Consider the following 58484-nt stretch of genomic DNA (forward strand, 5'->3'; position numbering starts at 1 on the left):
TTCAGCAACACGCAACCCCCGGCGGACGTTGATGTCGAAACTCATCCCCATCCATTTCACTCGCTCCACGTCACCTTTCTCGGCAAGGTGAAAAAGAAAGCCACATTCGTTATATTCTATTAAGGGGAGCTAAATTTTTTTTTTTTTTTAAAACGTGAAAAACAGCCTTTTTCCCAACGCCACGTCATCTTAAATTAACACAATTCGAGGCCCCGTCCCCTTTCGTTCTTGCTTTTTTCCTTTGTCTGCTTGTCAATAATTGTCTCCAAGAGTGCGGCGACCGCGCCCAAAAAAGCACTCGAGAAATGACCATTTTTTTAATTTTTTTTTAATCGTCTAATTTTCGGATGGAACAGGCCACGTCGTTCTGATCTCTCAGAGGGATGGACGACAGCGACGCCACGATAATTTGAGAAAGGTTGGTGCGGACTGCGGAGGCGTCGTGGCCATCGTGGACCCCAATCTTTCAAATTCACTGGTGGATGCGACGGTTCGTCTGGCCCACCGCTTAGATGCCCCTCGGTTGCTGGCAGGACAAGAGAAGTCAAGTATTTTTTGGCGGAGACGGAACCCAGTCAATCATTTTGACGTTCCCGATCCCAGAGTACGATATGCATTAATATATTTATAGATATTCATCTCGTATTTTTTTTCTGAAATTCGAAAAGAATCGGGCTAGAAAATTTCACCTGACTAATTAAAAAATGGGGAGCTAAGTGCATATCCTTCTAAATACTGAGGATTATTTTATGTTTTCAATTCTCCGCCTCCTGAGAGAGAGGATCTTTAGTTTCGGATATTGGGTTTGATTTAGAATAAAAATCTGAGAAGAAATTAGAGTTAGGATTTTTCTTGCTAAATTGAAGTACTAGCATCGTAATAACAGTTAAAATTTATTTCGAAAATTCGCATTGTAAAATATATGTTTATAGCGTTATTTGGAAAAAAAGTGGGAAATAAGAAGAAAAGGTTGTCTGGTAATATTTGGAAAAGACGGGATAACTGGTGACTGCCTTGCCGCCCGTGGCTCCCTCCTGCTCCGCCGTCCGCTCCCAGTCGCGGCCGCGGCGACCGCATGGGCCGGAGCCGAAGCGAGAGGCCTAACCGTTGCGGAGCAGCTCGTCGTCGCTGATACGCAGCCCCCGCGACCGGACGGACGGACGGCCATGGCTTCCTGGAACAGCGCTCTGGTAAGTCCCTCTCTCCGACGAGATAATTCCGTTTTTCCGACCTCCTCCTTCGCCTCTCTTCTTTCGCGTGGATTTTTTTCTTTTTTCTTTTGGTCGATCTGATGACGTTTCCGTGTGCTTCTGGTCCGGCGATTCCGACAAGGGGATGAGCTCTTTAACGATCGGCGAGCGGCTGTGCGCGTTGGCGATACCGCTCCTCGGCTTACTCGAGGCCGTGTTCGTGAACATCTCGCGCTGCTTCGTCTCCGACCGTCCCCAGAGGCACTCCTACAGCCTCGACGAACTCTCCCGCATCGCAAAGAACACGCCATGTCTCTCTCTCTCTCCATCCGTTCCTGTACTGTCGTTGTATGACGAAGGATTAGCCGGAACGTTGAACTGATTGAGCATCGTTCTGTTGTGTTTCTTTTCCTTCCGCTGCAGTTTCCGTCAACGAGATCGAAGCGCTGCTTGAGCTGTATAAGAAGTTGAGCGGCTCGATTATTGACGACGGCGTGATCCACAAGGTGATGTAGCATTTTTGGGGCTTTCCTCGCCGTGTGAGTTGTGGAGTGGCTGAATATGTGGAGATAGCAGCACAATCAGTTCCACAGAGATTGATAAGCTTAGGCCTATAAATTGTTGCTGCTTATCCAATTGCTTACGGAATTTTACAAAGAGAATTGCCTAATTAAAGAGCGAGAGTAGTTTATGGTCTGCCAGGAGCAAGTGCAAAGATGTTCAAGTTGTTATTGTAATCACCATTATCAGTGTTCTGACAAAGTATTAGCAAGTTGATCAAGTGTGAATTGGAGTTCGATCTACTCATCTATAGTGCTTCATTTTAAGAGTGATTCACTTGCCGATTTTACAGGAAGAACTGCAGCTGGCGCTGTTTAGAAAGGCGGTGGGCAAGAATCTTTTCCTGGACAGGGTAATTCTCGTTTTGTTTTTATGTCAATCGGGGCAATTTTCACTCAATCAGATTCATAGTGTCCATTGGATTGATTTTTTTGACAGAGCCACATCAGGTCAACTTGAAGAGTTCTTTCGGAAATAGAGGGGAAAATGAAAACTCGCGAGCAAATCGCCACGAAAATGCTAAATAAACAGTATCTGTTTTGACAGAGGGAAGGGGCCGGGATTATGAGTGATGAAAATCTTTTTTTTAATTTTGTCATTATTTGTACTAGAGAAACAATTAAACAGTAATTTCTTTTTTCTGAAGTCTCACACTTTTTCTAATCACGAAATAAAAGTAAGAGAAATTTGTCTACTTAATGGTTGGTTGCCGTCAATAGCCAACATGTATTCCTAAATTGGTGTTGCTTCGGCTCAGTAGACTTCAAATGCTGTGGCATCCTTCATTTGTTTTTTCACTTAATTCGTAGTTCATAAGTTAGCTAGTTTAAGAGGTTGTCCTGTTGGGTATCTTCTCTTCACACTGTTTATGCCTCCTATAAATGTAGCCGAGGCAATCCATCTTGGTCGTGTAAACTCTAAGCTGCCCTTGGTGCTCTTGGGTTTCTTTGGATAAAACACAAGTTATTTTTTGTTGGACTTCATCTATATGAAACACAAGTTACCGAGAGCTGCTGCTTGCTTCCCTCCTTTACTTTTGCAGTCCTTTAAATCCTTTACTAACCTTAAAATGGCGAGCAAGGCTCTCATTCAGAAGCTGTTGGTGGCTTATTCCTATTATTATGTAACTCATTGGGTTTATTTCGTGATAACCTCTGTAATTTAGGTTTTTGATCTTTTTGATGAGAAGAAAAATGGTGTTATAGAGTTTGGGGAGTTCGTTCATGCACTTAGCGTCTTCCATCCCTGTGCCCCTGTGGAAGACAAAGTAAACTGTGAGTATCCAGCTGGCACTTTGTTCATTTTGTTCTGTATCCGTGTGCTCCTATAGTTGATATCTACCCTGCATTTGCAGTTGCATTCAAGTTGTATGATTTGAGACAGACCGGTTATATTGAACGGGATGAGGTAAGTATCAGAATTGATATGTTCAGACTGAAGATGTTCATGCTGGTTCATCTATCTCAGGGACCGAGTATTATACTTTTCTGAATTACTTTTATAGTTGCATCTCCTTAGACTTTCTCCTTTGTTTTTTCCCCCCCACCCCCCCAGGGGGGTTGTAGGAACTGTGCTTATTCCTTTCTGTGTAGTTTCTCATGGGTTCCCCAACATTAATCTTAAGATCTCCTGGTTGCTTATGCTTCGAACTGACCTGCTAGTTAGCTATGCATTGCGTGCACATGTTCAGGTTAAGCAAATGGTGGTTGCCACTTTACTGGAGTCAGGTTTATCCGTGTCTAATGAAGCCGTTGAAGCTATTATAGATAAGGTGAAAACTTTGTTAAGGATTGACGTTAGTATGCCTATGTGTAGGATTGGGTTCCATGAATGTCTGTATTTTTTTCTGAACTATGCAGACATTTGAAGATGCTGACATAGACAAGGATGGCAAAATAAATAAAGCAGAGTGGAAGGCTTTTGTTGTTCGGCACCCAACGCTTCTGAAACATATGACTCTTCACCATTTGCGGTAAACCACCTTAAAGTAGCGTGTCTCTGGAGTGTTTTGTTTTCATTGAGTTGATTATATACGGGATTAGCCATTTACTGATACTTATATATATTTCTTCAACCTTACTGAGGTTGCTATTTTTCTGTTTTTGGCGCTTCCATTGAGTTCGGATTTCTTTGTTTGGTCATCCTCAGGGACATTACTACAGCATTCCCTAGTTTCATTTTCAACACGGAAGTTGACGAATGACGACTGACAACTGTTCAACCCTCTTGATCAAGAAGAAGTAAGGTCGTGAGACTGTTGCAGCCGCATATTTACATGGGACGGCAAGGGACTTCCAACAGATTACTTTTCATCTCAGAGAAGAAGGCTCTGATACTGACTTGACGGCGGCTCTACAAATGCTGAGCTGCTCTCGATAATGCATTTCCCTCATCAAGCTTTAGCTCTCAGATCATCCTTGGGATGAGGGGCACTCGTCCAATCTCCTTGGCAACAAACTACATTGATTCTTGTACTTCCATCTATCAACTAATCGATCAGTCAATAGCTTTTTCCTTTGCCCTCCTCTATTTTGTTGCTGTATAGACCGTCGAATTAGAAGACATCTGAGGACTTTTGAATAGATCTCACAGGTCTCTTTGTGTGCAACATGGGACATTAGCTTTTGCTAATCATTGAACTACAACGGCTTTATATGTAGTACTACAGGCAACCGGCAGAAACGCTTAGAGCAATCGCTCGTCACGGAAGGAAAAAGACAATCCGAGAGAGATGGCAATTCCCATAGAGCACCGTGGTTCTCCAAACAGTACTATCAAAGTGAATCGAACGCTATCGAATGCTAGCTATAATATGCACGGCATTAGATTTTCCGATGAACACATCGGAGAAAGATTGATTTTTCTCAAGCGACTTATTTTTTTTTCACCTTTGAATTTATTAATATTGGCAGCACCCATCCTTTCTTTTCTTATTTAACCCAAAACATCTATGTAATTTCAGATTTTGTAACTTCTTTTGGGAACACTTACATATATACATGCGCGTATATATATATATATAATTTTTTTTTTTGGGTGTTATTGCATTTTGGGGAAGTCCCAAATCGTCTGGAACATTTGACAATTGAAAGCCAGGGGCTCTGAGCTTTAACAGTAACAGTAGTTCTTTTTATTTTTTTTTTTTTTTTTGGGTCTAAACAGTAACAGTAGTTCAAGTAGAAGAAAAGATGGAACCTCCGTAAAATTGTTTCCACATCTCCAGCTTCGGTTCTCTCGGGGTTCTCCAATGGCGATGAGGCGGTTCAGAAACCGGTCCAACACCCCGCTCATCCATCGCTTCACCTCCCCTCCCTCTCCTCCGCCGCCCCATCTCCTCCGCCGCCGCTGCCGCGGCGACCACCACCATTCGGCCTCCTCCAATCCCAATCCCTTCCGCGGCGTCTCGGTCCCGTTTTCTCGCAGTCACTCCACGATGATCCCGCCTTCCAAGTCGCGCCTCTACGCCTCCTTCTTCTGCACCCTCATACGCCTCTTCTTGACCTGCGGCAGGTACGCCAAGGCCATCGACGCCTTCGCCTCGATGCGGAGCCGCGGGATCGTGCCCGACTTGGCCTCGTGGAACCGGCTCATCCACGGGTTCAACGCCTCCGGCTTGGTCTCTCAGGTGAGGGTTCTCTACTCCGACATGATCGACTGCGGTGTTGCTCCTAATGTCTTCACGAAGAACGTGGTGGTCCACGCTCTGTGCAAATTGGGGGACGTGAATTCGGCCCTTGAGTTGCTTCGGAGCGATTCGGATGTCGATACGGTGACTTATAATACGGTCACGTGGGGATTCTGTAGGCTGGGTTTGGTGCGGGACGGTTTTGGGTTGTGCTCGGCGATGGTGAGGAGCGGGATTAGCTCGATTCTTGTACTTGCAATATATTGGTGAAGGGGTTTTGTGATATTGGGATGGTTGAATATGCTGAATGGGTCTTGGAAAATTTGGTTAGCGGGGGGACTAGCAGGGATGTGATAGGTTTGAACATTTTAATTAATGGTTATTGCAAAGGTGGTGAGGTGAGTCAGGGACTCGAGTTGATGGATGTCATGAAAGGGCGGGGTTTGTTGCCTGATATTGTTAGTTATAACACCTTGATCAATGGGTTCTGCAGGGCCGGTGATTTTGTTAAGGCTAACAGCCTTGTTGAAGAAATTTCTAGGATTAGTACTACACAAGATGGAGAGGGCTGTGGGGATTTGCAAGCAAATCTCATTACATACACTACACTCATGAGTTCGTACTGTAAGAATAAAAGCCTTGACGAAGCATTCTCCTTGTATGAGGAGGCGGTCATGAATGGGTTTTTGCCTGATGCTGTTACTTATGGTTCGATTGTGAATGGCCTGTGCAAATGCAGTAGGTTGAGCGAAGCAGGGATTCTCTTAGGAGAGATTGAGGATATGGGGATCGATCCTAATCCTATTGTGTTCACTACTCTGATTGATTCCAATCTGAAGAATAGGAAATATGTGGATGCTTTTGCACTTGTAAGCCAAATGGTAGTCCGTGGAATTGTTTTTGACGTGGTTGCGTACACTTCTTTGATGGATGGGCTTTTCAAATTGGGCAAAATTGGGGAGGCAGAGAAGCTTTTTAGGACTATGATGAATGACGGTCTAGTTCCGAATTACATCACCTATTCTGCATTGATCAACAACTGGTCCAAGTTAGGAGATATGGATGTAATAGAACGGACACTAGAAAAGCTGGATAATGAAAATATTCCAACAAATATCATTACATATACTTCCATCATATGCGGCTACATTAAGAGAGGCATGTTTGATGGAGCTGTTAGTATCATGAAGAGGATGGATCAGCTAAAAATATCGCCAAACATATATACTTATGCTGCTCTAATTGATGGCTTTTTTAAAGGAGGTAGACAAGAGGTTGCTCTTGATCTTTACAGTGAAATGAAAAGTAGGGGTTTGGAAGAAAATGAGTTTGTAGTTGATGCTATCGTGAACAACTTGAAAAGGGAAGGAAAGATGGAGGAAGCTGAAGAGCTCATTAAGGATGTAATATCTAGAGGACTGTTGCTTGATCGAGTGAATTATACATCTTGGATGGATGGCTTGTTCAAGGTAGGGAAGGAGTCCGATGCCTTAAGGCTCGCTCAGGAAATGATGGAAAAAGAAGTTGGGTTGGATGTTGTTGCATATAATGTGTTGATCAAAGGTCTTTTGAAGCTTGGCAAAGATGAACTGGAATCAGTGTTTGCTGAAATGAGAGATTTTGGTTTGACTCCAGACCATGCTACATACAATACGATGATAAAAGCATGTATTGAGAAAAGGAACTTGGATAATGCTCTCAAACTTTGGGATGACATGGAGATCTCAGGTTTAACTCCAAACCTGATTACATATAACATTCTCGTGAAGGGACTATGTGAAACTGGCCTGATAGAAAAAGCATTCTATGTGGTAAACAAGATGTGCAACCATGGTTTATGCCCTACCTTCACTATGTATAGGGCTTTGCTAGATGCATCTTCAAAAGGCAGGAGGGCCGATGCAGTTTGGCAAATGCACAAGAAACTTTTGGGAATGGGCCTTGCACTCAACCAGGCAGTGTGCAACTACCTCATAATTACATTTTGCAGGCTTGGGATGACCAAGAGAGCCACTTTGGTTTTGGAAGATATGAAGAAAAAGGAAATCCCATGTGATATAATTACATACAATGCCTTGATTCTTGGGTATTGCAAGGAAGCCATCTGAATAAAGCTTTCGCTTTATACTCTCAATTGTTGGTTGAAGGGGTTTCTCCAAATAATGCGACGTACAATACTCTTATGGGTGGTCTGGCATCTAATGGTTTGATGAGAGAAGCAGATGAATTATTCGGTGAAATGAAAAGAAACGGCTTACTTCCTGATGCTATGACGTACAACACTTTGATCACTGGCCATGGTAAAGTTGGAAACAGAAAGGAGTTCATGAAACTCTATTGTGAGATGATAACTAAAGGCTTTGTTCCGAAAACCAGCACTTATAATGTGCTTATTAGTGATTTTTCTCAGGTGGGAAAAATGGAACAGGCTAGAGAGCTGATGAAAGAGATGCAAGCGAGGGGTGTGTTGCCTAACTCTGCAACCTATGATATTCTAATTTGTGGTTGGTGCGAGCTTTCTAATAAGCTGGGGCTGGATAAAGTGTTGAAAAGGTCATACAAAGCAGAGGCAAAAAGACTACTAACTGAGATGAATGAGAAAGGATTTGTACCATGTGAAGGTACCCTCTCTCATATTGGTTTTTCCTTTTCAAAACGTGGGAAACAAGTTGATGCCAAAAGGTTTTTGAAAGAATTTTACAAGTGGAGGAGTATAGATTGAGTGGACCATAAGCAGTTGAGTAGATTCACCATATTCTGGGGCCATCGACCTCTTCAGTGGCTTGGACAATCTATATAGCAGGATAAACATCAGCTTCCATAGGGTATGCCCTTCGGTGAATTTACTTTTTCTGTTCATCTCATCTTTTTCATTTTTTACATAAATGCTATTGCATATGCATATATTTTGGGCTCACCTTTTTCTTATTCATTTTGTGAGTTCTGGAGGTGATTGCAGATTTTGAGGTTTTGAATGTATGTGCAGCAGCAAGTGCTTATACTTGTGTTTTTGCATGTGCTTGGGCATTCAAGCAGAAGTCCCTTTCACTAAATCTATTTGGACATGTCTTCTGCTGCTGGATGATTTCTTTTTTCTGTGTACTGACCACCTTACCATTAACGTACAATATATTCATGAGGATGTCCATACCTATTGGAATATCTGTCATCTGTGTGCGCTCTGCTGCAGAAGCATTCTTATAGCTGTTGAGTGAATTATGAAAATCTTCGTATGCATCTTCAGGCAGTTAAGAGGATGCTAACACTAGATATTTGGATGCAGAACAGAAACAATCAAGAGTTGCGTTTTCCTTCCAATCTTTTGTATAGCTAGTGCCTCAACAATGACTGCTACTTCGAAATGAAAACTATAAGAGATGTTGCTCAGCTGGGGCTCAAGTAGGAGCATGAACACTGGGAAGATCACCATCCTGAATATGATAATAGCAAGCAGTCATGTAGCCTTGTATGGATCAGTCTTCTTAGGTGATTCGTCCTTGTTCTGTTGAGAAGATTAAACAAAGGAATTCTTACTGTGGTGTGGGTCAAGAGAGGAGTTCTCCATTTCTTTTGTTCATCCTGAATACCCACCTTTTCCTTCTGCCTTGTTGCTCTCTCCAACTTATGACCAAGGCAGCCTGACTGTAATTGATTGAAAATTCAAGCTATCTTCATTTCCCGAGGGAATTATTCCTGCTGTAGCTACATGAATAGCCATTCAATCCCTTAAAAATCTGACTTCGTTAAATGTCTTCCCCTCTAAGCTCTTGAGATCCTTGAACTCTTTTGGTGAAGTGTATCCATTGTAACTTAAACCTCTTTCTTAAGCTTGTTTTGTGCATAAATTGTAACTTAACCACCTTCCTTTATTCTATTTATATTTTGCCTTCGGTTTATCTTTCCCCTTTCCCTTTTCTGTAGTTTTTACTTGTCAGTAGGGAAGTCAGGTGTGCATCTAGGTAGGAAAGTGAATTCTTTTGGATCTGATTTCCAGGAAGTATTGAGGTTTTGACTGAGTGCTTGTGACTGGAAATGAATCAACAGTCAGCTTAGGATTGCTTATTTGCATCACATGAATGCTGGTTGCTATGGCATTGGAGTCTAGTGTACTTTGCTGCATGAATCTCGCAGAGTTAAATTGCATAAGACTGGCTCTGGTTTTTAATTCATTTGTTTTCGTTATGTAGAAGAAGTTTTGTAAATCATCAACTCTGTTCCAGCCCAGACATCTGCAGATGCTGATGCTACTTTGGATGTGAAAATGGGTGTGGAATTAAGAAAGAGCAATGTTGAATGGTACATGCCTTAAGTTTTTTTTTTTGGTCAAATACATGCCTTAAGTTGTTTGTTTGTTTGTTTTCTCCCAAAGGGTTAAATGAAGGCCTAAAGTTGCTAGAACATCCTTATTATGGGCCTATCGCACTAGAGGTGCAGAATCTAATTGACTCTCCCGTTCTAGGTTCATATCTGTTCTTGAAAATCGAGTGCATCATACTACTAGGCATCAGAGATCGCTTGATTGAAGAAGTTCTTCATCCTTCAGTTTAACTACAAAAATGCAGATGCAACTTCAGCTCTTGCTGAGGACCTGCTGAGATTAGTGCCACAAAAAAGGTGTTTAAACATACCTCAGAATTGAAATTAATGCAACTGTGGTAATCTCTCTCTCTCTCTCTCTCTCATGCCCACATGTGTGTGCATGTGTGTAAATACATGTTCCTTTCCTGCACCCTTTGTTATCAGCTGTTGATACGTTTTAACATATTTCTGTTGTATCAGTCTATGATTGGACACTTTCTCCGAGCTGCTGGTTTGGAAGCCATTGCAACGGTGAACACCATCACAACAGGGTGGCAATGTCCTACTATAAGTCTGTATGTTCTTTATACTTAGTGCTTATAATTGAATAGCTCTAAGCTGTGAACTAGGAAGAGTGTGCTTGTTAGAATTCATTATGTGTGGAATGATTGGATGAAGAGACCCATGAAAATTCACCCTAAACTAACCTGAAGTTTGTTTGGCAGATGTCACTGAAATCTAATGTACAAACCAAACTCTTAGTCACTGGTAAGTTCTTAACACGATAGTTGCATATTCATCTCATTGCAATAGTGCGACGAGATATTTCAAAAAGAAACCTCAAGTAACTAGTGTTGTGCCAAAGGAAATTTTAAATGGGGGGCAGAGAAGATGTATAAACAAAGTATATACATTTATATGGATGAGAAGTTTTTCTATTGAGGAAGCAAATGACAAATGACCCCGTGAAGTGTGATATTAATAGTCACTGGTTAACTTATTCATTGATAGTCTTGTCCTTCCTCTCCATGCAAACATGTTTTTGCTTGTGTGTAACCAACTATATTGTAGAAGATCTTTGCCTTGGTAGAACAGTGTTAGGTAGCTGGCTGGGGTCTGTTTTGATCTAAGAGTCTGTGGCATTCATTTCATCATCTGGAGAATCCTGAGACCTCTGTGGCATTTGACACTGTTACAAACAAGAATTGGCATTGGCAGCATGAAGTGAATGTTGGTGAGTGATTACCCCGAACAAATTGGTACTATATCAACATCGGTTTGAAAGGTACATCTCACTATCTCAGGTTAATTGCACGTTTGTCGTTGCAGGCATTTCAAATTTGTTTGGATTTGGAGGACGCAACTCGCTGGTGGGCTTTTCAGCATTTAACCCTTGATTATGCCGCTATTGTTGCAAATAACCTGAATAATTCATCTCGTTTGTTTGAGATCCCAGAATTAATTTCTCACTCAGAGCTGCCTTCTGCTAATTGTCTAGAGTTGCTGTAGACCTTGCATGTCGTCACAGGTAATCAGAAATTAATAATTGCCACTTCCAAATCTAGGGGAAGAACTTTTTATGCCTGTTCTATCTTTATCACTGGAAGCTATTTACTAGTTGTAAAAGTTATGCTTCATCTTTGGGTCTTGTATTACCAAAGGATTGGCTTTAGCTTATCGTTATATAAGTGATGAGTTATGATCATGCAATCGTTACATGATCTTATTTTGTTCTTGGGGTGATGGAGGGGTATCTTTCCAGAAGTGACTGTTCTCTTTCATTTGGAATGACACATTACTGGTAGTGAAGCAGTCCCGGCATGGGATAGGGCCCCTGGCTAAAATGAACTATCTGAGGATGGCACTCTTTCTTGAAAGAAGCAAAATGGAGATTAGGGTCGATAGGTTCTGACTGGTTTGTAACATTGGCAATGACCACTTGCACACCCAATTCACAAGTGATTTTTCGGTAGCACGCAACTCAGCAAATGGTACCAGAGCGCAATTAAAAATATATGTACATCTATACGAAAGTTAAGATTTGCAATAATCGGCAGGAATAGAGAGAATCCTCTTCTGATCGAATTTAAGCCTTCTCCACTTCTTATTTAATCCCCTTTCACTTTAGTCGTTCCACCATGAAAAATACTTCCAACGAGGCAATCCTATTCTTCCTTTTCTGGGTTTCATGTGTTCAGAAAATACTTTATATATCTAAGGGAAAACACCCAATTGTCTTACCGTTTACATTTGTTTTCATATTGCCCCCAACAAATGAAAGAAAATGATTATAATCCCAAATTATCCCTGTATATCAAAAGAATTCTCCCATGTATATTTTTAGATTATTCTTTTATATTGCAATTATTTAGGGAGTTCTTTAATTCATAATTTTTTTTTTGCTAGTCTTCGATTGTCAGGTCAAAGCTCCTATTTGTCTCAGTTTTAATTATTCAAAATTATTTTTGCATCAAACGATAAAATTATCCATTTCCTTCTTTGTTGAGTAATCACCAAGTTCACACCCGTTAAATAACCACGAACTGCATGTACACTCAATTCCTTACCCAAAAAAAAAAAAAAAAAAAAAAAAAATGATTTCTTTCTTTTCATAGGCAACCATCCACGACCATAAACATGTATCGTGTGTATCTCAACACTGTTGATTATCATGACGAGAATAAAAAATATCTAGTAAGGTCATTTTCTTATATTCCTAGCTTCCTCATTTATTTGATGCAACACTTCCATTATTGTCACCACCATGGTGGTTGGCTTGGTGGTGTAGATCTTATTCTCAGGTGGTTCTGGGTCCGAGATCATATATTCAAAATCCTCAATTGGTCCTCGACCTTAGAAGCCTTACTTTGTTTGCGACGTAGGTTCAAGTCGCTTGTTATGACGTACGATTATTCAGCTTTACTCCCAACGAATCTATTATGGAGCGGCGGTGAGGAGCTCATGGAAGTGAACGGTAACAGTGGTTCAAACTGATCATCATGAGGGTGGAATTCCCGTGCTGACACCTGTGGGTGGTCATCTAGGGGGAGCATCGGGGTAAGGAATTGGAAATCAGACTGAACTAGCCATATGAATCAGTCTAGTTTCAACTTCTCCAAGTAACTGTCTCATTCTTGATTGCAAAAAAAGTAGAAACTAGTATCATGCGATTCAATTCCCGATTCCTGGTTAAGAACTTAACTCGATTGAGAACCAGAAATCGATGAACTGTGGTTACATATTTTGAAATTTTTATTGTTTATTTTATTTTAATAGGAATATTTGTCGTTACATTTACTTTCATTGCAGAACTAAAAATGAAACCAAAAAAAGAAAAATTGGTCGGTTCTCGATTAGACCCTGAAGCTAATCTTAAACTGATTAATAGAGTAGGTTCTAGATTTCAAGTTATGTAGAGAAAATTTCAGGTTCTAAAAATTGGGGAAATGATTCCAATAAAATAGATTTTAGATTTCAAGTGTAATTTAAATCGATTCTAAAACCATTCAACCTTAATTATCAACGGTGGTTGTCTCTGCTCACCCTTTATACTTAAAAAAAAAATCTGCTTTTGTTGTTAGTAATGATTGAAGTTCATGTTGCTTAACCGTACCATCATGCATTGCCAAAAGCAAAAGGCCTGTAAACAAATTGCTCCAATAATTGTTCCCATGTGGTTGAAGCTTCATTGAAGGCCCTTCCAGATTCTGCTTTTGACCCTAGCCCCGCCTACCGTGAAGATGTGATTGAGCAGCTAAGTAACGCATAATTGGAAAATGAATCCCCCAATTAACATTAATTTCAGGGGACCCAAGATTGGTATCATTGCATGCAAACCCATCATCTGAACAAAGAAATAATAATATAAAAAAAAAGGTAGGCACTTTCTTCTCGATTTTACCTCCTAACTTTTCCTTATTCTCCTTTTCTTCTGTCGGTGAGCTGAACTCTACTTAGCTTTCGTACATATGAAGTTGAAATTTGATGGAAGTGAGAAGGACTCTAAATTTGGGTTCCAAGAAAATTACACATTCTGTTGCCTAGATGTTCATCATCTTTAATCTACTGAAGAAAACAAAAGGTGGTCAAGCTCCTGCTGTGATGATGCTCCCACACGTGTGTCTTGGAGCACAAATGCATCTCAATTTCACTTTCCTTCTATTTGATCTTTACACTGTCATTGTGTGAGAGTCTTGTTGCAGCTATCTTTCTTTTTCCCCCTCATCGCTTCTTTTGGGGGGAGGCCAAAGCAGCTCTATGAATATCATCTCCTTTTGACCCAAATTGGCATTCTCCTCTTCAGTCTCACCGTGGGGAAGTTCACTACCTGTGTCATCTTCAGCCTTCCAACTGCATGAAATAGTTTGAGATCCTACTGCATTAGAAATAATACTAATAACAGTGCCAGAGAGAGGGGGCAAAAGAATTTAGGAATGAGAGTCCTCTAAAATATTGTCAACTGCCGCTCATGGCGGATCATGCGCAGATCTCAGCCGAACGAAGAGATTTTAAATCACTCGACCCATCAATGTTTGGTCTGTTGGGTTTTTGAGATCAGTCCAAAAGGGAACGTGACCACTAGTTTATCTTAATGGTTCTGGCTATCATTAGTTGGGTGAATAACATGTGGACACCACTATGTTAGGTTTGGATGTCATTCTCATCAACCTCCCTCATGAGTCTGGGCATGATGCAGTGACCAAAAGCGTGAATTTGACACCACTATTTTAGGTTTGGGTGTCACTCTCAACCTCCCTCATGAGTCTGGGCATGATGCAGTGACCAAAAAGTTTGAATTTGACTCTGTTTGAATGTATCCGAGGTCAGAGTAACTGTTCCTGCATATTGTACGGCTTCCGGGTAATCAGTAGATTGAATGAGGATGGCATGCAAGAGTCTTAAGTCATCTTTTGTCTTTCTAAGTATGTACAGATTAGAGAATTTCTGTTACTTTCGAGATGCACAATAGCTACCTGTGTACTTTCAACTGGCTGAATTTTGTTCTGCTTTCTTGTAGGAGACGGCAATTGTGCCTGATAACTCATGTCAATCGCATTCGAAAATCATGGCATGCTTGCCTTAGAATTTCAGAAGGCGATTTCTCTTGGGATATGAAACTCCTCGATTTAGGAGTGGAGTATTATGTAACTTAATTGAAAAGATCCTTATGGCACGTGCATCCAAATGTATTCTGATACAGAGAAAAGGAATATTACCTAAATTGAGTGACGAGATGGTGTAAGAAGATGGAAGCTTCCAGCCTGGCCAAATCCAGTCCAGGACAGAGTCGTTGTCCACCTCCAAAAGGAGTGAAGTTGCTATTCGTCATCATCTCTTTATGCTTCATAAATTTGCATCCAAAATTTACTCATCAATTCATAAGAGCAATAGAATACATATCTTATCCAAAACAGACGACACAACAGACAAGCGAGAGGGTTACGTGAATCTTACTTGCCACCTCCATGGGTAAAACTGGTATGGCCATTCATAGTTGGTCTCATCAAGATGAACTGACCGAAAATATGCAAGTACGCACCACCCTTTTGGAATTGAGTACCCTTTAATTTCGACATCTCTCATCGCCTTTCTCATCACTCCGATTATTATGTTTCCCATCCTTAGAGTCTCTGTAATGACCTGTTTGGATCATCCAGTTCTTGAGCTGCTATTTCATTTTAAACTCCACTAAAGGATGAGACCCATCAGTTCTGATAAGAAAACTTACATCTTGTGTGAATGATAGGGACAAATAGTCATTCCAACTCAATTGCTCCCCAAGCTTTGCCTTGCTTCTTTTCAGCTTCATGTTTTCCTCCTGGGGTAATCGATCAATAGCTCAACAACGAATGGAGTGACAATGGCCTATCTTTTACCGTTGGACATAGATTCTCTCTCAAACTAGGATGGACCCAAATGATTATCCATGGATTTCAAAGGTTTAACTAAAAAACTTGGAGCACAAAATTTTTCTTTAAAATTAAAGTAAAAGCCAACTAATCCTAGTCCTCTTTGCAATTTTGTTGGTTGGCTAAAAAGTAGTATAAGATCTCAGAAAAGGATAGACTACTTCTCATAGTGAGTCATTGTTGGATGTGTTAAGCACACGCGTGACTAAGCCCTCGAATCAAGTGAGTCTCACTTGGGGTCTAATTAATTCAAGAGTCTACACATGAAGATGAATGATCTTAACTGCATAACTATACATTTCAAATGATGACATAACGATCCTTATGTTATTGCAGCTCGCATAAACTATAATAGAACCGCCTTGATTATCTAGGTGTAACATTTTGCCAAATTAAAGTGCAGGCCATACCGTTAACTGTTGTAGAGCAGCTGGACAATCTGAGAGGTATTTTACTGCTAGAGTAATCAGAACTGGCACTGAATCTTCTCCTGGTATCATCATATCAATGATATTATCTGCTATTAAATCATCTGTCAACTTCTCATTTGAGTCATTTAGCAAAACATCCACTACATCTTGTGCCACTGTTGAGATCATTCGACCTTTGTTCCTTTTAGATTTTATAAGATTTTTCACCAATTTGGACATTCTCTTCTTTGCCTGAAGCCAACAAAAGAAAAGAAAAACAATAAGATGAGAAATATATTATGAAGGCAAAAAAAATGAATTTCAAATGATTAATTTAGCTTGCCTGAAGGGATCTGTGAAGTCTACTTCCAGGTACATTTATTGGAAGAGACATGAGCCCTAAGATAAATTCTTGGAACTGTTTCTTCAAGAACTCCATTCCATTGCCAGGATCAAGGCTAATCAAGGCCTTGACCAGTACTTGAAAGGCAATCTGCAGACAAAGGAAAATAAAAGGGACACTTTGGTTTATACTATAAAAAGAAAAAAGAGTTTCTTTTTCTCTTCCCCTTTCCTTTTAAGCTTAGAAGATAATTATGTTGGACCAAAATTTCAAGACAACGTATGGCCATGCAATATCATTATGCAGCCCATTGGCAGCAACTGGGGCTTCCCCACTTCTACAGCGAAATCATCTCAAAACTAGGTAGAAGCCACATAAAAAAGTTCAAAGTTCACATTCATTACATATCCAAGGAGAGAGAAGGTTTCGTTTTCATCTTTTGACTCATTTCTAGGTCATATCAAGCTTTTGGCAATAAAGTTCATCTCAAACTTGTGAGGAAGTGAATAATAGCTGCATTTTAAAGTTATTCAATAAAGCAGGATAGGAAAAAAGAAAAGAAATAGCCTACTGAAAAAGTGAAGGACCATGAGAGAGAGAGAGAGAGAGAGAGAGAGACGTACATTTTTGGCTTCATCTTGGATGAGTATTGGGTGATCATCCCTCCAACATGCCATGGATTGCTGGACGTACTTTTGCATGTCTTGGGTGATCTGTGCTTTGAGCTGGGGCGACTTGAAGAAAGACCCAACAAGGCCATGAATCCTCCTCTGCAAGCTTCCGTTGATGAGCAAAATGGAGGTCTTGCCCATCAGCTCGGTGAGGGACTTTGGGTATGATGGCACGAAAGTCTTGGCATCACTTAGCAGAATGAATTTGGTCACTTCTGCATCGGTTGATACAACCGTGGGGCTCCCAAATATGTGTGACTTGAACACCTTTCCATACCTATACACATACCAAAGAAAACCAAAAAGAAGGACAGGAGCTCAATTCTTGCATAATCTCTTCTTAGCACAATCGTACAACGGTCAAGTTAGTCAATCTTCAATGAAAATCCCAACGTGGTAGATAATTGACGTTACGCATACTATGGCCCAACTCAATTTAACTAGTCATCAAAACAGTGGGATTTAATGCTTATGAGGAAATCTTTTGAAAGATTATTTTTGTAAGCGATGTTTCGATCGCATTGCTAGAATCACAGAAAAAATCCTTTTTTTTTTCTCAACGACATTTATACATGGAAAAAAGAATAGTGAATACGTCCTATATACTGTGACTGAACTGAACTTACATGTGACGCCGTTTGTTCATGAAGGTCTCGGGTCTGTCTGAGTAGGCAGAAGCGACAAACTCGATGGTTTCACCGATGAAGGGCCATCCAAGAGAACCTGGAGGGACTTCAAGTTGAAGAGGTGGGTTCTGATGCCGACTGCGCCTCAATGACATGACGATCACTTTGTAGCAGAAAACGATGGCACAATATAAGATTGCTGTTGTCAACAAAATCAAGGCATTATCCATTTTCTTTCCAACTCGAAGCTCTCTCTTTCTGAAACTCTCTCTCTCTCTCTCTCTCTCTCTCTGTTGAACTGTACTGTATGCTTCAGTTAAATATATACTTAACACAGAGAGAGAGAGAGAGAGAGAGAGAGAGAGAGAGAGAGAGAGAGAGAGAGAGAGAGAGTTTTTTGATTCCAAGCTCATGTAGGGTAGAGTTTCTCCAATTTAAAGGTGAGTGATTTGATTAGTGTTAGGGATATTAAATTGGATTTGTTTGAGTGAGTGCCGACGGTGAAATCTTTTCTTTATGCCAACAGTCTTGATATATCAATCACTGCGTTAATAGTTTGTATTATGTGTATGGCGAAAAATCTGCATCAAACAGATTAAGGAAGTTGAAGAACTTACACAAGCTTCTTTACGTTCTTTTTAAGTTCCTTTGTTATGGGATCTCACTAGATGGAATTGCTTCGGCAAAGGCTCTCAAGTGAACCAAAGAGGTCTCATGAGATGTCCGAAGAGCCTGTTTTGATATTCAGGTTCAAGGGTTGTAAGGTAAGATAGTTAATTATCTCCACATATAATTTACATGTTGTGCGTTTGTGATTACTTCCTTTTGTCGCTTATAAAAAGTGATGCACGAGTCTAATCAATATCCAGGTTTTCTTGTTCCATTCAAGAAAGAAATCATTCTGTAGTCCTTGATTGTGACCGTGATGGTAAGGCCACTAAAGATGGAAGAAAGCTTTATTCGCGTGAATATCATTTCCTGCTTGCTTCTGTTAGATGCTCCTGCTATTGGTAATTTGGCTTTCATCCTTGTTTGGAACACGAACTACACACGTTCGGCAAGTTAGTTAGACGACAGTGATTATGTGCATCAAACGAGGTACGTTTGCGTGCATCCGCACAGACTAGCCAGGCATGATTTCTCGGATGAGTCGTGTCTGTAAAAGTAAACGCCGATCACTTGAGCAATCAGCATGGAGAGAAGCAAAATGAAGATCTGTCAAGGACTTGATCTCATCCGTGCGAAGCCAAAACTCAAATCAATGAAATCTAATCAAGACAATTCATAATGAGGATCACATGTGACGATCCTCATTCCCCGAACGTGTGATATAATACTCGGGACCCAAATTTCCGCAGCAATTATTGGTCGCAAAAGCCAAGCTAATCTGCTCATGATTACACATTCGGGTAGAGGGTTTAAATTAGCTGGAGATGGGGCTCTTGCGGTATCCATCAGCCGCACGGCTGCATTCTGAATTATAGCTACAGTGGACCCTCTTCTAATGGCAAAACAACTTGACACGAGCATCAAAGGGAGAACTTCCATACTTTGAATTTGAGTTTGGTTTTCATGCGCTTTCTTATTATAAACATCAGTATTATGATGGGTCAAACACAGTCCACAAGATCACGGTAAATCCTCTACTTTTCGTCCATGTACTTTCATGCATTTTCTAATGATATTCATGCACTTTTAATTTATATAATCAAATCATTCTACTTTCATAAATTTTCTAATCAAATCTCGAGTCGTTGAAACATTTGTTAAGTGCATTATCTCGAGTCTTTGAAATCAAACTCTTCACCTCGCCTGGCAAACCTAAGAGTTTAGATCCGTTATCATCATGGATAACAGTAGAAAAATCTGTGTGGAAATGGGTATGATGCGAAGTCTTGAGGAATGAGCTCAAAGATAGTCCTCTACTTTTCGTCCATGTACTTTCATGCATTTTCTAATGATATTCATGCACTTTTAATTTATATAATCAAATCATTCTACTTTCACAATTTTTCTAATCAAATCTCGAGTCATTGGAACATTTGTTAAGTGCATTATCTCGAGTCTTTGAAATCAAACTCTTCACCTCGCCTGGCAAACCTAAGAGTTTAGATCCGTTATCATCATGGATAACAGTAGAAAAATCTGTGTGGAAATGGGTATGATGCGAAGTCTTGAGGAATGAGCTCAAAGATAGTCCGCCACGTCCCTAATTTCTTGTGGCAAAGCGAGTTAGAACCTCCTCGTGCATGCGTGGGACTTAAATCCAACACAAACTCTGTCTCTCTCCCCGACTTTTCAGTACTCTCAAAACACAACGTTTCCATTCAATCAAAATCAATAATCATTGAATAAAAAGTAAAACCACTTTGAAAGAAAACGAGAGAAATATTATGTATTGCCCTCGAATTGACCCGAAAAATTCTCGTTGTTTATGATCAGATAATCATACTTAGAGCTTAACCTTTCGGTTGTCCCAAGTCCTGCTGAGTAGCTTCAAAATTAAACAAGAACCAACCAAAAAAGCTGCAATTATCATAAATTAGTGGAAACCCTAGATTTGTATCATTGAAGGCAGAGGGAACCCATGATTGCATAAACGCATGCATTCAAAAAATACAATTTCTTTTCCACAAAAATCATGGCATTGCTCCGTGCATGGAGAAGTCAGCTTAGTCTAACTTATCGACGTACACACCACAGACATAAAGCTTTCCCAGCTTTCATCTTCCAATTAAACCGACAGCTATGAATAAATTACTTTGCAAGTTGCAACTCCCAAATTTTCTTTTTGACCATCATCAAGCGCATTTGAACCCATAAAACCTTTGACCCAATTCTTCATTCTTCGGAATCTCAAACTTTTTTTTTCTTTTTTTTTCCCATTATTTATAAGCAACTCTCTTTTCCTTTGTCCAAACTGCGTAACTCATGATGATTCGGTTTATTGTCCATTACGTATATCGTTGATATAACACATTTCGCATCAAAGCCCACAAGTTTTGTCGGTGCTTGCGTTTGCCATCTAACATCTCGAGGACGTTAGGGAATGTCTTCGACAGCTAGATACACATTGAACATTTAAAAACAACGGGTCTAAATCAGAACCTAGCAAAATTACACCTTTTTATGTTTCTACCATTAGCAAATTATGCATTGATGGGGAGGGTCGAATCGTCTAGCTATACATGTCTTTTGCCTTATATACCCTTTGCATTTCTGACCAGTACTCGCAGCTAATGGTGATGTATTGTTTAATTGAATCAAGTAATTAGCTAAATTCTACGAACCAGCAACAAGAGCTGACGCGAAGGGAAGAATTTCAAAGCATTATGTTCATGTCTCCAAAAGCTTGTCCTGTCCTCTACATCTTGTATACAAACGGTTCCCCTTCAATATCATCAAATTCCTAACCCTAGCATTTAGCATAACCATTGTTTATGAGGCAAAACAGACGACAGATTGAAAAAATGAAAAATGACACAGCTATATCTCCTACCTCCTACAATACTAGAGATTCTTGTAGCCCTTTAAAAAGCTTTTTACTGCCAATATTTTTCAAAAGAAGACATGTACAAGCAAATGAACTGAACTGAATTCCAGGAAGATAACCCTCCAGAGGATGATGGTTCAATGTCCATGAGAATAAGTTCTTCAATCATGAAATTCATTCAGATTGAGCAACAAAAGTTCAACACCTGGAAGAGAAAGGGTTGCTTAATCTGAGTAGCCCCATGGCATGATGAGTAGCAAGGCGATCCATTAAACAGGTGGAAGAGACTTTGCACGAATGAATTGTTTGAGAATGGCTTTCTCCTCATCAAGGCGCTTCCTTTCTTCACGATCTCTAGGTTTGAGCTTCCTCTTCTCCTCCAGTATCCACTTGAAGAGTTCACGTTGTCGATCCTCTGGAATTGGCTCTCGTGGTTTCACAGGCTCTGCGATGATTGGTACAGGTTTCTCAGTAGCAGCAATAGTCGTGGTCACTGTAGTTGGCACTGGGGTTGAGGATACAGCTTTGGAATCTTCTTCCTCTGTTATGGTTTGGTCCTTCTTGCTGGTCCTCATGAACAGGTAAGCTACAAGAATATGTAATATTCAGTCAAACAAGCAAAGGCCCCGAGGTTTCGAAGATTAGAAATCACAAGGAGACAGGTTGACAAGATTTCTAAGGGATTTACTAAATTGCTTAGCAGGCACACCATGATCATATACTTAGTTGCCTGACGATACAATCACGAGATGACAGGACAGCTCAAAAGATTCTTAAGCTACAATTTCCAGCTGGTTTAAGCTATGGATAAATCAAAGAAGAATAGATATGTAGCAATAAAAAAACTGCAAAAATATATTCCTTCTATCATAAAAGCAATGTGACCGAGATCAGTAATCTCACTAGTTTATAATTTCTTCAGGACCTTCTGCCTTTTATCATATTTTCTATATAGGTTAATATGCTAGTGATATCCAAATTCCAGACAAACAGGTGGAATAGGTGAGGGTAAGCTGAGGTAACATAGTTTTGGTAAAGGTCATTAAGCAAGCATTGAGTCCATCCCGCTTCACTTGCTGTATCTTCAGAAATTCATGCATTTCAGAGTCTCATCATGCGATGCATCCCAAGGAACTAATATCCATGGAGAATTTGCAACATTGCCACAAACAACTGTGCATAACAAAATAATCACAGTAGCTTGAATAAGCGACATCAGAGCCAAATCATGACGATTTCCACATTCAACTGCATTGGCAATACAGGCAATCGAAGGAGTAGGGTTCTGCCGGAACTCTCCATCCATTTGGCATGTGCATTGATCCTATTAACAGGTTTCCTTTCCCAAATTTTGAATAAATGGAAGAAGGGGATTCATTCATTCTAATACATTACCCATGTGATAGCAGTTATCACTATAAGCAGATATACCTGACAGAGCAAGAAATAAACTATTCCTTTTCCTTCATGATGCTTGTAAACATAACCATACAGCATATCTCTTACACCACTTTCTTGGAGGGCATAATGTGAGCTTCAAGGAGAATACCAGGAAAAAATAAAAATAAAGAGCAGGATGCAGGGCTCCCGTCTCCAAAGGGCATTTCATAGAGTTCTCGACTAATGAGTAATGATTGCCAGTTTCCTCAACAAAATTTGCTATCTTCTTCCAAATTATCAGAAAGAAGTATTGTGGAATATCCAACACGAACCTCAAGCAATAGTTCTGCCGCATACTTAAAGCGGTGCCCCTAATAGTGTACGCTCACAAGATACACCTCTGTTGTCATTGCATGCCGTAAATGAGTTGGCTTCAGAACTTCAAGAACGATCAAGAGAAAAAAAGGAATTGGTCTACATAACATTTCACATGGAGTTCATACTTAAGGTGCCATCCCTCAAAATAATCAAAAAGATTTAGCGGACCATTTTTGAAGAACAAGTTACTGTTAGTGCAAGGCCTAAAACCCAAGACACTGGCAAGATAACTCCCACTAACCTCCTATTGTACTAGACTTCTCACTCGTGGTCATCCATCCACCAAAGCTAGCTAGAACGTTCACGAGTTCTAGTTTTTAACCATCAAACCAATTAAGATATTTCGTATAGTTCATGGAAGACCTTTTGTAGGTCCAATTTGGAAATGCAGTCTACTGTATGTCATGTGAAAACACATACAAATATATGCTGCGCAACCAACCCTTGCAAGACGCGTCAGCAAGTGCTAGCCATGAGAGTCTGAAATCTATTCAACTTCCATCACTTAAATCTCACCATAAAGTGCCCTTTCCACCAGCCGCAACTGCAGTATCAGATCAATCGACTGGTGGAGTGCATAGGACTAGTACCCACCCATCAGATTCATGCGACGACCACATAACCGAATTAACGCCCCGAAACCAGTTGAGGCATTTTAACAAACACCCATAAGCACGTACGGGGGAAAAAAAACGCACGGACCTCCAACGGCGAGATTGACAGTCAAGAGCAGGGGCCAGAGGAACTTATAGCGGCGGGCGAAGGACTCCTTGGGGGGCGGCGGCGGGGGCGGAGGCTGCGACCCCATCGTGTACGACGCCGCGGCCGACGACGACGGCGGCGGCGGGGCGAACTCCTTCGCGCTCTGCTTCAGCTGCGCTGCGGAAGCGAAAAAACGATCGGGGGTGGCGTCGACTACTGAGATTAAAAAAAAAAAGAAAAAAAAGAAGAAGAAGAAGAAGAAAAGACGCGCCCGGACAAAAGATTCTCAAAGGTGGTGCAAGGTTGCTGTTCACTCGATTGATATACTTCTTTATATGAAGTTTACACCTTTCTTTGCCATTGTTTTCTCAGGTTGGATCGGAAGGGTTGGTTGACGATGATGAGGCTCGAAAGGGTGGGTGGGTGGGGGGAGAGTGACGGTGCTGCGTTACCTTTCTTGGGCTTGTTGGCGTAGAGCTTGGGACCTTCGTCGCCCATGGCGAACCTTTCGATGTTCTCTCTCTCGACTCGATCTCGATTGGGTACGACAGCGACTTCGCTTCTGCTGTTTCAGATCATCTGCTTCGCCAAGCCAAGTGCGGGATAAAAACAATATTCTTTTTCTTCTCTCTTTCTTCTTTCTTCTTTCTTTTTCTTTTTCCCTCTCTGGAAAGCGGTCGGCTCGTTTTCTCAGCAGCCTTGGGTGCGTTTGGTAACGTTTCTGTTTAAAAATTGTTAGGGAAGCGAGAAATAGAAAAAGTGTTTACGTTCAGAGCAATTTCAACAAAAACGCGTTTGGAATCGTATAAAATTTCTGTTTCTAGAATAAAAGGAAAAACACGCGTTTAGAATCAAAAAATTTCTTTTTACGGAATAAAAAAAGAACAAAACACGTTTGGTAATGCATGAAATTTCTGTTCCAATTTTTTTAATTGTTTTTTTAATAAAGTGTAAACTTAGGGCGCGTTTGGTAACGATTATTCCAGGAGCCGATTCCGATAAGAAGCGGTTTTTTGATTCTGCTCCTGAACCGATTCGAGTAAAAACACGTGTTTGGTAACCGTTCAAAATTTTTATTCTCGGAATAGAATTGCGTTTGGTACCGTATTAATTGATTCATGTTCCAAATTAATTTATTTTGATTTTTAAATAAATTTTAAATAATTTCTTTTGATTTTTAAATAAATTTTAAATAATTTCTTTACTTTTTTACTTTTTTTTTTTTTTTTTCTTTTTCTTTTCTTTTTTTTTCCCCTTTTTCCTATTCTTCTTCTTCTTCATTTGGCCGGTCGCCGGACCGGCGATCGGCCAGACGAGGGCGGCGACGCTCACGGAGCGCCGCCGGCCCTCGACGAGGTCGCCTTCGTCGGCCGAGCCTCGCCGGGCACTGGCGAGGCTCGCCCGGCCCGCCGAGGCTCGGCCTCGCAGTGGCCGGGCCGGCCTCGCCCGGCCTCGGCGAGGCTTGGCCACCGGGCGGGCCGGGCGAGCCTCACGGCCGGCGGGCGAGGCTCGCCCGGCCCGGCGCGAGGCTCGACCTCGCCCGATCCGGCGAGGTCGAGCCTCGCCCGGTGCCGGCGAGGCTCGCCTGGCCACCGGCGGCGAGGCTTGCCCGGCCCGTCGGTGGCGTGTCGGCCTCGGGTGCCGGGCGAGGCCGGCCGCCACGGCGAGGCCGGGCCTCGCAGATCCGGCGAGGCCGAGCCTCGGTGGGGCCGGGCTTGCCTCCGCCCGAGCTCGCCGGACCTCGCCCGGCTCGGGCGAGCCTCCGCGATCTCGCCGAACCGGCGGCCGGCGGTGGGCCGGCGACAGCGGCGGCGGCCGGCGGTGGACCGGCGCCGGCGGCGGCGGCGGTGGGGCCAGCGACCGGCGGCGGCGGCGGCCGGCGGTGGACCGGCGACGGCGGCGGCGGCCGGCGGTGGACCGGCGACCGGCCGGCGGCGGCCGCGGCGGCGCGGCGGACGGCGGCGGGCGATGGCGAATGGCAACCGAGATGATAAAAGAGAAGAACAAGGTTTTACCGTTTTGATTCTTTTTTTCGATTCTCGGACGAGAATCAAATTTTTTTATTCTCAAATCTTGTCCAAAATTGTTAGGAACAAAAATTTACCAAACGCAATTCTCGTCCCGGCGATTCCGAGAACAAAAATCGGAATGGGCGCTTGTTGGGCAAGTTGCCAAACAGGCCCTTAGTATTGAATTATCATTCTCATGAAATGCTCATCAATTTAATTTTGTTCATATTAAGTGAAAATAAATATTCTAAACTTGATCATATTTGCTTACTTGGAAGAAAATCTTTTAAGTTTGTCCCAAAATTTTCCCATTTGTTTTTTTTTTTTTAATAAAGTGTAAACTTGGTTTTGAATTCTCATTATCATAAAATGCTCATCAATTTAATTTTGTTCATGGTGAGTAAAGTCAAACATTCTGAACATGGTTATAAGTGCATACTTTTGAAGAAAATTTTATAAATAAAATTTGTACCAAATTCTTCTCACGTGCCTTTTTTTCAATGAAGTGTAAACTTGATATTGCATTATCACTCTAATGAAATGCTTCGGTGAAGACAAACATTCTGAACATGGTCATGTGCATACTTGGAACAAAATTTCGTAAGTAAAATTTGTACAATAAAAGCTACCTAAAAGAAGAATACCTCATTAGATCTCTACATAGACCCTTTCATACATAACATCACAATAATGAAGTAATATAGTTCATTGTTCAACTTCATCACATTGGATTTGATAAGTGAATACTTAAAAACAAAATTACAAAAGAATATGTCTTCGTGGATTGGCACCGGCAAGGCGAAACTTTGCATGGATCCACCGAAGTTCTCAAAGCATCAGCGTCGATAATGGATCCACCAACGCCAGTATTGTTCACCTGAGAAGGAGACAACCAATTGAGATAGAGTGAGGATGTACTTTAAGTAAAGAAAAATTCTCCATAACTTAAAGAGAAAAAATTGAAGCATTATAGCCATAAGATACGAAGGATCTCGCATAATGTATAATCCCCAACATTCCTACCACAAAATGAAACAAAAAAAAGAAAAGAAAAAGGGGAATGCCTAGATTTTGTCTAATGATGCAAATGAAGACCAACAAACAACAAGAGGTTTATAACACGTGAAACCTGCCTATACGTGTTCAAGAACAATCGAGAATCGGTAATGCAAACACCTAGGCTGGATTAGACACATTGTCAAACGTGTGGTAAGCATGGACTGGGGGAATAATATTAACGATTTTCAGGACTCGAACTCATCGCCGAGACTCAAAGAAATCGTTAAAAAAAAAAAAAAAAGCATCCGAAATCGGTAACATTAGTTCACTCAAACCCGACATGCCCGTGGACTAACAGAAAGAACAAGCCTCGACTTCCGATTGGATCAAAATGTGGCTGAGCCGCAAGGGTTCATAGAGACACAGAAAATACTAATATTAGACCAAATCCAAGCAATACAGGACAAAACGCGAATTGAGAAGCTTAACACAAAGGCAGAAAAAGAAATAACAATAACTTGGACATTGATTCACATCACTTTGATATATTCAGCCACAAATCCATAGATCTACCAGATGTCATAGAGATTGAGATTAAAGAAACAATAATGTATAGAACTCTGAGACTAATAAAAGGCTATTTCGTCATGCCCGATGTTGTCAATTGACAGTCCACACACAATGAAAAGTGTTGCCAAACTAATGCTGCCAAACCTAAAAAAGTTTGTCGTTATTACATGCAAAATGAGCATGCAAGAAGTCAAATGGACATAATCACTCTGTCATTTCCAAAACCGCAAGGAAAATGCACCAACACATAAGAATTGCCATGAACCTGGTGACAACAATAGAAAACTGAAAGAACTTTAAAACAGATTACAAGGAGGCAGCAATGAGAGAGATCATCTAAAAGGAGTGTATGCAGGAAGGTAAAAGTAGATATTAGCGCCGACAACCAATCTATTTTTGAAGGGACAAACAGGCTCGTTCTTGTCACTCATCATAGTTAGATAATGGCCATTGATAAGTATAGGCTTGAATAAATAGTTCTCAAGATTAGTATTGGGCAATCAGAAAATAATAGAAATAAAATTATTTCGAATGGGAGTGCCATCTACTTTCAATTCACAATAACCATTTTTATAGATACCTTTTGCAGTTGATCCAGGTAACTTTGAGCATGCCCAACTGCCGCTGGCCGTTCTGTAAGTTCTTTCAATCTAAAAGGACCAAAATCTCATGGTTAAAGCGTATATTGCAAGCTAAATAAGAAAATGACAACTGAAAGAGAACTGTTCCAGATATTCCCTTGGTCAAAAGCCATCATTTCCTCCGAGGATAAAACAAACCTGAAAAAAATTGGATCACCAATTGCTTTTAGCAAATTCAGACGCTCTTGAAACTCTGCCGCCGTAACATCTTCACCATCCATGTAAAGCCATTCTTGCACCTAAAACAATAGCCAAATAACTAATTAAATACCAGATTACGTTGTATTTGTCTAAGCTATTGGGGATGAGAGGGAGGGAGGGAGGGAGGGAGAGGATAACCTCATCAAGCTTTGTAATGAAAGATTGGCGTTCATCAGCAGTAGAGACCTTTTCAAGTTCCTCAGACGTCTCAATCTGTGAGCAACAGGAGGCAAAACATTAGCAACATTAGTTAGCATAATAGACAATAGGGCAAGTAGAGGAAAGACACAAACGCAAAACCTTGGAACAATGGAGATGAAGATAATTTGGCGAGAAAGTGATAATAAAATTCATGGCTTTATATGTTCAGCGTTTATAAAAGTTGGGTTTTGCTTTTTCAGAATAATAAACAAATTAGGTTTTTAGATTTTCTTCCAAACTCACAGGTAATTAGTGGAACAAATTGAAGGTTAAAGCTGGGATCAGCTTTATCGAGTTGATTCAGTTGCCGGCCAAAGAAGGCCTGACGAAACTTTGGACATGGAGAGAGACGGGAACAAAAAAATTAGATTCTGCTAACAAAAGAATGCGGCCGGGTCATAAACAAACGAGTCTCGTAATGGAGCCTCTTTGCTTTTGTCGGATTCCCTTTTATCAACGACCCTAACCATAATTTAATTAAATTATTTTCCCCCTCTCGCGAATATCCAGATTAATGATTAGGGCTAATTCTCCAAAAAAAAAACCTCAATTTTCTGCCCGATCCCAATTCTGCTGGCTCGAGCAGAGTTGAGCGTAAGCAGCAGCAAGCGAGCAGACGCTCGCTGGGCAAGCCTACTGGTACAAATCTCGAGCGAGCAGACGAGCATCCATCGCATCTGGCGGGCAACACTGCTGCAGATCTGGGCGAGCGCTGGCTCGAGCGAGCCCTAACACTCGAGCTCCGACTAGCCATTGCCCAGATCTGCGAGGGGTGGCTCTCGCCGAAGTGAAGGCAATCGGTGAAGGAGGAGCAGTGACCACGTTTACCTGGTGAAGGAGCAGCGGCTGTCGAGACAGGCGCCCGAGAAGACGATGGAATTCTCTCGCTCGCAGAGGAGGCGCTCGTCGCAGAGGAGACGCTCGTCGCAGGAGACGCTCGTCGCAGGTCGGAGGAGGAGAAGCTCGTCGCTCGTCGCAGGTCGCCGGAGGAGAAGCTCTTCGCCCGTCGCTCGTCGCTTGTCGCAGTCGCAGGAGGAAGCTCGTCGCGGGGGAGAGGAGGCCTGTTCGAGCACTATCCAAGAAATAAGAAAGGAACACAATTTTGTTCCTTTTTTGTTTCGATTTGTGTTTGAAACAAGAAACAAGTTTTTGTGTGTCTTGTTTCATTTCTTTTGTTCCTTGGAAACAAAAGAACAAAAAGGAAAAACGCACACAAACGTGCGTTTATTCCTTTTGTTCCCATGAACAAAAAAGCGAAATTTTGTTCCTGGGAACAGAAACAGGGTGCAACCATGCAGGCCCCTTCTCGCCAATCGCCAGCGGTCAGTTCGCTGCTTTCTTCATTTTCAAGTTTCTTTTTGTTTTCCGCTTGTGAATTGGACGCACTTTAAACTGAGAAACCCGATCCAAATCATCAGATAATTAATTACCTTAAAAGAGCATCATATCATTTAAAAAAGATTTTTCAAAAATATGGTTTGTTTTGCTTGAAATAATTAATTAATGAAAATGATTTGTATATTGACAATAATTAATATCTAAATATTTCCACAAATCTTAGAAATATTTTTCGTTCTTTTATTTATGACGTCATTTTTTGGAAAATAAATTTTAAATTATTATTTTTTGTGTAACAAATGGAGTTGATATGATTTTTTTTTTCAAAAACTCAAATTAACAAGATATAACAATCATCGTCGTCAAATGACGACGGTTATGTTAACACCCTAATTCTCTTTTTTCATTTCTATGATAGAAGAATAAAATAGTGAACATGTTGACTCATTGTCTTTAATAATCAAACTCAGCATGTAATAAATTTGTCATTTGAGCAAATAGGTAGACTACATTAAACTTTACCAATAATTTATGAACTACATTACAATTAAATCGAAATTTGTAGATCATTTATGTTGTTTTCCTCTTTAAAATAATAATTAGCCATTGATAATAAAGAGCGAGTTGTTTCGGGGTTTGTATAGTTTTTCAATTCTCCATTCTCCATTCTTGGTTTGGTTGTTATCAAGGGACCGGGAATTGAACCACATAGTGCCCCCGTTTTACTTTCTTTAGAATTGATAACCGTGTAAATCTAAAACAAAGTGGTTCTTATTCCCGGTTCAGTCCGATTCCTGATTCCATGCGCATTCATGCTCAGCCCCTATCAAATCACCCTCCCGTAATAGATCATGAAATTTGGCGAGCCCGATGAGCACATCCACAGGGATAAGTCGAATTGGGCCTTGAGAAACTCTAGCAAGGAAAAGCCCAAGATGGCCCAACACGAGCACGACCCATCATCGTCTTCGCTCTCCGTCTGCGACGGCGCTCCACTCTTTCTTCCGAAGCAGAAACTAATCGCGAACCGTGCCGACGCTCTCGTCCCGCTCGCGCCCCAGCCATGAGAGTGCTCGCCGTACCCACCCTGCCGTCGCCGGTAGCGCGAGCGCCGTCGTGTCCTTGCTCGTGCTCCTGGGACACCCAGCAGAGGCTCCCGTACAACCGCAACGCCCCCAGGAACCCCAATTCCGGCAAGCTCAAGGCCCCCGCCCCGACGCCGCCCCTCGCCGTCGCCGCTCCGGCCACCCGTTCGGGCCCTTCCGTCGCGGACCTTCTCAAGCGCTCTGATGCTCGCCCGCCGCGCGCTGGAGGTGCGGTCACTCGCGCTTCGCTGTCGCACGAGCTTTGTGTCTGCCTGGAGTTGTTGATGGGTGTGCTTTCTCGAGAGGTGTTTTGCTTGTGATGGGAGCGAGAGGATGAGTGGGAGTGGAGTGTTGTTTATTGTCGAATGATTGGCTCGCTCGTTTGCGGCAGTAGAGTAAACTTGTAATCGCTGGTGGAAGATTTGACGTTGGCTGCCATTCATTTCTGTAGCATGTGTTTGCATCGTGAATATTTTGTTGAAGTGGATAATGTTTTATTGTGTTGTGTTGTGCTGTTCAGATGAATTTTACTTGGGGTATGAGCTGTGGTTGCCTAGTCCGCCGAAAGTGGAGAAGCCTCGGTCCGTCTACAATGCCGCGCTGTTAGCTTACATTGGGGATAGCATATACGAGGTGTGTGCTCCCCTGAGGTTGAACTTGTTTTGCGACATTCATATTGTCAAATTGAATCATTTTGAAGTGTAATGAAAGGAACCGTGGAGACAGGTTCTTCCATTTTGGAAAAGGAATATCTTGTGGGAATAAGAGTAGGAGTTCAGATCAGATATATGCATTGTAGTTATGAGGACTTTGTCCCAGGAATCGAATTCTTTCAATAATGCTCACTCTTTGTGCTTCTTAAATGTATGCAGTTATATGCTCGCAGGCACTTTTTGTTTCCTCCCCTGAGCATTGAAGAATTCAATGATCGTGTAACATCTGTAGTACGTTGTGAAGCGCAGGTAAATTGTAGTTCTTGACCTAAGCTTCTTTTCGCTGTAATGCTTTCTGAGACTTTGAAAGAAAAGTACGTGCTCATATTGAAGTTTCAAAGTTTGTTTGCGGTGCTCGTTATGGTCTGTGTCCTCAGTCCTCACCTACAAAAAATTTCACTTCACCATCTCAATTATATATATAGATATGTATGTAGGTACGTACGTACGTATGTACATACGTGTTGTGTATACCCTTGAAATACAGAAGTCAAGAATGGATAGAAAAGTGCATGTCTCCTTATCGAGGCATACTGTGGGTTTTGTTGAATGTGGTTATAGATGTTCATTTTACTCCGCATACCTTAATATTGCCGTCTTTTATGGTATCATCTGGTTTAGAGGTTTGAACTCACTGTGCTTACACAATCTACTTGCTTCCAATGACATCTGGATTGATTGGTTGCTAAATTTCTTTCCTGCTATTATTTCTTTTCACATTGCGCTGTGGGCCATTCTTTGCTGCATTCCAGGATGAACTGCTTCAGAAGCTGCTTGCTGACAATTATCTATCAGAAGGGGAAAGGTGGGTAGAGGTTGCGGTGCTCCTTAATAACAGATGTGCCACATGACTATTTCACCCTTTTTATCTTTGTTATCTTTCTCAGAAGCTGCTTTGCTTGTCGCAGGGATGTTCTTCGGTGGGGAAAGAATGTTGGTACAGCTAAAACACGGTCTAGAAAACGTGCTGGTACTGCAGTTTACAACAGAGCATCTTCATTGGAAACTTTGGTTAGTGCCGTTGCATGACTAGTAGAAAAAATTATAATTCAAGCAGTGAAATTTTAACAATTATGAAGCGATCCTATGGTTCTTCCTTTCTGTTTTTATTATATCACATTTTCTATTACATTGCATCTTTGCAGATTGGTTATCTGTACTTGACAAATGTGAAACGCTTGGAAGATGTTATGTTAAAGTTGGGATTCTCAACAGGTGCTTCATCTGAATGGCTGCTGAATGAAGAGACACTAGTAAGTTCTAGCTTGGTGATATGATCTTTCTGTCACTCTATTGTTCAATATGACTCGTGGGAATTATTTCACTTGTTCAATATAACCGAGTGTAGCTGGGTCCCATATGTCTTCTTTGCCACGATCTTTTCTTTCTGTATTAAACCAGTAGTTATTAATATCTATGTGGGGTTGAAATTTTTGCTTTGAGCGGTGGAAATGGATTTCTTTGTCCATTCTCTTTGATAGTGCTGGTATTTACTTGTTGGCTAATACATGTCTTCTTCCACGTCAGCTAGTATGAAAGAGAGGGAAGATAAATACATGACACATGGCTGTGACAATGGCCAGCCACCACTGAACCTCAAAAGTGCAAATGTGGAGAGCGAATCAGGAAGAAGGTTTTAAGTCTTGTTATCTTCGATTAGATGATGATGTTAGTCTTGCCTTCTTGATTTGGTAGAAAATGTTTTGTTCACTGCCAGTATCGGAAGAATGTCTGGGTTTACATGCTCCTGTTGCGCTGTACTACACGCACCACTGGACAACTTATCGAAATCAGGTTGTAACTTGTGACAAGGGGGAAATTTTTCTTAATTGGCTTGGGTCGTAAGTGTCAAAGCTGCGAAGAAATGCATACTCGGTCTCCATTAACACTCTCTCCTCTTCTTCCCTTTACCTCTCAGCTGTTTCTCTGGTTGCGAGACCTCATCCTCACGCCCCTTGTGAGGTGGAGGGGAAAGGCTGCTGAGTGAGACATCACTAGAAAGCACCCACATCTGTATTTTTGAGTCTTGACCTGTTCAGTCATGTCATTCATAAATGGCATCGGCACATGGACCCTCGTGGTGAAGCTCGAATTATTTATGCAAAATGTCGGTCTGACGGAGGGGTGGCTTCCTAGTATGGGGGGAAGTTGGTGGGCATGTGCCATGGCCCATGTGGACCGCCCGAGTCATACGTGCGACAAGGGCCAAGGTGGTGGGTTTGTCTTTGTGAGACCCCATATTCCAAAGATGTCGAGTGAGGCCTGGGTAAGAGATCAACTCCGCAGGTCATCAGTATTCAGTAGAGTACTCCTTTTAAAACATACTCATGTATTTGAGCTGGGGAACTACAGTCAATTACCATGGCTAATCCTGAAACTTGAAGTCTTGAAAGGCCTCTTTTTCCCCTTATATTCAACCCGTTCTTTATGTGTAAATCCAGCATAGGTGAAAAAATAACAAGGCCTTGAAAGTAGTTTTACAGTGGACGTTAAAAGTTAAAATCTTGATTTCAGGGTGAGCTTGTTTTGCAGAGAACTTTATGATAGAAGAGAACATTTCCCATGGAAATTATTTTAAAGGAACCTGATAAGTTTTCATTTGTTTTGTAGTTTAGAGAAAGTAATTTCCTTCTTGTCAAAATAAGAAGTCGTTTTCCTCCAACATAAATTTGTTATTTTCAATCCATGAAAAACTTATTCTATAAATCGATTAGTTTTTCATCATTCAAATATAAAAATTAAGAAAATAATTTCTCAAAAACAATTTTACTTCAAATAATCGGAGCCTTTCGTTAAAGATATACCCATTTTGAAAAATGTTTTATAGGAAGTCATTTTTCAGGAAAATGACATATTTTTATATTTGGCTAAAAATTGAAAATAAATGAGAAAATATTTTCATCGTTTGGTATGGAAAATTTAATTCTAGAGAAAATTATAAAAAAATTGATTTTTAGTATTTTTCTTTTTTTTTCTTTTTTCTTTCGTTTTGCTTCTTTCTTGGCTAATCACTTGTCATGATGATGGCCGATGACCGGTCATAAGCGAGCTCGAGCTCTCCCAAGGTCGACAAGGCTTGAGCTTGCTAGATTTTGATAAGCTGAGTCGAGCTAGTCTCAAGTGAGGCTCCGCCTTACCAGATTTCGAGGTCAAGTTTTCTATGCATGACAATTCGAGAAAGAAGCAAAAAGAAAAAGAAAGAAAGTAAAAGAATAAATAAAATATAAATAAAATAAAAATATTTAATAGGAGTGCATTAGGAGGAGAACATTCTTGGTTTGGTTAAAATAAAGAGGAGGGAAAAAGAGGAGATCCTTTTGAAGATTTTTTTTTTTAATTATTGAATGAAAAATGTTTTCATTGACCAATTTATTTTATGTGAACTAAGGGTCTGTTTGATGACTTCTTTTCAAAAATGGTCTTTTTATATTTTTATTTCTTGGAATAATTTCGATAAAAGAACGCGTTTAACAATTACACAAAATTTCTATTCGGAATGCAAAAAGAAATAAAAATGCTCTTGGTATGATTCATAAAATATTTTGTAATATAGAATTCTTTTAATTTTTTTCTTATTCTTCCTTATTGTTGCCGATCTTCGGCCACCACAGACTATTGTTGCTCGCCGTTGACCTCCAGTTGCTACCGATCGGCAGTCGACTGTGGCGGTCGATGGTGTCGGCTGTGGCGAGCGGCGGCAATGGTTAGTTGGCCAACCTTTGGGCGGCGGTGTTAGTGATCAACGGTAGTGGGCAACAACGAACGGCTGCAACAGTGATTGGTGGCAACGGTGATGGCGGTGGTTGACCGGCAGCAAGCAACAAAGGGGGTGGTGGGCGGCAAATAAGAGGAAAAGAAAAAAAAAGAAAATAACTTATTTCTAGAAATTGTTCTAGGGAACAAAAATATATTTTTTTTCTACTTCTTGTTTCTATTTTAAATATATTCCCCAGTCACTTTTCTATCCCGGGAAATAGAAAAATTAATTGACGTTACCAAATGGATTTTTATTCTTTTTCTATTTTACGGAACGAAAGAACGGAAATTGAGAGAAGCAAAAACGTCACCAAAAAGAGCCTAAATGTAAGGAAATTTGGAAAAAAAATTCTTGAAAGTTAATTTTCGTAAAACAAATAGAGTCTAAATCCCTAAATTTTTTAATTTTGCAACCCGACCATATGCTAGGCTTTGATAACAATGTTGGTTATGATTATCTAGCAGATATTGAAGCTTTATCTTTGCCGTGTGCAATGTTTTGTATGTAAAAGTATGGACCATGGAATTATATAATAGCTGGAGTGTGAAATGTGATTATGCTTTTCACTTTGCAAGGGGCACTCAGTATCTGTGCGTGCTTTAGTTACTCGCTACGTAAAGTGCTTCTTGCTTTATTTATGACAAGGCCACTTACAATGATAAGATTGACATATTTCTAGCTTATACTTGATTGTTCGTACAAACCTTATGATCTTATAGACCCCACAATGATTTTACAATAAGCGATTTCAACCAAGGCACCCTATGAAGGAAAGCTACTGGAATCCATATACAACTCGCGAAGCTTCGTGATTTTGAGCAAGAAAAGCGAAGCGAAAGGGAGAAAGAATCGCGACACTCGTATGAGGAAAAGGGTCATCAATGATCGCTTTACTTAAGGCTTAAGACAACAAAGATGCAACGGATCGGATAAAGAATAAATTGGGTCATTGTTTGGACATATAAACAATGACTTTGATGTGCATCCACTCGCTTTGATCTTAAGATCTCAGTTCAAGTGTACGATTCTAATGCAGCTCAAGCAACTTCAAGGCCCCCGCCATGATCGCATACCTTTCCCCCAACTTCCTTTCGTTCGTGGGGGCAGCATTCAGTACTCCCACGATTGCTTCTTTCGGAAGCCTAAAGTGTTTTGAAGTGCCTTCTTCTGGGAAGAAAGCTCTGAAACATCTGGCGCTAGTCTCATAGTACATGAATCATCGTTAGCGCGTCACGATTGATCTTGTCCATCATATTAGTTAGACATTAGGCGAAAATGGACAGAACCTGGAAAAATTTTGAACCAAGGAACCATATGGAAAGAAAGAGGGTTCGGTGACTTCAGCAGTAACTTCCAGAAGTTTGGTGCCACAGTGACGAGAGATTGGTGGGTTTAATTTGGACTTGTAAATCTCGATTTGGGTCCGAAGGTCAACGACTCGCTGCGTCGCACATGTTTCCACTAACATCATTTGCTCCGACCTTTGATTTTAACCCATATGTTTCCACTATCATATTTGCTCTGACGAGATCGAGAAAGTTGAGAGCCTAGTGCTCGAAAGCTAAGCTGAGGATAAAGACACTTACTTGACTTAATCCAGAGTCCCCCAGTAGTCTAGTGCGAACTGAACTTTGAACAAATAGACCGACGGTCCTCAATGATTAAAAATAGTAGTCTGTCTTGAGCATATACTAATCGCGTCCTCGATTTGAAGAGAAACCTGCTATCGATAATTTTTGGCTAAATATTATATTTCTAGCCTACAGGAATCGAAGTCCATGCACGTCCAGGGATTACGTGAAGACGAAGAGAGAGACAGCATAACGACTCGCTCTATTATACAAGATTCCCTATATAATCGTCCTTGCAACTATTTTTAAGCCCTAGGACAAACTTGGCCGTGTCATATGATATCAATTATTCTAATGTCTAAATTATTTTGGTTTATAGAATTAGTGGTCAGCTACTGAAGCTTAGCTGATATATGCATCATCTCCGAATATATTAAATCCACCATTTGTTGCGTGGTATGTTAGATATGGATGTATCACATACTGTGTGAAATTTTACGACCAACCTTATCATGGGGACTATTTGGATAATGCATTGAAGCCAAATTGGTTTGGAATTGAGATTGATTGGCATGATGCAAAAAAATCATGTAGTATAATATCAACGTATATACCCCATGTGCAGGAAGGTGCACTTGGGCCATACTAAGCTAATGGTCTAATCAAGATTTGTGATCTATCAATAATTAAACTGAATTTTTTTTTACCTTTTTACATATTTTGGAACCCTCGAAGAAATCCCAAACAAGTCATCTAAATTTATGGGAATGTGCAATATTATCCATATTAATTTTATTTTTTTCGGTGAAAGATTTTGCCAAGTTACCGCTAACTATTCTTAAATTTTAAATTATTGATTTAGATGAAGTTGTGATTACGGCAAAATAGGGAAACTTATGCTTTGCTATCGTCAAAGGTTTTCGTAAGGTTATTATCACTATTTTAAAAAATAAAATAATTTATGATAGACAATCGAGCAGTTGAAGTACACATCACTTCTTGTCATATAGCTGTCCCGTGAATGTTATTGTTACCTTCTAGCATCAGCAACTATTTCTCTCGTAAATATTGTCCGTGGTGCCCCATTCCATTGATGATGTCATCAAATACTTTAGGTGTCAAATATAAGTGAGGTGTGGGGAAAATTGCTCAATCAATCCTAAAATTATTATATGGATACTAGTTTAGTTCTAACTTTTTATAACACATACATAACCAACTTCAAGTGAAAAATTCAAATAATTCTAGCAATTGTAGAGGTAAAAGTCTTCTATAGATTTTAATGGCTTTACTATTTCAATTGTTAATATCATACTTAATAACGAATAAGCTTTTACATAAGTCCAGCAATTGTAGCAAGCCTTCGCAAAAAGGTCGGTTATTAATAACCCTAGGAGAGACTGCTGTACGTTAACATTGAACACAAAGGCGGCAAAGTATGTATCTTTTCGGAAATAATTGATCCGCTATTACACAAGTGACATAGGCGCCACTTAGAATAATACCTTCTCAATAATGACGATAAATAAATTGCAATCATCCATTTATTTTCAAGACAAAAAGCACAAATAAATGCAATATTTTTATATATTGGAAGCTCTAAAAGTCACACAACAATGAAAAACACCGGTTAAGACAAAAGAACTACGCCATACCACAAAAAAAGAAATTACAACTCACAAGATTGTCGGTGAAAATATACGTATTTGATGCGTGTGCGTTCATGGGATATGGAAGAAATTAGTCTCTAAAAGGAAGATAATTGTGACCCCTTTTTTTTTTTTATATATATATTCTTTTGCGAAAGCCTTGAGGAAAGATGAACAGGAGAACCACATGACACGACATTGAAAATTCTTGGATCTCATGAGCTGGACACGAGCATGCTGATTATCCAGACAACACCCACGATCCGCCGAAAAAGAAAACAAAATTATTTCATCAAGGAGAGGAAAGTAGTTCATCGATGTTGCTTGTCGTGTAAGGGGGAAACTTTTGACCCATGTTGGTAGGCGCCCTAGCAAATGAATGACATAATTTCGCGTGGAGATCGTATATTCGAACAGTAGGATTGATCCATTCACATCGGAGGAGGTGGGTTTGAGGTCATGCTCACTTCATTTAGCTAAATTCAGGAAGGAGTTTGCAAAAGATAATCATGATTCCTTTGGCCACGAAACCTTGTCCTTGCTTGGTGTTCACATTGGCATAGTTCACATCACGCGTTTTGATTTCCTAATAAGAAAGCACCGAGCTAGAAATGGAAATGAGCAATTCATTATTCCTTTTTTTTTTTTCTTTTTGAGAACAAAACCTCAATGTAAAATCAAATATATCACCATTTCTTCAATGGGTTTGGTTTCGTTTGAACACATGACGTATGCAATATATTTTTCGACGAAATTAAATATAGTATGGTGATCGGCCCAATGATGGTTATGATGCTTTATCATGTCTCATCTCTCCTGGAATCGTTTGATTACATGGACAAAGCTTGAAAAGATGGGGCTTGGATGCTGCACGCATAGTAGCGCATGTATAGCTTTTCTCATTGCTTGGTTTAGGGGTTTTTGTGATAGATCCTTAATCATGAAAGCCTTTGCCCCTCCCTTTCTCTTCCTCCTCCCGGCAAGTACTCCCCACCCGTTAACCATGAAGGTTCCTCAATTTTGGCTCATTATAGAAAGAAAAAGAGATCGCTGCGTTAGATTAGATTACTGTTCCAAAGTTTATGTCGGTAAGAAGTCTTTTCCATGATCCCTCGGACTATGATATTAAGAATGCACAACTTGTCACGTCGTTAACTCAATATTGAAAAGTCGTTGGAAAATAATTGTCCAAGAGAGACCGGAGAAGCATCCAATGCCTGAGTGAACCTGTCAAATTGGAAGAGTTCTTCGGAAGAAGGATTGTGTGTTAACTACCCATAGAAAATTGGAATTTATGGTAAGAAATTTGTCGACAAGCATCCTTGAAGCACTAGTGAAGTAACTTTTTCAGTAGAACGATCACTTTCGTGTTATACACATTTGGTCCCCTTGAAAATTGAATTATTCCAAATAAAGTATACATGATTAGTGCTCCAAGAGCATCTACTAACAAGACTTTCGAAAATTGACGTGCATTATATAATGTACCGCATATGTAGTTACTATTTCAACACAAACAGACAATTTATTAGCTCAAATACATTAGAAGTTACACATTAACCAACAATACACCCGGAATGATAATTTTAAAACTGTTTTGGATCTTAAATCCTTCGAAATTACATAACAAATTGCGAATATAACGTTCAGATATTTTCTTGACTAATGGCTGACTTCAACGGCAACAAAGATGGAGTGCATTCGTTGCCAACTTTGAGATGCGAAGGTCCTTACAGTCAAGTGCGCTGTACAATGTTGAGGGTGATTAAAGAGAGAGAGAGAGAGTGGACACTTGCTTGGGGGGCAAATCAATCTTCCTAATGATTTTATATATGCCATCAAAACTAGTGCCTGTCATCAGATTCACCCACTCACTATTAAATTCCCAACAGTCAAAGAGCTTCATCTATGGACATTGCTTAACAAAAAAAAAGAAAAATAAAAATAAAATAAAAGGAAGCGAGGGGAAAGAGGAAAAAAGCCAACATCAACCCTTTGCAACTTAAAGTAGTGCCATTCATAAAGTAATGGGGGAAAAAAGAAGTTAGCCTAACAAATTGGTTACTCTAAAAGTTTTTCCGATGGGTTATCTTAAGTGGCGGAAATTTCTTATTAAGTTTCAACGTCCGTGTCACGCTCAACTTTACACACACCAACTCTAGTAGTGCCCTATTTCCCTAATGTGGCATTTGACATCGTATAAAGATATAAGGAGAAGTCCTTGTCTTACGAGCATAATATGGTATGTCACATTATTTTCATACGGTAAATTGTCATCGCACCAACAATATGTGTGGCACAAAATTGTTGGGAGTGCAAGGTGAAATGCACACATCAAACTGCCAAACTGGGTACTTTAAAACTTTTTCCAATCAGGCTATCTTAAAGTGGAAATTTCTTATTTGGTTTTGAGTTTCGAGGTGGGCATCATGCTCAATTTTATGCTCACCAACTCCAATAGTGCCCAATTTCCCTGATGTGGCACATTTGGCACTATATAAAGCGGCGATTGACATGAGGAGACATCATTATTCTATAGGTATGATAGAGTATGTCACATCATTTTTCATATAGTAAATTGTGTATTGCGCCAACAATATCTCTGGCACAAAATTGTCGGAGAGTGCAAACTGCAAGTGTTTTGAAAGATCCGGCTGCACTAATTGGGTAAGTCGCAAAGCGAATGTGCAGATCAAACTGCCAAAAGAGAAAATTTAGTTTGATCAAGTGCAGTTCTACTTCTAACGAGAGCCTAGGAATTAAAAATTTGGACTTGGCCTAGAAAAAACACAACCAGTCAAAGCCAGGGACTCCAAGATGCTCTATTCTTCGTAAAAACAAGCGCAAGGAAAGCGTCAGCCGACCATCCATCTTGGGATGGTCGAGCTCGGGATCCGCGTCTTTCGTATAAAGAACGCTTCGAACAACCCGAAGACCCCGGTTCATTTGCTTTGCGATGCAGCCAAACAGCGGATCGCCGCTCCGCACGACGTCCAAGAACCAGAAGGGAAAGCCGAGAAATTATCGACATGGGTAGCAACTCGAGTGTAGTTCCCAATGGACGCTGGAATGGAATCCCGCGTGGGAGTAGGAAGTAGGAGCGTGAGTCCAAGTGGGTGGGCCCCAAAGTCGTCGTCCCAAACATTAAATTGGCCCCCACCATTTTCGTTCCCTTCACATTGAATCTCTCTCTTCCTTGTTTATTGATCCCCGAGTGACAGCTGCGTGCAACGAGAGAGCACCTTCACTTGTTGTTTCAGCCTGAAAACCCAACTCAAAATCCACACACTCTCTTAAGTGGCCAGGGCACCACCTTTCTTCAGATTCTAACCCCATCCCTTTTTTTTTCTTTTGTCTCCACCTTCCCCATTTCCTTTACCTTCCTTCTTGATAGCCACAAAGCTGTTTCTTTTTCTCCCTCTCTCTCTCTCTCTGTATGTGCAGGAGCATCGAATAAAGTGGGCAGAGTGCTTGTGGAGACAGAATAAGGGAGGGAAAAAAAAAGGGCATTGCTTTGGTGGTGCACTGACAAGAGTGCTGGGTTCATGGGTTTGAGGCTTGTGCTGTGGAATGTGCTTGGCCTGTCGCTGGGCATTTGCGTTTTTTCTGTGTTAGCCTCGGTTTCTTATGATTCCAAGGCTATTGTCATCAATGGCCAGAGAAGGATCCTCATTTCTGGATCCATTCACTACCCAAGAAGCACTCCTGAGGTACTTACCCAAATGCATCTAGTGCTTTTGTCATTTTTTTTTTTTTTTGGCCCCCTTTCTTTTACTTCCTCGAGGGTAACTTGATTGTGGTTGGTCCTAAAATGTACGACTTTGGAATTTGTGATTTGGGTCAGTTTATCAAATTTGTGAAGAACCTTTGTGTGGGCATTGCATCATATGATTCTTGATTCCATTCTTGCCGGTTCTCTGGTTATTCTTTCTTTTTTTAAAATGTGATTTTTTTTTCTTTTTACGTCTGAGAGATTTTTTTTTTTGCCATATGTAGATGTGGCCAGATCTCATTGAGAAGGCAAAAGAAGGAGGTCTTGATGTGATTCAGACTTATGTTTTCTGGAATGGGCATGAACCATCACCTGGCAAAGTATGTGCAAGTGTCAACATTTTCTGTTCTGAAATTATGCTATTCATAAATTTTATTTGACCGTGAGTTCTGACTGAATGTATTCGTTTTTTGGCCTTTTGGTAGTACTATTTTGAAGGAAACTATGATCTGGTAAAGTTTATTAAGCTGGCGAAGCAGGCAGGTCTCTATGTTCATCTCAGGATTGGCCCATATGTATGTGCTGAGTGGAACTTCGGGTAATAGTTCAAGTATTTGCTATTTCTAGAAATAATAAAATTAGAGGATTCGGATTTTGCTCTTAAATTGTTTTTTGATAATTCAATTTTCCAGTGGGTTTCCTGTTTGGCTGAAGTACATTCCAGGAATCAACTTCAGAACAGATAATGAACCTTTCAAGGTGAGGCATTTCTCCCTCTCTCTCACCCCTCTTATCGTTTACATTTTTCAATTAACGTCAACCAGTATAGTGACATGATCTTAGTCGCTTCTGATGTTGACTTCTGCCATATATGAAGTATCAAATGCAAAAATTTGCAACAAAGATTGTCAACATGATGAAAGCAGAGAGGTTGTTTGAATCTCAAGGTGGTCCAATTATTCTATCCCAGGTACACGAAGCAAGCCTCTATTTGCATGTTATCCTTTGTATGAGTTATTATTGACTGAATTAACTTTAATTTTATTCATCTTTTTTTTTTTTTACTATGAAAGATTGAGAATGAATATGGACCCATGGAGTATGAAATTGGGGCACCTGGTCAAGTTTACACACAGTGGGCAGCAAAAATGGCTTTGAATCTAGACATTGGTGTCCCGTGGGTCATGTGCAAACAAGATGATGCTCCTGACCCTATTGTAAGCTAGCTTTTTTTTTTCACCTGTTCTTATGTATTGCTATGTCCACTCAGTATGGTTCTCATGTTATGTTTATCCTGAGTAGCTGCTCAGGAGCACATTGTCCCCCTGCTGGTGATGGCCAATATGAATAATTATTCCTCATTGCGTATGGCTCAAGTTTACTCAGTGCTTTGTCCGATCTGTTTCTGTTTATTTTCCTATTTCCCTGTTCTCTATGGTTTTGGTGTGATGAATTGTATTTCCAGTTTCCCTTGTATGTGTTTCTTTTCTTCCCAGCTTCCAAGATCAGCAATGCTAATAGGAGATGCTTTCTTCTTTGGTTTCTTTTCTGTGTGGACAATGCTAAACAGAAGTTTTTGAAGTTATCCAAGTAACGAGGATCAATTATATTTGTCACACATCATTTGATGCTTTTCATTCCTGGTGTGTTTCAACAGATTAATACTTGCAATGGTTTTTACTGCGACTACTTTTCTCCAAACAAGGCTTATAAACCCACCATGTGGACTGAAGCTTGGACGGGCTGGTAAGCTAATGAAAGTCAGTAAAAAGAAATCTTTTATTCTCCACCCAAGGAGAACGATTTGCACAAATATCTTCCTTCCCCTTTCTGGTTTCTTATTATTGTGTGGTCGGCATTTTGAAGGTATACCGAGTTTGGAGGTGCAGTCCCATATCGTCCTGCCGAAGATATGGCTTTCTCAGTTGCTAAGTTTATACAGAAGGGAGGATCATTCATCAACTATTACATGGTGTGAAACTGCCCACAGCTCCTTTTGTTTGAAGCATGCCGTATATTCCCAAATGATTTCATTTGGTCTAATTCTGTTACTATGGGTTTTCAGTATCATGGAGGAACCAATTTTGGCAGGACTTCTGGTGGTCCTTTCATTGCTACTAGTTATGACTATGATGCTCCTCTGGATGAGTATGGTATGCAAAATTGTTTCAGTTCCCATGGATACGTGCTGTGCCTCATCTATTTTCTAATAAATTACGTTTAGATTGCGAATTTTTTTCTTAAACAGTGTTTCTCAATCCAAATTTTGATCTAGCTCTATGGGGCATCCTGAAAGAAATATCCAGTGATTAGTTGCTTTTGCTTTCGGTTAAAAGACTGCCTTCCTTAATATTCATAGTAGTGGACTCAATTTCTGCAATTAACACCAATTAGCAATCATGTTTATGAAGCAAAAAATGCTGTGTGACATATGAGATCTCAGAAGCAATGTGCAGAGTATGAGTTGATTGCAACAAACTAGGTAGTGTTATTCGTGAAACGTGGGTGCTCATATGGAGGGAGATTTTTTAAGTCTCTTATAGTCTAGATGACTAGATCTCCTGTTCAGAAACATTTGGAAGCACACATACACTTCCTGGTTGTTTTGAGGACCCCTTATCTGAAAGGCCTGCAAGAGCTATTTACAGCTGGAGTAAAGATTTTGTTTGATGGTCTAAGTATCTTTTCATCTCAGGTGGCACTGTTATCAACCATACACAGATATAGATGACGTCTATAACTTGAAGTTTAGAATTTTCTATATAGATGGTTAAATTTATGTGAACTAATATATTTTTTATGTTTTGGTTCAGGATTATTGAGGCAACCTAAATGGGGTCATTTGAAAGATCTGCATAGAGCTATTAAACTTTGCGAACCAGCTTTGGTATCTGCAGAGCCTGCTGTGACACCACTAGGAATCTATCAAGAGGTTAGTGTTTTTTTTTTCTTTTGAAGTGTTTTCTAAGAGTTGCAAATATTACCTGGAGAGTAACTGAGACTAAGCTTCATTCATGATTATGTTACTGCTTACTACAGGCTCATGTCTTTAAATCAGATTCTGGAGCATGTGCAGCATTCCTTGCAAACTACAATCAGTGGTCTTTTGCTAAAGTTTCTTTTGGGAGCATGCATTATAACCTTCCTCCTTGGTCCATCAGCATACTGCCTGATTGCAAGAACACAGTATATAACACTGCACGGGTAAGAGAACAAAATGCTCTTTCTCCTATTCTTTTTCTCCTCCATGTTATCCCTTGTAGCTTAAGATAAAGGAATATATGATGAAGTTAATGCAGTTGCAAGGGTTGATTTGATTTCAAGCTATATCAACAGCTTTGTGTAGCATTACGTTGCACTCGCTAGGCAGCGATGTGTAACGTCAAGGAAGTTCTATTGCATACTTCATATTCCGTTGATGCTATATCTTTATGCGTCTAATGTTATTACTCCACTTCCAATTGTTGTATTTTCAAACTTATTTTAAAATATCAAGACAAAAGGCATTTTATGCAACTGAAGTATGCTGAATTAAAAAACAGGTGGGGGCTCAAAGTTCACATATGAAGATGACTCCGGTGGATGGAAATTTCTCTTGGGAGGTTTATAGCGAAGCGAGTGCTGCATATGAAGATAGTTCATTTACAATGACTGGGTTGTTGGAACAAATAAATACAACCAGAGATGTTACTGACTATTTGTGGTATATGACAGAGTGAGTAGACTACAAACAGTAAATCACCTCAACCTCTTGCGGTCTTGATTTTTGGATCAATATCAATTCATATTTGGTCTACCTTTCTTTTACAATGCCCATGCTACTTTCTTCAGCGTCGATGTCAATCCTAATGAAGAGTTTTTGAAAAGCGGAAGTTATCCAGTTCTCACAGTATTGTCAGCTGGTCATGCTCTGCATGTTTTTGTCAATGGTGAACTTGCAGGTAACTCATATTCTCTTAGGTTATTGGTGCCTCTTAATGATTTATCATCATTTTTGCATTGCCTTAATGTCACAGTTCAGCAGAATAGGACCTTCGTTAATAATTGTTTCTAGAGATTTTGAAGAATATTATATGAATAAAACCATAGCAGTAGAAGTTGCCCCAAAAGTCAACTTCATTGTGGATATGCTGGCACGTAAGTTTTATAGTTTTTAATGCTAGGGCACTAATATGGGCTTTTTTCCCCTCTTTAAACATATAGAATCTTAAAATTGCTTGCATGTTGAAGCCAACAAAAGTATTCAGTTTTCTTTTCGTCACTCTTTGTCAAGAGTAATATAAGCGGATTATGCTTTTTCTATGATTACGTTTCTTCATCTCATGCAGGAACTGCCTATGGCAGTCTGGAATTTCCTAAACTAACTTTCAGTCAGGGTGTGAGGCTGAGAGCTGGGACTAACAAAATTTCACTTCTAAGTGTCGCTGTTGGTCTCCCGGTTGGTCTTTCTTTTCTCTCTCTCTCTCTGGGGGTGTGTGGGTGGGTGGGTGGGTGGGTGAATGGGTGAATGGGTGTGCATGTTGGCATTAGCATGCTCGATGTTCACATGCTTCCTAGGATTATGTTCAGTGTGAGTGAATACAAGTTTTTTCTTGCATTGTGACTGTCAACTTGATTGCAGAATGTTGGGGTACATTTTGAGATGTGGAATGCTGGTATTCTTGGTCCAGTTACATTAAGTGGTCTCAATGATGGATGGAGAGACCTGTCATGGCAGAATTGGTCTTACGCGGTTTGTATCTCGAATTCTCCGTGCCTATCCTCTTTTCTTACTTCTCTGAAAAGACTGAAGGTTTCTTTTGGTTCAGGTTGGTCTCAAAGGAGAAGCTATGGGTCTTCATTCTCTTAGTGGGAGTGTGTCAGTTGAGTGGGCACAAGAATCTTTAGTAGCAGAAAAACAGCCCTTAACGTGGTATAAGGTAAGCATCTCAAAGTTCAGCAAAGCAAACTGATTTATCCTCTTTAGCCTCCAAGGTTTATGAATTGTATGGGATTCAAACTCATGCTTATGGTCAAACCAGGACAGATAGTTTAATAAGTATCTGCAAAGTTTCACGCATTTCCAAATCCTACATCCTTTATATTTGATAGCTATTCTCTTTAAACGAGAAAGATGACTCAAGTTCTCAGTTGGCCTAGGGCTGGTGACATCCATTATTCTTGTTCTGTGGTTTGTATTATGAGTATTAGATAGACCTTTCAATATTCCTTTCTATTGAAGTTTTCAGATTTGGCTGCAAATAGGATAGATACATGGTTGATGGTGCCATCTCATATGAAAATGCATCTAGTTTGTAGTTGGTATGGTTTGACATCAGTAAAGTGACAGAAATTATGTGTTTATCCTGCTTTCAGACTATTTTCAATGCTCCAGGCGGAAGTGCACCACTGGCTTTGGATATGGACAGTATGAGTAAAGGTCAAGTATGGATAAATGGACAGAGTCTTGGGCGCTATTGGCCTGCATATAAAGCATCCGGCACTTGCAATAGCTGTAACTACACTGGAACTTTCAATGAGAATAAATGTTTAAGCAATTGTGGAGAGGCTTCACAGAGATGGTAAGAGAAAGATTATCCTTTTTGAACTTTTCATTAAGGAGAAATGAAATCGTTCAGAAAGCTCATCGATGCCTAAACTTTTCAGGTATCACATTCCTCGATCATGGTTATATCCGACTGGGAATTTGTTGGTTGTTTTGGAAGAGTGGGGTGGGGAGCCAAATGGCATTTCTCTGGTCAAAAGAGAGATTGACAGTGTCTGTTCTGATATATTTGAATGGCAACCAACCCTGATGAATTGGCAAATGCAAGCATCAGGCAAAGTCACAAAGCCCCTGAGGCCTAAAGTGCATTTGTGGTGTTCCCCAGGTCAGCAGATCTCGTCAATAAGGTTTGCTAGCTTTGGAACACCAGAAGGGACCTGTGGAAGCTTCCGACAAGGAAGTTGTCATGCCTTCCACTCGTATGACGTTTTTGAGAGGGTAAACTTTCTAATGTCATATGCATTCTCTCTCATCAACATCTCATCCATATTCTACTTAGCAACATAAGCCAACTGGATAAACTTCATTTAAGAGATGCTTCCCAGTCATTCATCGCTGCCATTGCATTTTAAGTTTCCCTTCACGTGCATACTATGGCCCATTAAGACTTCATTTCACGATGTACTGTGAGAACTCAACTTGGCGATATGCTAGATTTTACAGTAAAACATTCCCAAGCATTTTGAGTTTAGATTGTTCTGTAATAATTCATGATGTTCTTGCAGACTTGCCTTGGGCTGAACTCATGCTCAGTAACTGTAGCTCCCGAAATCTTTGGGGGAGATCCATGTCCAAATGTCATGAAGAAGCTCTCTGTGGAGGCAGTTTGCAGCTGACGGCCTACAGAAGTAAAAAAAATTAACCAAGTCTCATTCCAGATTTGTATTGAAGACCAAGCCCAACATCAGTTCCGACATTTGGGTTTTCGGGTAAACTGAATTGACACATTCAATACTCCAAGAACCATTTTTTTGGCCTTTTCCGAGGTGAAGTTGAAAATAAAGGACGCACCTCTTGGTAAAAGCCCACATAAAATTCTCAAAGGGAGAGCAGATAAACATGTATACAAAAGCTATAATTACTCTGATTTTGGTTCTCTGATGGAGAGTATTCAGAGGAGGGAGCCTGGTGGAAGCACATTGAGACGAAATCAATTTGAGTCCATGTGCGCATGAGTTTTGAGTCAGAACATGGAAGCATCTTGTTTCCGATGGTTTTTGTGCGCACTAGTTACTAGAAAATGGAGGCGTCTCGTTTCCAGTAGCTATTTTGCATTGTAATAAATGTAAGTTCTAAGCAGCAATTTGTTCAATTTCTTGTTAGAAATTCGTCTTCCCAAGTTGTTTATCCGAAGACTATTTAATCATTGTGTCAAGATGCGCGGTAGATCCTGCTGGTTACCATTCCTTAGATTTTCTTAGCAAATCTGCGATTACGTCTCCCTGATCGTATAGTCCTTCAGTCATGCGTGTCGAAAAAGAAATAGAGAATACAAATATGAGTTGAGTCAACCAAACTTGGTAGTCAGTTCGACCAGTTTCAACCTTATTATAGTCATAGGAACCCAAGAAATGGGCGGAATGGGATTGGTTTTCTTTTACAATGCCGTATATATACTCTAAGATTGGTTCTCGGGCCATCGTGGTTCGTTCACATGAGGAAAATGTTCTGGCAGCACCAGATTCTTGCATAAAATCGACGTGGTTCATTAAAATTGGGGTGACTTCCTGAGAGTCGTGGACTTCTTCGGGACGGTCAGACACCATGCAGCGAGCAATCGCAACACATGATGCAGTCACAAGCAATTGGTCGATGTAAGAAAACAGAACTTCAAGCTTCGGACAGTCCTGTAAGGACCTCAGTTGCCTATCCCGGACCTCCATATAGATCCACGAAATTAAATGTATATTGTTCTTCAGTAGCATCTTCATTTGCTGATGATCACGGCACGAAAGCAGTATAATTTGGAAAGAAAACCATGGAATCCACAACATTTGGGATGGAATGATGGAAAGGTCCTGTAAGATTTTGACAGTCGTCATGCTCTAGGGGCACTCAATTTCTCGTCAAAGAGAGGGTATTGCATCCTACACAATTACACAATGTTTAATTCTCTGCTAACACCACATATTTACTCTACCGTACGACATTTTAGCCATTAGCATTTTTAGCAGGGGATTATTATATTTCGCAATTCATGCCATGCACAGAACATAGTCACAAAAAGTCAAGCATCAAGGACCTACCAGAGACTTCCTAGGCCCAAATTAAAATCTCAGACCATGAGTTCCAACGTTAGGCGCATACACACTTCCGTCAAATTACCAGCTGATAAACTAACAAATCTATTGTGAGGAAAAGGGCTGTAATAAAGTACAGGCAAAATCTTCCGGTTCATGTAGTTTTAACACAGGTGATAAACCAACCGCAGCCCTACACTAGTATTGACAGAATTTAGAGTTTCAGTACATTAATTCCCAGAAACCAAGAGTGGCGACTCTCGCGAGAGTAGCAGTTTCTGCTTCCCTCTTTCCAAGTTTTCATCTGGAAGTCTACTCTGAGGCTGGATTAATCAATCTTCACAGAGGAGTAGATCTTTCTAACAAACCAGAAGCAAGCATAGAAGCCAATCGTCCCTGTCAAGACGAAAAAGGCATATGAAATGATTATCATGTAACCGAAGTAGAGGATGCCTGACACAAACTTCGTGATTTCCAATTTCGTGAAGAAGTAGAACACTGAATATAGGAAGAGGTAGAGAGCTGATGAGCCAGCGGTCAAGTAAGATCTCCACCACCAGTGGTAGTCCTCACTGCACAACTGGAAATAGCACAGCACGATCGTGATCTCAGCACAAGTGACCAAAAGGATGACGAACACAATGAAGAGGAAGCCGAAGATGTAATAGAACTGGTTCAACCATATTGAGGTCAAGATGAAAAACAGCTCAATGAAAACAGCACCAAAAGGAAGAATTCCTCCAATGAGAATGGAGAAGACCGGCTTCATATACCATGCCTGTTCGGGGATCTGCCTCGGGATTTTGTTCGTCTTCACAGGATCTTCCATTGGTGGTTTTTTGAACCCCAAGTAACTACCCACAAACACTAAAGGCACTGAAATTCCAAACCACAAGCAGAAAAGAGCAAACATTGTCCCAAACGGCACAGCACCAGATGATCTCTCCTCCCATATTAGGGCATTCAGCACAAAGAAAACAGCAAACAGAATACCAGGAAACATGACCGCAGTCTTTAAGGTTGTCTTCTTCCACTCAGTGCCCTTGAACATCTTGTACAGCCGTGACGATGAATAACCAGCAAATAAGCCCATGAAAACCCATAAGAGGACCATCGCAGTCATAAGACCCCCTCGGTTGGAAGGAGATAAGAAGCCCAGCAAAGCAAAAATCATGGTCACTAGAGCCATTGCAAATATCTGAACACCTGTTCCCACATAAACGCAAAGTAAACCTGGATTGATAGGAGCCCTGAAAACATCTCCATGGACAAGTTTCCATCCTGTTTCTTCCTGAGCCTCATCTTGGGTTTCCAACTGGTTATAGTTTGCAATATCTCTGTAAAGAGTTCTCATCATGATCATTGCCACCATTCCAGAAAGGAAGAGGACAATCATCAAGGAGTTTATGATAGAGAACCAATGAATTTGATCGTCATTCATAAGGAGGTAGGTATCCCATCGAGATGCCCACTTAATGTCACTTTCCTGAGAAACACCAAAACAAAATTCAGAACCTCAAAACAATATAGCAATTGAGAGAATAAAAGAAAGAGCAATGCAATGAGATCAGTTTTAAGTACATACCATGAAACTGACATCGTATGTGAACACAACTTCCTTATCTGTGTCAACTTCCTGAGGAACAGTGCTACCCTGAACTAAATTTTTGGTGTTTGCATTACATGTTGTCACTTGAGGATTTTTTGCATCCCACTCCTTGTAATCATGTTTGATACTGTGCAAAATACCAAGTGAGAATGCACCAAATTGCCACAATTCGACAAACAAATAAATGGCATTGAAATATTCCACGTAGATAGACAAATGAAAAATATGAATATGAACATAAATGCACAGACATGAGGGCATGGAATGCCTTTTGCTACTCCAATGTTAAACACCTCGGATTTCTAAAAACATTAATAGTAGCACTAGAGTTGCCCTCAATTTTTTCCATAATTTTAAACAAATCCAAATATTATGTATAATATGGCGTGGGAAATGCAAATGTGATTCGTTTGGTTCATTTAAAGCCAAAACAAACAAGTTTCCTTACTGCTGGATGTCCCAAAAACCTTTCTGTGGACAGCCAAGATGCATAATTGCATTTGAAAACAAGTACATCCCCATCCAACCTCCAAAAGAGCTTTACGGTAAACTCTAGGATGCATCTCACAATAATGACTGATGACAACAGTGGGGAACCACAGAGATGCTTGGACATTGCAAAGATCCTTTTTCGAAATACTAAGGCAATTAATGAGCCTGCTTTGGTCTTCCTCACTTCTTCCTACATAATATCTCCTTCCTAACTATTGGCAAAAGGACTCCAAACTTTATGATTGATTAATGGTTGCTCAACCAATCCTTAGAAGTACACATACAACACATTGGAGATAGAGTCAAAACCACACCTATTAGGAGTGACTTCAAATCCAACAATTCTTGCAGTATCAGTCAGCTCGTCCTTGTGAAACTTGACTCTAAAGCTCAAATGATTATTGATGAAATATTTCTCCTCTTTGCTCTGAAATAAACCGACAAAAATATTGTCAAGCTATCTCCTCTTTGCTCCGAAATAAACCGACACAAAAATCATCAACCTGTAAGGCTATAGTTTGCTTCATTGTAATTTGATCTGATACTTACCCCAGCATAATTTCCTTTAAATCCAACACGAAAACCGTGTTCATAAGTGGTTGATTGGCTCCCATCCCTCCTTTGTCTTAGAACAGCCACTGGAAGGTTATCAAGGATCCTGCCAACGCAAATGATTCATACTAAATCTGATCACAGAAAGAACCTGATATTTTAATAAGACAGATTGTCACTTAATATTGGGCCACGTTAACTGAAGAAGGCCCAACTCAACCAGACAATAAGTAGCCCTGAGTTGTAGGAATTCATTCTCACTCAACTTTCAGCGAATTATAGACACAAAGTACTTACATATTTACTCGATATTCATCATCAATTTTCTCCTTAAAGTTCTTGGCAGACTCAGCGTCAAGAGTCAATCTACAGGCCACTTTGCACGGTTCCTCCTCCCTCATTCGAAACTGGGAGTACATATAAAAAATCAATCGACATATACACCGTCATCCAGGAATAGTACTTGATTTATCATTCAGTATGATGAACAGAGAAAAAGCCAGAAGATGCTTACCCTGTACACTGAATTCTCAATACGGTCGCCCCTAAGTACCTCTCCCAGATTTTCCGCGCTGTTCAGAATCTTATCAGGCTTACAGTACTTCAAATAGTAGTAATCATATGGAAGCTGTGTCTTGGTAGATGACAATTTGTTCACTTTGACAATAAGTTCTTCACCCTGTTCAGAATGACGAGATTACGAGTCAAATGCCCATATATGGCTTCTAATGTCATATAAAATACGAGTTAAGGCCAAACAGAGCCAGTTCCCGGATCCCTATGTCTTAAAGTCGAATTTTTCGCGTTCTTCTGTTGATTCACAAGATCATCGATGGAAAACTTAATAGCTCCTCCGCATGTCATAATCTCGACACCACCGACCATCAATCATCAAGCGATTGCTCAAATTACCGCGCTAAAGCACGTCACAGTCCGATGTACGGCTACTTCACCATGCGAAGACTGGAAAGGACACACCAAAACCACAAAGCTCGAACACAGCACCAAAAACCACACCAAGCGTGACAAGAAATCCTAGATCTAGGGACGATCGGCAGGCACACAAGCACGCGGCACGAATCGAGCCCGAAACCCTAGATCCAGCTCCCAAGCCCGAAAAACACTCGGGGAAAGATCAACGGACGCAGACGACATGCGCACAGATCAAAAGCCGCAAACAGCCGTCGGATCGAGCGAAAGAGCAATGAGAAACGATCGGGGAGATGAGAGGGGGCGCACGGTGATGAAATCGCGGGGAGCGACGCCCGGGAGGTAGAACGAATGAGCGGAGGAGCTGAGGAGGAGAGCGAAGAGCAGCCACGCCGCGGCTCGTGCGGGGACTCCTCCCATCGCCGTCGTCTTCGCCTTCTTCTTCTTCTTCTTCTTCTTCTTCTTCTTCTTCCTTCTTGTCCTGCGCGATTCGCCGCGGAGAGAGAGGGGTGGGGAAACTGGTGAGCTAATATGAAGAAAAGCAAAGCAGAGTGGGCGTATATAAGTGCCGAGTTTCGGTCGTGTTCCGGTCGAGTTCAGATTCTTTTATTGTTTACCCAAAAGCGGGATTTCTCATTAATTAATCATTATATAAATATTAATTAGTAAATTTATCATCTTCATTTTCACGAAACGCTATTTATATTATAATTACGCGGGAAAAAAACACACGTGGAGAGATTTTCATCGCATACAAAAAAATAATAAATCAAGCGCATTACGTGTGAATTCCCTCCTAGATCCGATCTGGAGTTTGAGTTGTCGCTAATCACGTCGCGATTTTCACTTTTTTTAATATTAATTCTGGGGCGTCGTGATTTTGTTTGGTAAAATCTCGCTATCTGGTCTGGATTGTCCAGAAGCCCAAGAACGTGACGGTTAAAAAAGTTGCTGAACTACTCGAGAGTCGGGATTGAGGCAGCAGTGCAATCGCAGGCTCCTCCGGACGAGAGATCGAATCGGCAGATCCGTGGCTTTTATAGCGCGGCTTCTTCCGGTTCGACCGTCGATCGAAGAAGGGAAGGGAGCCCAGTGGAGTGTCGATATCCTCACAGAAGACGGGTCGGGTCGATGGATGAGGATCTCCTCTGCTTTGACGACACTCGTTGCCCGGGCCGGGGTCTTGTTCACGGCCGATTGTCGCCTTAATAGTCCACGAGTCGCGACGGCCCGGATGACGAACGAAGCGAGAGTCCACGAATCCAGAAGCATTCCTCAAGAGAACTATCACCCGGTGCTGGTGGCTGTTGTGGCCGTGGGCCTTGCTACTTGGAGAAAACAGGAAGACTGACGGTTCAAGTTCCCCACGAGACCGTGGTCTCCGGTGGCCAAAAGTTAGCACTGCTCCGCTCGGAGATATTTCAGGTTCGGCCAGACGGCCCTTAGAGCCGATCGAATAGAGGCGATCGTAATGTGGGCCTAGACGATTGTCCGCGGGGACCGTGCCCCGTCGTCGGCCCATGATCCGGTCTGGTCTCTAATGGCATCAACTGGAGCGGGCCTTTGTAACGACAACGCCTTTTCTGGATCCTCTTTCGACCGCTCTGGTTCATTTGGCCTGAGCGGGCCTAAGGCCGTATGACAATAAGCAGGTACTGTCCCAGCATGCTTTTGCTTATTCGTACGGTGAAATTGTTAGCTTCCATTCTCCATTCCCTCTATTGGAATTTCGATTATGATAAACGGCGTAGTTGGGAACAAAGTGCTCAATAGACATGGTCGAGCATTAGGTGATTAACGAAAATTGCTGGTCAGATTTGGGGATAACTAAGATTCCGCACAAGAGTAAAAGTGAAAATGGGAGATCTAAGTTGATGGTGAAGAAAAATATCAAGAATTCTTAATACAAATATATTAATTGGTTCTTGTTGGGAGCATGCAATGAAAGCTCACACGCGATGATCAAGAAGGAAAATTGTTCAAAAATTTTTAAACTTATGGTATATTAGCTAATTTAGATCTAATTTTTTTAATTGTGCCAATTAAATCTCAAGCATTTTTATATTTTGATAATTAAGTCCATCTAGTTATTGTTCTTCCTACGTGCCGCGACGAGTGCTAACTTTGATAATTTGTAATAATATTTTCATATTTTTTTAACTTTTCATTTTTTTCTTTTTTTATTTTCTTTCTCTTTTCCTTTTTTTCCCCTTCCCTTCTTCCTCCAGCCCTCGCCAATGCCTAACAAGAGTGAGGTTTAGCCTCGCCAAATGATGGTGAAGCTCATTAGGGTTGGTGAAGTCGACCTTGTCAGCCATTGCTAAGGATTGGTGGATGAAGAAGGGAAGAAAAAAAACGGAAAAATTCTCTACCAAAAAAAAAAGGGAAAAATTAATGAATGGATGAATAAATAAATTCGAAAAATATTAAAAATTATTCACGATTTCCAATCGAAATGGACGAGATGAACTAAATGTGCAAGACGTAAAATATTTATGACTCAATTGCCATAATTAAAAAAATTTAGAACTAAATTAGCAAAAGTGTATTAGATCTATAACTTTTTAGACAATTTTTTCAACGAGTTTGAAAACACGCCTTAAAAACCCAATATCTTCATCAAGACCTTAAATATGAGTTTGTTAACATATCAAATTGAATCCACTTCCACTAAAAATTAATGAATTATGATTCTGGTGTGAGATTTTTCAACACAAATCATGCATGCAACTCAACACTTCTTTCGTATATTTCGACTAAATTTTGGATATCAGATTCAAGCGCTCCCATCTAGTTCATCAAAAGGCCAGTCATTCATGCAGGGATCATGGGATTTGCATCAAACCGAGTCCCCACCGAGACCTACCTCCCGTGTCGATTAGCCTCCAAATTTCATTCACCTACCGGGCTACCACTCGAGGTCAAGCATATGTGGACTGTATAATTGACATATAGGTATGAATCTCTCCCGGGGCTATTCACGTTTCAGCAAGTAAAGATTTTGAGGGGACCATATGGATATGCACAGGTTAAAAAGCACCTGTCCAGTCCCCAGTTTTGTGACTGTACTAAATACAGAACCCGAAAACCATATGGTCTGTGCGGCTAAGAAAACCTCAAAGCAGTCTGGAAGAATTTCATCATCGCCAGTTCACGTTTTATTATTTTATTTTATTATATTTTTCCATTCCCTTCTTCTTTTCAATGGAGGAAAGACAGTCTTTTCCCCACCACCAACTTTGCACCTGAAATTCACGTATGTGAAGCCCTGAATGACCGACGACGGAGCGTGATTGCCATAAAGTATTGGCCTTGCGATATCTCGTCCTCCTCATAAAAATTGTGGCCAAGCATCATACCATACGTGTGATGTGTGGAATTTACATGATATAGTAAATTGAGAGGAAATGAGAACTTGATTGAGAGGAAAATCTCTGGTACTTCCATGTATGGCGCCAAACTCCATTTTCCACGCTCAGTTAATTGAGGTGTTCTTAGATATGCCCGGTGCATGCCAGTTTAGTGCATCCTGATCCTTAAATCAAACATAGAAGTCTCGTATGGAATATATCAATATTCGAGAATTTAAATGTATGCCACTCGCGCGTGCCAGGTATTTTAAGAATTTATCGAATTGAATTCACCGAATAGCTGTCGCTTTTTGGCATGTACAGCTGCATCCCAAGTTCTTTCACGTGCAAGTGTCTGCCTCTCACCGGTCCAAAATTCTAAAGGCGTTTTGTTTTGGTTAGGCATTCACCTGCACGAATGCCTTCATTAATGCCTCGTTGTGTAATAATATACACGCGGAAAACAGATGAGCGGTCCAAAATTTAAAAAGCATGTTTTCTTCAGCGTTGCATTCATACCGCATGTTTACATCTTTATAATTTAGGTTAATACCATGAAAAACCAAAAATTAGTATATTTGTGACGAATTTATTCTAAATCGATACATTTGTGATCAATTTACCCTCCGTTAATTTTTATTAAATTTTACCATCAAACTGTTAAATTAGATAACACGTGATAGTTGACGTATGAACAGATTTTGGGATTTTATCCATCTATTTGTCACGATTGTGCAAGTTTGTAATTATTTGTGGTATTAACCCAACTTATGATAAATTACTAATGCACCGGTTTTGGATGTTTGATAATCAAAAAATTAGTTTAGAGTATACTTGTCATAAGTATACCGGTTTAAAGTTTTTTGCAGTATTAACTCAAAAAATTATATATGAATTTATGTATTAATATTCACACGTTATGAAATTTCTGAGTGTTTAAGATTAAAAAGAAATAAAGTGCGCGCACCACGAGATTTGCAAAATAATATAAAGCGTTCTGAAACTTTCTTTATTTAGCGATGAGTGATTGCGATTGTCATTGAATTATTTTGGTCAAGATTACAAAGGAGAGTGATTAACGCGTTAAGAGTCGGCTGTCGAATGTTGAAACGCATTTGGCATCGTATAATTTAGATTGCTATGCTGCATTACATTTGATCGGCAGGGAGCTTTACTCGTCATTTAATGGAGGTATACTATCTCATAATGCGACAACGACTCGATGCAAACGGTTGGAATGAACGCGAATAGTCGAAATTAAAGAAATACAAAAGGGTAGGAGCTCAGAACCTTGACGTTTGAAGGACTAACAACATGATTACGACATAGGAATTGCAAAATCAATATTATGAAATTCGAGGATATTCAAGAATGCCTGATAAATATATTTGTCAATGAGGCCGACAAAAAAAAAAAAAAAAAAAAAAGAGTGATTCTAAATTTTTACCCATTGAACTTAATCAACATACATCACTATACAAACTCAACCATCTTGCTATAATTTCGATTTTATTACCAGGTCAACTGTGCCGAATAAATATCAATGGAAATGTTGTGAATTTCTTGCCATGGGCATATAAATGTGAGGGGAAAATTTTATAAGTATGTCAATTTAGTTATAAACTTTTTAAATCCATCTATTTAATCATAAGTCTTTACATGAAATTCTAATGTATTTATTATAGTCAATGTTTGAGAATCGGTTGTGATTGAACCATTATATCAGTAATTTT

The 58484-nt window shown here is 40.4% G+C and overlaps 8 protein-coding genes across 28 annotated transcripts; 4 read left to right on the plus strand and 4 right to left on the minus strand.

Annotated features, from left to right (window-relative positions):
* Positions 1–776: 776 nt before the first annotated feature.
* LOC104449960 (calcineurin B-like protein 9) lies at positions 777–4393 on the plus strand. Of its 2 annotated transcripts, XM_010064304.3 has the most exons (9): positions 795–1190; positions 1333–1501; positions 1614–1696; positions 2044–2103; positions 2917–3025; positions 3106–3158; positions 3442–3522; positions 3611–3723; positions 3900–4393. In XM_010064304.3, the coding sequence occupies exons 1-9, from the start codon at positions 1167–1169 to the stop codon at positions 3952–3954; spliced, it is 747 nt and encodes a 248-aa protein (XP_010062606.1). In that variant the 5' UTR covers positions 795–1166; the 3' UTR covers positions 3955–4393. The 2 variants fall into 2 exon arrangements, 1 of the variants encoding a protein (XP_010062606.1); XR_005552121.1 differs by lacking the exon at positions 3900–4393 and having other exon boundaries at positions 777–1190; positions 3417–3522; positions 3611–3679.
* Positions 4394–5238: 845 nt separating this feature from the next.
* Positions 5239–11380, plus strand: LOC104449961 (pentatricopeptide repeat-containing protein At5g14770, mitochondrial). 17 transcript variants are annotated; one of them, XM_039315391.1, is made up of 5 exons: positions 5239–5376; positions 5870–8201; positions 9564–9672; positions 9836–10031; positions 10156–11380. In XM_039315391.1, the coding sequence occupies exon 2, from the start codon at positions 5988–5990 to the stop codon at positions 7482–7484; it is 1497 nt and encodes a 498-aa protein (XP_039171325.1). In that variant the 5' UTR covers positions 5239–5376; positions 5870–5987; the 3' UTR covers positions 7485–8201; positions 9564–9672; positions 9836–10031; positions 10156–11380. The 17 variants fall into 17 exon arrangements, with proteins under 17 accessions (XP_039171325.1, XP_018731582.2, XP_039171319.1 ...); XM_018876037.2 differs by lacking the exon at positions 5239–5376 and adding an exon at positions 8660–8862 and having other exon boundaries at positions 5636–8201; positions 9746–10031; XM_039315385.1 differs by lacking the exon at positions 5239–5376 and adding an exon at positions 8660–8862 and having other exon boundaries at positions 5636–8201.
* Positions 11381–13624: 2244 nt separating this feature from the next.
* LOC104449963 (3-epi-6-deoxocathasterone 23-monooxygenase CYP90D1) lies at positions 13625–17917 on the minus strand. Its single transcript, XM_010064318.3, is given in 9 exon segments — positions 13625–14002; positions 14004–14025; positions 14892–15016; positions 15130–15315; positions 15404–15493; positions 15995–16246; positions 16338–16487; positions 16961–17285; positions 17635–17917. Coding segments are annotated over 9 exon segments (1443 nt in total). The 5' UTR covers positions 17865–17917; the 3' UTR covers positions 13625–13939.
* A 3115-nt stretch (positions 17918–21032) lies between these two features.
* On the minus strand, positions 21033–24239 carry LOC104449964. 3 transcript variants are annotated; one of them, XM_010064319.3, is made up of 3 exons: positions 24040–24239; positions 23588–23764; positions 21033–21713 (listed from the first exon to the last, which is right to left on the minus strand). In XM_010064319.3, exons 1-3 carry the CDS (start codon positions 24083–24085, stop codon positions 21397–21399), a joined length of 540 nt encoding a protein of 179 aa, XP_010062621.1. In that variant the 5' UTR covers positions 24086–24239; the 3' UTR covers positions 21033–21396. The 3 variants fall into 3 exon arrangements, with proteins under 3 accessions (XP_010062621.1, XP_039171979.1, XP_018732268.2); XM_039316045.1 differs by lacking the exon at positions 24040–24239 and adding an exon at positions 23859–23989; XM_018876723.2 differs by lacking the exon at positions 24040–24239 and adding an exon at positions 23936–23963.
* A 1908-nt stretch (positions 24240–26147) lies between these two features.
* On the minus strand, positions 26148–30256 carry LOC104436332. Its single transcript, XM_039314579.1, has 6 exons — positions 30240–30256; positions 29037–29280; positions 28146–28220; positions 27945–28045; positions 27746–27815; positions 26148–26473 (listed from the first exon to the last, which is right to left on the minus strand). The coding sequence occupies exons 1-6, from the start codon at positions 30254–30256 to the stop codon at positions 26318–26320; spliced, it is 663 nt and encodes a 220-aa protein (XP_039170513.1). The 3' UTR covers positions 26148–26317.
* Positions 30257–30532: 276 nt separating this feature from the next.
* Positions 30533–33230, plus strand: LOC104449965 (mini-ribonuclease 3). 2 transcript variants are annotated; one of them, XM_010064322.3, is made up of 7 exons: positions 30533–30859; positions 31152–31264; positions 31504–31593; positions 32097–32149; positions 32253–32355; positions 32490–32597; positions 32872–33230. In XM_010064322.3, the coding sequence occupies exons 1-7, from the start codon at positions 30610–30612 to the stop codon at positions 32878–32880; spliced, it is 726 nt and encodes a 241-aa protein (XP_010062624.2). In that variant the 5' UTR covers positions 30533–30609; the 3' UTR covers positions 32881–33230. The 2 variants fall into 2 exon arrangements, with proteins under 2 accessions (XP_010062624.2, XP_010062623.2); XM_010064321.3 differs by having other exon boundaries at positions 32876–33230.
* Positions 33231–41506: 8276 nt separating this feature from the next.
* LOC104449967 (beta-galactosidase 1) lies at positions 41507–48953 on the plus strand. Its single transcript, XM_039315701.1, has 19 exons — positions 41507–42031; positions 42318–42413; positions 42519–42631; positions 42726–42792; positions 42911–43003; positions 43107–43250; positions 43691–43779; positions 43900–44005; positions 44099–44186; positions 44847–44965; positions 45073–45237; positions 45576–45748; positions 45865–45974; positions 46362–46471; positions 46655–46765; positions 46842–46952; positions 47389–47594; positions 47680–48016; positions 48304–48953. Exons 1-19 carry the CDS (start codon positions 41867–41869, stop codon positions 48412–48414), a joined length of 2514 nt encoding a protein of 837 aa, XP_039171635.1. The 5' UTR covers positions 41507–41866; the 3' UTR covers positions 48415–48953.
* Positions 48954–49805: 852 nt separating this feature from the next.
* On the minus strand, positions 49806–53944 carry LOC104449968 (transmembrane 9 superfamily member 7). Its single transcript, XM_010064324.3, has 7 exons — positions 53711–53944; positions 52986–53150; positions 52769–52878; positions 52469–52577; positions 52234–52346; positions 51404–51554; positions 49806–51304 (listed from the first exon to the last, which is right to left on the minus strand). Exons 1-7 carry the CDS (start codon positions 53819–53821, stop codon positions 50147–50149), a joined length of 1917 nt encoding a protein of 638 aa, XP_010062626.1. The 5' UTR covers positions 53822–53944; the 3' UTR covers positions 49806–50146.
* Positions 53945–58484: the final 4540 nt, after the last annotated feature.

This window comes from Eucalyptus grandis, chromosome 6 (assembly GCF_016545825.1).
Source record: "Eucalyptus grandis isolate ANBG69807.140 chromosome 6, ASM1654582v1, whole genome shotgun sequence".
NCBI classification, from domain to species: Eukaryota; Viridiplantae; Streptophyta; class Magnoliopsida; order Myrtales; family Myrtaceae; genus Eucalyptus; species Eucalyptus grandis.

Excerpts from the sequence above, each read along its gene's own strand:
- LOC104449960 (XM_010064304.3), top strand. The coding sequence starts at position 1,167 with ATGGCTTCCTGGAACAGCGCTCTG. Across the intron at positions 2,104-2,916 it reads AGAATCTTTTCCTGGACAGG|GTTTTTGATCTTTTTGATGA; the intron begins GTAATTCTCGTT and ends TCTGTAATTTAG. Across the intron at positions 3,724-3,899 it reads ATGACTCTTCACCATTTGCG|GGACATTACTACAGCATTCC; the intron begins GTAAACCACCTT and ends GGTCATCCTCAG.
- LOC104449961 (XM_018876034.2), top strand. The coding sequence starts at position 5,667 with ATGGTTGAATATGCTGAATGGGTCTTGGAAAATTTGGTTAGCGGGGGG.
- LOC104449964 (XM_010064319.3), bottom strand. The coding sequence starts at position 24,085 with ATGGGCGACGAAGGTCCCAAGCTCTACGCCAACAAGCCCAAGAAAG. Across the intron at positions 23,765-24,039 it reads CGCCAACAAGCCCAAGAAAG|CGCAGCTGAAGCAGAGCGCG; the intron begins GTAACGCAGCAC and ends TCGCTTCCGCAG. Across the intron at positions 21,714-23,587 it reads TGTCAATCTCGCCGTTGGAG|CTTACCTGTTCATGAGGACC; the intron begins GTCCGTGCGTTT and ends ATATTCTTGTAG.
- LOC104436332 (XM_039314579.1), bottom strand. Across the intron at positions 28,046-28,145 it reads TCATTACAAAGCTTGATGAG|GTGCAAGAATGGCTTTACAT; the intron begins GTTATCCTCTCC and ends CTATTGTTTTAG. Across the intron at positions 26,474-27,745 it reads ACCTGGATCAACTGCAAAAG|GTGAACAATACTGGCGTTGG; the intron begins GTATCTATAAAA and ends TCTCCTTCTCAG.
- LOC104449965 (XM_010064321.3), top strand. The coding sequence starts at position 30,610 with ATGAGAGTGCTCGCCGTACCCACCCTGCCGTCGCCGGTAGCGCGAGCG. Across the intron at positions 32,150-32,252 it reads TATCTATCAGAAGGGGAAAG|GGATGTTCTTCGGTGGGGAA; the intron begins GTGGGTAGAGGT and ends TGCTTGTCGCAG. Across the intron at positions 32,598-32,875 it reads TGCTGAATGAAGAGACACTA|TATGAAAGAGAGGGAAGATA; the intron begins GTAAGTTCTAGC and ends CACGTCAGCTAG.
- LOC104449967 (XM_039315701.1), top strand. The coding sequence starts at position 41,867 with ATGGGTTTGAGGCTTGTGCTGTGGAATGTGCTTGGCCTGTCGCTGGGC. Across the intron at positions 42,032-42,317 it reads ACCCAAGAAGCACTCCTGAG|ATGTGGCCAGATCTCATTGA; the intron begins GTACTTACCCAA and ends TGCCATATGTAG. Across the intron at positions 42,414-42,518 it reads ATGAACCATCACCTGGCAAA|TACTATTTTGAAGGAAACTA; the intron begins GTATGTGCAAGT and ends GCCTTTTGGTAG.
- LOC104449968 (XM_010064324.3), bottom strand. The coding sequence starts at position 53,821 with ATGGGAGGAGTCCCCGCACGAGCCGCGGCGTGGCTGCTCTTCGCTCTC. Across the intron at positions 51,555-52,233 it reads TTTGAAGTCACTCCTAATAG|TATCAAACATGATTACAAGG; the intron begins GTGTGGTTTTGA and ends TATTTTGCACAG. Across the intron at positions 51,305-51,403 it reads CATACGATGTCAGTTTCATG|GAAAGTGACATTAAGTGGGC; the intron begins GTATGTACTTAA and ends GGTGTTTCTCAG.